Source organism: Lytechinus variegatus, chromosome 8 (genome assembly GCF_018143015.1).
Source record: "Lytechinus variegatus isolate NC3 chromosome 8, Lvar_3.0, whole genome shotgun sequence".
NCBI classification, from domain to species: domain Eukaryota; kingdom Metazoa; phylum Echinodermata; class Echinoidea; order Temnopleuroida; family Toxopneustidae; genus Lytechinus; species Lytechinus variegatus.
The window spans coordinates 7,241,100-7,313,188 of record NC_054747.1 but is presented as its reverse complement, the minus strand read 5'-3'; the positions used below and the strand labels follow the sequence as shown (position 1 = coordinate 7,313,188).

The following is a 72,089-nucleotide window of genomic DNA, read 5'->3' as shown; positions in this document are numbered from 1 at the left end:
AATCTTATTTTCCCACCTAAAACATGAATTGACTGTCTTCCAATTGCAAAAAAAAGAGGTTTTCATGGTTATTGCAGCAAATTCGAAAGATCAGTAACGATTTTCGACACATGCGTGATTTTTTTTTTAAGCTACCGTGGCTTTATGAATGCACCCGATAGATGCGAACCACAGTTCAGAACAGTGACCCGAACTCTCGATCCGACAGTCAATATGAACATGATGAAGGCACACATTTGTTTTGGTCGTAGAGGGAGCTATTTAGAATAGATTCTTCGGCCTTTCGACAGAAATTAAGACTTGCAGGAAAGACGAACAAAAGAACGGTGGCATTAAAGGGCCTTTGATGGCGGCCGTTCCTTTGAAGACAAGGGAACGTTGGGCGGGAAAGCCGAAGCGAAAACCCGGATGCGGGAAGAACGATGAAGAACGATGAAGAACGGTGCATGGACTTTTGACAAGCTACCTAAGTAGTTAAAAGGTAATCACCTGAGAGGTACAGTGGAAATAAAGTTAGGGAAACAAATACTTGAAGTTATGAAGAAGCAACTTGTTGCAGAGATGAATACGATATCTTGACTTGGATCCCCACTTGGTTGGTCTCGAGGGCAGCCATGACTCCCTGTCAGTTGAGCATGGCGCTTTAACCCTTGGATGGGAGGCGAATTTCAATAGCAATACGTGTAGTTTCAGCTCATTTGTCAATAAACTTAATTTAGCTTCCGCTTATTAAAAGCAGACAGCATATGTAATTGCTTATTTTTTGTTATGATTGTGAATTTGACTGTCCCTTCTAAGAAATGACTTTTATCCGATGCAGTTTGGAGATTGCCATTTTAAGAATCATACATGCTTTAATCAAACTCCCTCTTTTCCCAACAATCATTTGTATTATTATACTATTATGATAAAGAATTAGAATTCGAAAGTGCAATAAGTTTACAATTGTGTGGATGACTTCTCCCATGCCAACACCCCGCAATTAAGATATGTCTTGATATTTCAATATAACTTAACAATATTCCTGCAATAAGACTCCTAAGATAACTCACCCTCGATCGGTAATTTACGGAGTAGATAATACTCTTATCATGTTAACATAGTGAAAAGATAAATGGTAAATATAACAATTACTAAAAATGACATTATATTTAATTTACTGATCATTCAAAGACATTTTGGGCCATAATTTTCTTTGGTTAGTTATTATCCGTTTCTAACAAGGTTTCAGGATCAATATGGAAAAAAAAATGAATTTGAGTCATCTGCAAAAAAATGTAAAGAGAATGGGACAAAGAAGACATCCCTGAGGGACTCTACACGATATAGTTTGATAGCCGGAGTCTCTTCTATCAATGCTCGTACAACCTAATACTACAAGCATAGCCTGCTTGTACCCTGCACATATAGTTCTGAAGCCTTTTGCATTTAAATCAATGAAAGCCTGAGGATTTCTTGGTAGCCACATTCCTTACTACACTAATGGCACCAGTTCCTTCCAACTTTCTTATCATCTATGGGGACGTCTACCCAAATTCAGGACCACAGGATTCAACACACGATAAAACAGTAATAGAAAGAGAATTGTATAAAGCAGAGATGAGCTTCTTAGGCATAATCCAGCTAATGAACAACCTCAGAAGCTTTCAACCCGTAGATATGCAGTCCTTGATAAGATATTTCTGTTACCATCAATCTTTATATAACCCATCAGTCTACATGGCTCCGTTTGGCTCAAGTAACCACTTATTGCTGACTTCAACACACAATCTACCTTTGAGTAACAAACTGACAATCACCAGACCTTATCCGGATTCTTCAGTAAGAGTCTTCGGGCAGTGAATCACTCAGCATGTTTGGAACAGTGGTAATTGTGATCGAGTCAATGATAGTGTTGCATTAACCAGGATTGACTAGATGCCTGTAGAAGATCTTTGCCTACAATCAAATTCCTGCTATCAGACAGGGATAAACCTCTGATGACCCACAAAATCAAGCGTCTGTTGAAACTTAGGGACAAAGCATACAGAGAGAGGCACTAGAACCAAGCGCAACTGCCATCATTACTGCACTCTGTTCAAAAGGAAATAAAAGAAGTTAAAGCAAAGTATTGTAGACAGTAAGTTGAAGATCTGAAGTGTAGTCAACCCAGCCATGGTATAAACATGATTAAGAATTTATGCAAGTTAGGTACAAAGCGTGTAAAGAAAAAACCCGGTGCTAAGACCAGCCCTGTAGAGACTGCAATAGCTATCAACACACAATTTGCAGTGATATGCTCTCAATTGCCTTCATTGGAATCGAAATCATTGCCTGCATACTTTTACCTTCCAAACTACCTCCAATTTCGTATCATGGCCAGGTAAATAAGGTATTGCAGAAGCTCAAGATATCAAAATCCAGACACCCCAAATGACCTTCCTTTGAAATTGATTAAAGAATTCAGCATAGAGCTGGCTGATCCTTTAACACATTATCTTCAACAATTACATTCAAGAATGCATTCTCCCAGTTGAAAAACGGCTGCAATAACTCCGAATCCCAAGGCAAAGTCGACAAACACTTTTGATCAACTGAGACTCATGTCTCTCACGACTACTTTTTCGAGAGTATTTGAGTCTTTTCTTGCTAGTTGATGATATTGCAGAACATATATATGTATGTATATATATATATATATATATATATATATCAAACAGTTTGGTAACATTAAAGGATCAACTACTGTACATTACCTGGTAGACCTGTTGAAATGTGTAGTTGAAGGTCTTGATAAACTTGGGAACTATGCTTATTTGGCGACAATTGAATTTACAAAAGCGTTTGACTGTTCAACCATAGGAAGTGCAAAACACCAATTAAAGACATGGTGACCTTTTACTCTTGTTATATCAGGCCAGTTCTCGAGTGTGCATGCCCAGTTTGGCATACCTCACTGGCAGAAACACTAGCAGATAAAATTGAATATGTGCAGAAGCATGAGCGGAAATCCCAGGGGGCAGGGGGAAATGTCCCCCTATCAAAAATAGTAGAGGGGACACAATATCAAAATATCACATGTCCCCCTACTATTTTTGGTATTTTACGGTGGAGAAAAATGCATCATTCACATTCGAAATAATACATGTATTTTGGAATAAATAACCTTGTTTTTTGGGTGAAAACCCCTTTTTTCTGTTTTCTTTGCTCGTAAAATTTTCCAGAGTGAATAAAATAAGATGATGGGAAGACTTGGAAAATGAAAGGAGAAAATGAAAAGAATCTTTCATGTCACTATATAAAATTTTCGCTCGCGCTTCACGCTCACGTTGCCTGTTGGGTGATTGTTCAATACGGAGCTTAAATACTTGAGTTTGGAAGTCAATATACATTACATATTTCACCTCGGAAATCGAACTTTCATTATTTTGTGTGATATACATTTTACAAACTGATTTTTAAAAAGTGCTCTGTAAAAATGACAGCTTTATGGTCCAAATATTGACATTCTCAGCTCGTGCTGAGCGCTCGGCAATTAACATTTATTAGTCGATTTGACAGTCTCATAGGCTCAATACACCAACCTAGAAATGTTCTTTCCGATGAAGTTTGTTTTCTTGATTCGTGCTCCTTTGGGGTCCTAGAACAAATTCAGCTTGGTTGCCCAAGGTTGCCGTTTGAGCAATTTTGCTAATTTGCATAAATCCAAATGGCCGCCAGATGCCATCTTGAAAACCTAACTTTGAACCCCTTTCTCTAAAATGATGAGTAATGACTCTTTTTACGGGTTTAGAGATGTGTAGAACCGATTTCTGGAATAATTTTTGTAATATAAGGTCATCTTCATGTCGAATCCAAGATGGCCGCCAGATGCCATCTTGAAAAAATGACTTTTGATCTCCTTGCCCCAAAATGAAGAGTAATACCTTTTTTTAGGGGTTTTGTGGTGTGCAGAATCAATTTTTGCTTTCTGTTTTTCAATATAATGTCATCTTCAGGTCAAATCCAAGATGGCCGCCATATGACGCCATCTTGAAATATCAACTTCTGAACCCTCTGCCTCAGAATCATGAATGATAACTCTATTTATAAATCATTTGGTATGTTGATTCAATTTATGCTTTAATTTTGCATAAATGATAACCTTCAGATCAAATCCAAGATGGCTGCCAACCGCCATCTTGAAAAAATACTATAGGAGTCTTATTCGTGTAAAAGCTAATGTAAAGGGATTTCAGTAAGAATACTCATTTCTTTTATTAATCATCAAGTTTAAGGTCTATATTTTGATGAGTCTTTTCATACCATAGGATATTCTGTAAAGTAAATATCTGAACACAGAAGATGTATACAGGCCTATGGCATATTACTTATTGATTAAACCAAAATATTTGAACCATGGTATGCATGATAGTGTGATAATTAGAGAGTCAAAAGGGCCCTAAGCTTTCGATCCTAGCAGAATCTTCGTCGGAGGCAAAATGACAAACATATAAAGTGGAACAACCATGATATAGACCACAAACATCCAACAGCAACACTAGAAACAAGGAGACAAAAGGGGCATTAGTGAGAAGAGATGACCAATCAGGTTAATGAAGGAGAGGAAAGAAAAGGAGTAGGCCGAAACAAAGGGAAGTAGGTGTGAGTAAGGCCAAAGAAAGACCTCAAGCCAAGATTGATTAAGATATGGGGCAGGCAACATCAAACAGGATCTGGAACAAAACAGTGATAGAGGGTATGAGGAAGAGATGAATAACAAGAGAATTAGTGAAAGGTGGGTCAAACAGGTAACAAAGAAAGGCAAAATAAACTGGTGCAAAAGAGTGGGGAAAAGGGAAAGAATTGGAAACAATAGAACAAGTGCAAAAGACTGAGGATGCCTCCGACGAAGATTCTGCTAGGATCGAAAGCTTAGGCCCCATTTGACTCTCTAATTTACTCCATTGGCTCTTGTTTTTTAGATAAGCAGTTTTCAGCAGCTTCTTTTTGCCTTTGATCTCCTTTTCTGCTGTTGTATCACTCCCATGTGATCCTCCTTATCTAATTTGTCTTGTTTTATCCATATCATGTTCATAAAATTTTCTTGTATATTTGTAAGCACTTCAAAACGATTTTTAAACGTTCCTGATAGTTCGTTCATTAATCGAAGATTTTTGTAACTTCTAATTTGTTTCATTTTTCTTGCGTAATTTACTATTCTTTTATGGGAACGGTAATCATAACGAAAGGTATATAAAATATATTTAAAATTATGAGCGACTTGAAATAATCCAAAAACGTTCCTGATGGTTCGTCATTAATCGAAGATGTTTGTGACTTCTATTTTGTTTCATTTTCTTTCCGTCCGTTATCTTTGTTTTTGGAGAACGGGATGTTTTTTTAACGAAATGTATATAAAATAATTTTAATTCTGAGCAGCTCAAAATGATTTTAAAACGTACGTTCCTGATAATTCGTTACTGAATCTGAGATGTTTGCGACTTTAATTTGTTTTATTTTTATTGCGTCTTTTCTATTTCCTTTTGGAGAACAGGATTTCATATAGGAAGGTACATAAAATCTACTATTATATTTATAAGCACTCAATTCTTTTTAACGTTCATGAAAGTTTGTTAATAATCGAAGAGGTTTGTGACTTCCATTTTGTTTTATTTCTCTTGCGCAATTTACTATTCTTTTAGGAAAACGACGTTCATAACCACGGTAACGAAGGGTATATATAAAATATATTGTGAATTGTGAGCAACTCGAAACAACTTTAAAACGTTCCTGATAGTTTGTTCATTTATCTAAGATGTCGCGTAGCCAGGATTTCATTTTGGAGGGGGCGGTAAATGCACGCGAAGCGTTCCAACACTTACAGAGCGCGCGAAGCGCGCTCCCTAGTGGGTGAAGGGAGGGGGAGGAAGCTTTTAGTGTTTCATAAATTAAAATGAAAAGGAGCCGTTTCTCTTGTCTCTAGTACCTCCAATTCGGTTGACTATATTGCGATTTTGAACCTTGTTTTCAAAAGTGATTGTGAACGCAAAAAAGAGGTATTCAATGGAGGAAATTAAAACGATAGGAACTGCGCGCGAAGCGCGAAAGCTAAAGTGTTTTATCAATATTTATTGCCATAAAAAGGGTCCCGAGAAAAGGGTATTTTCAAAGATATATTGAAACTTTCTTTGGAGAGATCAGATTTGATTACAAACAATTTAGCATCAGTGCATATTTTTAACTCGCAACACAGAGGAGAAGATTGGTAGAGGAAGATATTCCTCCCCGCGCAGAGCAATGAAACTCTGAAATTTCAAAGGGCGGACGTTTCATCAAATGTAGATATCTCTAATACCCAATCGTCTCTAATTCAATTGATTTTCTAAGATTATTGAACTTCATTACAAGGAAAATAGTGCGCATAAAGTTGAAACTTCTGTGATTTATTGAAATTATCTATCTATATAATAAAGAATGATTAATTTTTTTGACTTATCCTGAAGCGCTTCATTTTGAATATAAAGAAACTTAAGTGTCATTCAAAATTTCAAACTGAGGGCGCAAAACAGGACAGGAGATGAATGTATACAGGGAAATGACATGAAGTTTAATACAATTTGATAAAAAAATATTGTACTTTTTTATTTAATACGACACGAATTCCATACCTTCCTCTTTTTAAATTAGGAACCTGTTTGCCCCAAAATTATGGTTGTTTACAGTAATGAGCTGAAAAGCGGGAGAAGCTGACTTTATGGAGGTGACGGCAGAAACTGATATAAAGATTTCGGCCTAACCTTACTCAAATTGATGCCCTAATGTATACAATTTTAACTTTAACTGGCAAGAGGTGGAAAAACAGGGTTAGAGAAAAGTGGGGGAACAATGGAGAACTTCAATATTGTCATTTAACCGCGCGTAGCGCGGAAGCAAAATTCATATATGAATTTAGAGCAAGAAGAGTGAAGGAGTTTCTCTTTTGAGAAAAAAATAAAGAATAAAAAGAAAAAAACACAAAGCTACCTTTCTTCCCTTTCCTCCCTTCCCTTTTCCTTTTCTCCTCTCTTTTTTCCCTTCTTTTTTTTTTCTTTCTGGGGACGTTTTTGGAGGGGGGCGACCGCCCCCACCGCCCCCCCCCCTGGCTACGTGCCTGGTTCAACTTTGTGACTTCTATTCTGTTTAATGTTTCTTTCCGCTGTTATCAGAGCAATGCGTGTTTTATATTTCGTTATGGAGAACGGGAATTCATAAAGAAAGGTACATAACTTAATTTTATTTAAGCACTTCTATTTTTTTAAAACGTTCCTGACAGTTCGTTCATTAAGATGTTTGCGACTTCTATTCTGTTTTATTTTTCTTGCGTAAATTACTTTTTTTTGGAGAACGGCGTTCATTAGGTATTTGAAATATGTTTTTAATTGTAAACAACTCGAAACAATCTAAAAAAAACTCCCTTGATAGTTTGTTTATTTATCTTAAAAGTATGTGACAAGAACTTGAATTTGGTGTGTTACTACCAAAGTAGCCTTCACAATCACCTATCATGAAAAGCCGAACAGACAAGAACCTGAATTTGGTGTGTTAAACCCGAGTAGCCCAAGCATGATAAGCCCAGCACACGAGAGGCTGAATTTGGTGTGTTAAACCCGAGTTAACTTACACAGTCACCTATCATAACAAGCCCAGAACACGAGAGGCTGAATTGGGTGTGTTAGACCCGAGTTGTAGTCTATTCTAGGCAGACCCGCAAGTTGCTAGAGTCGATTCTCATGGAGGTTTTAAGAAAAATAACTTGAAAATAATGAACTGAATCTTGGGTAGTTTAAAATGAACTAATAAGCGGAGATTACAGATTGTATTTTTGCACTCCACTAGCAGTCAAGGATACTCCCGCTTTTGCGAGAGCGACAGAATCTCGAATAACAGGGATTTGTGGTCACATGACGTAATCTTTTAGGATCTCACCGAATAGCTTTCCTGTACAAAGTGAATGGTTGTTTTTTACATACCCTCACCAAAAAAAATCATATAAAAAAGCACCACGGTGGCGGATTTTTATTTTCAAATATGTTAAAGAAAACTAAATTTCTCATCTATATTCCAAAAAATAGAATTCGCCATCGTGGTGCTTAGACACTATTGAAGAAAGAAGACACATTCATGCTGAAAAAAATGCAAGCAAAAGTTCTCGTAAGAGGAGGTTAGTCTCTGCGTTCAGCCTTTGTGCCGCGATACTCCGCTGAGTGTTGTAGCCGATCGTGTGGTGTGTGTGTGTGTACTGCGTGTACAAAGTGTGCATAGAGCTATGGTACTACCATCTCTAATAGCTCTATGGTACTACCATGGACCTTCCATGATCATGCTGAAAGTTATTTTGCATGGGTACGGCATTACGTGATATATGATAAGAAAGACATGGAAAATATATTCGTTCCTATGGTAATAACCTCTAACCAGCTCTCCGGCGGTTTAGTGCTATGGAAAATGGACATGCAGTTCTCGATGATGTTCATAATCTAAACCATTGATCTCACACCTGTTCATAGACCAAATGCTTCAGTCTCTGTATTTTGGTTGTTCTGCTGAACTGCGTTGGCTCACTCACCAATACATAGACTGAAAAGCTTGGAGGCCCGGACGTACAGACAACGTATTTTAGCAGTAACGTTAGATAGAACAGCGGGAACCCTATTTTCCGATCGTTTTTTTGTACAGAAAATGTCATATTATGAAAAAAAAATCACATCCATATTTAGGAAAAAATGTTTAAAATTCAGAAATATCGTACCTTAGACCTCAGTTACCGCTAATTATTTTGAAATGATGATCGAAACATCGTCATCTTCGATCCTTTCGTTGGTCAAGGTAAGTTGCCATCTTGGATGACGTCATCATCATTACAGACGTATTTACCAGTCGCAACCTATCGCGATTTGTGCCGCTGCTTTGCGCTGCGCTTGGACATATTGATGTGCGTGCGTTTGGAACTTGTCGCTCGCATTGATTGGCCAAGATATCGAAAATTTAATCGGAAAGCCTTGATAAAAGCACAACTCGTTGACGGCTGCCATATTTTCCTCTCCGGCAGATCGGTCAAAAAATAAGGAATAACCCGGGGAATAACTCATCGGTAACGTATATTTTAAAAATATTATAAAATGTATATGATATCAATAGAAAGATTAGAGTCTAACGAATATAGTGGACTTTCGTCCAAGATAATATAATGTCATTTAGAATCTAAAAGAAGTAACAAATCTGGACAAAACCCGTCCGCCGAATTGTCGGACCAGATTACACATGAAGGCTCGTACTGACACATTGCCGTCGGTAAATGGGGATTGTAGTAAAATGTCAGAAATTGTTGAATAAATCCCCAGAAACGACGGTTATTGCTGTCTAACCTGTTCACTGCTAGCATGGATCATGTCGAATGGAGAATGGTCATGATCATAATGACATCATGATATTGCTTTTAACTCATCTGGGCTGGACGTTTGAGGAAAGTTTGGACATGGATCGAGCTGACAGGCAGACTTTTAGGGGTCCACCCGCCAGTCATAAGGACCACTGGTCATAATACCCGCTAGTTATAAGGACCGCTAGTCATAATAGTCATAAGGGTCGCTATTCATAAGGGGCTTTGTTCATAGAGGTCGCTAGTCATAATCAACGATGGGGGTCGCCATTCATAATCAAACATGAGGGTCGCTAGTCATAATAAAGGAAGAGGGTCGCCAGTCATAAGGAGGAAAAAGGTTCGTTGATCATAAGGGTCGCCATTCATAATAGTGGATGAGGGTCGCCAGTCATAATAGTAGAAGGGGTTCGCCAGTCATAATAATGGATGAGGGTCGCCAGTCATAATAGTAGAAGGGGTTCGCCAGTCATAATAATGGATGAGGGTCGCCAGTCATAATAGTAGAAGGGGTTCGCCAGTCATAATAATGGATGAGGGTCGCCAGTCATAATAATGGATGAGGGTCGCCAGTCATAATAGTGGATGGGGGTCGCCAGTCATAATAATGGATGAGGGTCGCCAGTCATAATAGTGGATGAGGGTCGCCAGTCATAATAGTAGAAAGGGTTCGCCAGTCATAATAATGGATGAGGGTCGCCAGTCATAATAGTAGACGGGGTTCGCCAGTCATAATAATGGATGAGGGTCGCTATTCATAATAATGGATGGGGATCGCCAGTCATAATAGTGGATGAGGGTCGCCAGTCATAATAGTAGAAGGGGTTCGCGAGTCATAATAATGGATGAGGGTCGCCAGTCATAATAGTAGAAGGGGTTCGCCAGTCATAATAATGGATGAGGGTCGCCAGTCATAATAGTAGAAGGGGTTCGCCAGTCATAATAATGGATGAGGGTCGCCAGTCATAATAATGGATGAGGGTCGCTATTCATAATAATGGATGAGGGTCGCCAGTCATAATAATGGATGAGGGTCGCTATTCATAATAATGGATGGGGATCGCCAGTCATAATAGTGGATGAGGGTCACCAGTCATAATAGTAGAAGGGGTTCGCCAGTCATAATAATGGATGAGGGTCGCCAGTCATAATAGTAGAAGGGGTTCGCCAGTCATAATAATAGATGAGGGTCGCTATTCATAATAATGGATAAGGGTCGCCAGTCATAATAACGGATGAGGGTCGCTATTCATAATAATGGATGGGGATCGCCAGTCATAATAGTGGATGAGGGTCGCCAGTCATAATAGTAGAAGGGGTTCGCCAGTCATAATAATGGATGAGGGTCGCTATTCATAATAATGGATGAGGGTCGCCAGTCATAATAATGGATGAGGGTCGCTATTCATAATAATGGATGGGGATCGCCAGTCATAATAGTGGATGAGGGTCGCCAGTCATAATAGAAGAAGGGGTTCGCCAGTCATAATAATGGATGAGGGTCGCCAGTCATAATAGTAGAAGGGGTTCGCCAGTCATAATAATGGATGAGGGTCGCCAGTCATAATAGTAGAAGGGGTTCGCCAGTCATAATAATGGATGAGGGTCGCCAGTCATAATAGTAGAAGGGGTTCGCCAGTCATAATAATGGATGAGGGTCGCCAGTCATAATAGTAGAAGGGGTTCGCCAGTCATAATAATGGATGAGGGTCGCCAGTCATAATAGTAGAAGGGGTTCGCCAGTCATAATAATGGATGAGGGTCGCCAGTCATAATAGTAGAAGGGGTTCGCCAGTCATAATAGTGGATGAGGGTCGCCAGTCATAATAGTAGAAAGGGTTCGCCAGTCATAATAATGGATGAGGGTCGCTATTTATAATAATGGATGAGGGTCGCTATTCATAATAATGGATGAGGGTCGCCAGTAATAATAATGGATGAGGGTCGCTATTCATAATAATGGATGGGGATCGCCAGTCATAATAGTAGAAGGGGTTCGCCAGTCATAATAATGGATGAGGGTCGCCAGTCATAATAATGGATGAGGGTCGCTATTCATAATAATGGATGAGGGTCGCCAGTCATAATAATGGATGAGGGTCGCTATTCATAATAATGGATGGGGATCGCCAGTCATAATAGTGGATGAGGGTCGCCAGTCATAATAGTAGAAGGGGTTCGCCAGTCATAATAATGGATGAGGGTCGCCAGTCATAATAGTAGAAGGGGTTCGCCAGTCATAATAATAGATGAGGGTCGCTATTCATAATAATGGATAAGGGTCGCCAGTCATAATAATGGATGAGGGTCGCCAGTCATAATAGTAGAAGGGGTTCGCCAGTCATAATAATGGATGAGGGTCGCCAGTCATAATAATGGATGGGGATCGCCAGTCATAATAATGGATGAGGGTCGCCAGTCATAATAGTAGAAGGGGTTCGCCAGTCATAATAATGGATGAGGGTCGCCAGTCATAATAGTAGAAAGGGTTCGCCAGTCATAATAACGGATGAGGGTCGCTATTCATAATAATGGATGGGGATCGCCAGTCATAATAGTGGATGAGGGTCGCCAGTCATAATAGTAGAAGGGGTTCGCCAGTCATAATAATGGATGAGGGTCGCTATTCATAATAATGGATGAGGGTCGCCAGTCATAATAATGGATGAGGGTCGCTATTCATAATAATGGATGGGGATCGCCAGTCATAATAGTGGATGAGGGTCGCCAGTCATAATAGTAGAAGGGGTTCGCCAGTCATAATAATGGATGAGGGTCGCCAGTCATAATAGTAGAAGGGGTTCGCCAGTCATAATAATGGACGAGGGTCGCCAGTCATAATAGTAGAATGGGTTCGCCAGTCATAATAATGGATGAGGGTCGCCAGTCATAATAGTAGAAGGGGTTCGCCAGTCATAATAATGGATGAGGGTCGCCAGTCATAATAGTAGAAGGGGTTCGCCAGTCATAATAATGGATGAGGGTCGCCAGTCATAATAGTAGAAAGGGTTCGCCAGTCATAATAATGGATGAGGGTCGCCAGTCATAATAGTAGAAGGGGTTCGCCAGTCATAATAATGGATGAGGGTCGCCAGTCATAATAGTAGAAGGGGTTCGCCAGTCATAATAATAGATGGGGATCGCCAGTCATAATAGTAGAAGGGGTTCGCCAGTCATAATAATGGATGAGGGTCGCCAGTCATAATAGTAGAAGGGGTTCGCCAGTCATAATAATGGATGAGGGTCGCCAGTCATAATAGTAGAAGGGGTTCGCCAGTCATAATAATAGATGAGGGTCGCTATTCATAATAATGGATAAGGGTCGCCAGTCATAATAACGGATGAGGGTCGCTACTCATAATAATGGATGGGGATCGCCAGTCATAATAGTGGATGAGGGTCGCCAGTCATAATAGTAGAAGGGGTTCGCCAGTCATAATAATGGATGAGGGTCGCTATTCATAATAATGGATGAGGGTCGCCAGTCATAATAATGGATGAGGGTCGCTATTCATAATAATGGATGGGGATCGCCAGTCATAATAGTGGATGAGGGTCGCCAGTCATAATAGTAGAAGGGGTTCGCCAGTCATAATAATGGATGAGGGTCGCCAGTCGTAATAGTAGAAAGGGTTTGCCAGTCATAATAATGGATGAGGGTCGCCAGTCATAATAGTAGAAGGGGTTCGCCAGTCATAATAATGGATGAGGGTCGCCAGTCATAATAGTAGAAGGGGTTCGCCAGTCATAATAATGGACGAGGGTCGCCAGTCATAATAGTAGAAGGGGTTCGCCAGTCATAATAATGGATGAGGGTCGCCAGTCATAATAGTAGAAGGGGTTCGCCAGTCATAATAATGGATGAGGGTCGCCAGTCATAATAATGGATGGGGATCGCCAGTCATAATAATGGATGAGGGTCGCCAGTCATAATAGTAGAAGGGGTTCGCCAGTCATAATAATGGATGAGGGTCGCCAGTCATAGTAGTAGAAGGGGTTCGCCAGTCATAATAATGGATGAGGGTCGCCAGTCATAATAGTAGAAGGGGTTCGCCAGTCATAATAATGGATGAGGGTCGCTATTCATAATAATGGATGGGGATCGCCAGTCATAATAGTGGATGAGGGTCGCCAGTCATAATAGTAGAAGGGGTACGCCAGTCATAATAATGGATGAGGGTCGCTATTCATAATAATGGATGAGGGTCGCCAGTCATAATAGTAGAAGGGGTTCGCCAGTCATAATAATGGATGAGGGTCGCCAGTCATAATAGTAGAAGGGGTTCGCCAGTCATAATAATGGATGAGGGTCGCCAGTCATAATAGTAGAAGGGGTTCGCCAGTCATAATAATGGATGAGGGTCGCCAGTCATAATAGTAGAAGGGGTTCGCCAGTCATAATAATAGATGGGGATCGCCAGTCATAATAGTAGAAGGGGTTCGCCAGTCATAATAATGGATGAGGTTCGCCAGTCATAATAATGGATGAGTGTCGCTATTCATAATAATGGATGGGGATCGCCAGTCATAATAGTAGAAGGGGTTCGCCAGTCATAATAGTAGAAGGGGTTCGCCAGTCATAATAATGGATGAGGGTCGCCAGTCATAATAGTAGAAGGGGTTCGCCAGTCATAATAATGGATGAGGGTCGCCAGTCATAATAATGGATGAGGGTCGCTATTCATAATAATGGATAAGGGTCGCCAGTCATAATAACGGATGAGGGTCGCTATTCATAATAATGGATGGGGATCGCCAGTCATAATAGTGGATGAGGGTCGCCAGTCATAATAGTAGAAGGGGTTCGCCAGTCATAATAATGGATGAGGGTCGCTATTCATAATAATGGATGGGGATCGCCAGTCATAATAATGGATGAGGGTCGCCAGTCATAATAGTAGAAGGGGATCGCCAGTCATAATAGTGGATGAGGGTCGCCAGTCATAATAGTAGAAGGGGTTCGCCAGTCATAATAATAGATGGGGATCGCCAGTCATAATAGTAGAAGGGGTTCGCCAGTCATAATAATGGATGAGGGTCGCTATTCATAATAATGGATGAGGTTCGCCAGTCATAATAATGGATGAGTGTCGCTATTCATAATAATGGATGGGGATCGCCAGTCATAATAGTGGATGAGGGTCGCCAGTCATAATAGTGGAAGGGGTTCGCCAGTCATAATAATGGATGAGGGTCGCCAGTCATAATAGTAGAAGGGGTTCGCCAGTCATAATAATGGATGAGGGTCGCTATTCATAGTAATGGATGAGGGTCGCCAGTCATAATAGTAGAAGGGGTTCGCCAGTCATAATGATGGATGAGGGTCGCCAGTCATAATAGTAGAAAGGGTTCGCCAGTCATAATAATGGATGAGGGTCGCCAGTCATAATAGTGGATGAGGACAATGGTTTGATAACTTTCACAGTGGCGTACCGTGGGTCACGGCATGGGGGGGGCGCCAGCAAAATATTTGAATCACTGAGTGATTGCCAGTTATCATGGTTATACTGACCACAATTAGACCACAAACAGCGAGATTTTAAGAAATATATTTTAGGAATCCACTTAGAGTATGCATATCTCACCATAGTCATCTTATGCAAGTGCTAAGCGCTTGCTGATTTTATTAGAATTACATCTGAACACATGAAACACTTTTTGCAGTCATTGCAATTTTGATTATCAAACGCATCTGACAAATATTGCGAGCGCGAAGCGCGAGCTGAAAATTTAAATAATATAGACCTATAGTGGGGCATTCTAAGGTTTCTTTGTAGGAATTAACTAGGACCATATACGTATTTCATTAACCAAATCATGCGAGCGAGAGCTGAATTTTTTTGTTATTCAGATTAGGAGAAGGGATATTTTAAAGACAGATTTTAGAAATTCATGAAGAGCTGTCATATCTCACCAATCCACTAAAGCGAACGTAATAATGGAAGGAAATGTTTCATAGATACGAAGACCTTAACATGGGGCAATCACTTTTTGAGTCATTGAAAAGAAGCTATGTCACTAAATAAAACAGTGATAACTCAAGTGCTAGGAAACATATTTGGTTTATATTGACTTGAAAACGGGATGTTTTAGTACAACAGGATTATATATCTCGTGAAACAGACAATGCGAGCACCAGGAACAATGAAGACGTAGGCCCTGGGCAAATTATGTTTCATAAAGGTATGATTACAATGTTTCTTATGTAATGTAACAATTATCATATAATATAACATTATAATGAATAATATTTTCCTCTTCACCGCTACGTTTCTCTTTCATTCTCCCTCTTTTCTCATTTTCCCCGTTTGTTTTTTTGTTCAGCTGATTGGAGGGGGGGGGGCCTGCCCCCCATGCCCCCCTTAGTTACGCCACTGTGTGTCCATACGGCAACCCCCTCCAATATTATCTTTTTATCCCATCATGATGATGGTTTAATGGATTTATTATATGTTTCAATTTTTTGACATTCCATCTTAATCCCTTCCCAAAGACCCAACATTGATGAATTTGAAGAAACCGGGGTTTCTCTTCAATGACATAAGTATTTCGTTTGGAAATGGTGAACTGGCTCTTTATTCGCATTTTATGATTAAATAATATTGTTTTATTTGTTTAGCGGTATTGTAGGAAGAATTTTCACCAATAGAACAATTATCTCTTGTGATACTTTTTTCATTTCTTTCGTAGAAAGTGTGTGTATGTGTGTGTGTGTGTGGGGGGTGTTTGTTCGGGCCATCTCCCCCTCCTTGAAGGGGGGGGGGTATATCCCCATCCCCCGGGATTTACGCCAGTGCTGCTGCATGTTTGTAATATTTTTGCTGATTATGTAATTGTGTGCATTTCCGATTCTCTATCTGGATGAGCGTGGGTCTAGTATTCTTCTGTATTCTATTCTTCAATAATCAAGCAGTCTTATTTATATCATTAGTTTTGGGGTGTAACAATTCAAGGTGGGGGATGTTAACTTGTTCTGATTGGTCTATAGGTAACTGTCTATCAAACTTTCTCTGGTATAAGGGGTGTGGTGATCAGGATGTCAAATTGTGCGGGAGCGGGGAGCACCGCTCCCAGGAAGCAACAGAAGAAATTGAGGAAATTGTGCCTTCATGAGAAAAAATAAAAATGGGAAAAAGGAGAAGAAAAAAAGAAGAGGAAAAAGAAGGAGAGGAAGAGGAAAAGAAAGAAAAGAGGAAGGCAAGAAAGGGGAAGAGGAGGAGGAGGAAAAAAGAAGAAAAGTGCCATATTTTCATTCATTTAGTTACGTCTAGACTAGCTTGCAAAACGTAGCAGAGTAATTCAGTAATACTGAGCACACTTATTCTGGATTTTTTATACATATTTTACCTTGCACTTGCACAGTGCCAGTGAGGTGAGGACAGGTCTGAGTGAGGAAATTGAGTATAGGCGCAAAACAATGTTATTTATCTATTAATTGATACTTGAGATTCTGATATATATATCCGATATTATATCCCTTACTTAAGATTGTTGTATTGAGAGTGTACACAAGGAGAATAAGAATAGTTTTACTACGATAAACGTTTGTCGTGATATAGTTCATTTTCCTTGCTGACGTCACGCATAGTCCATTTTTTCCCTAGGGAAAAAGTGAACTATACGTTTTTTGGACCCCCACCTAGCTCGCGATACGCGATGTGTGCTCAACATCCAAAGTTCCCCATGATAGTAGGCTTGATGTGCTAGTTACCGCCTACATTATATAACAGGCACTGTAAGTTCCTAAGGACCATGTAAACTCTACCAGTACAGTGCAAAATAAGTATTCTTAGTCTGTAAGTTGTAACAACACAGAAGTTGTATGATGTTAGAGATAAGCATTAGCAAGCAGTACACAATATATACGATTACAACTGTACAAAATTGCAAGGTCTATTTAAGCATAAAGCAGTACAGAATAAATACTGTAAGTTTGTATCAGTAAGAAGTCCTAACGTCCAGGCTGGAAAGGTGTATTGTACCTCTAGGTCTAAACGACCCAACTCCATCATTAAACTAATAGTTTCTGATTGGATTGGATCTTTCATCCACTTAGATGCTCAATTATATGCACTACCTGTAACAGTACAAAGCCAAAGTGAGTACTGAAAGTCTATACATAAGTTATCAAGTATTATTGGGGGTGACTTTGTAACAGTACATCCATGGGAATATGTAACTCATGTTGCATCTTTCTTCACAATGCGCAAAAATGTAGACATTTCAGAATAATGTTGATTATGAAAAATCAACCACAAGTGGTTGTTTTTTACCAGCTGATTGAGGAAACTTTGAGCTTCAAAACTTGCTCCTGAGGAAGAAAAAATAATTTGACGCCCTGGTGGTGATGCTCTGTGCAAGTGACTCGGGCTGGAAGTGTGATTCCTACTTCTTCCTTGAAGTTAGCTGACATCACTGGAGGTTGGTCATTAATGGTCAAGGTTTAGGATTTAAATGGCATTGGGGTTTTTGGATTCTTAGATGACATTGGGGGGAGTTTGTAAACAAGTGAATGTTAATGACTGAAAGGATAACAGGAACTTAAATACATACTACATAAAATACTACATAACAATTCAATGCGATTTACAGGTATGTTTACATGAAATTGATAAGTGGTATATAAACAATTGTTTAAAGATCAATGTTACTAGAATAAGTATTATGCTTATTTCAACTCGTTATTCAAAAAACAAAGGAAAATTTTATATAAAGCTTAATGGCAACTCAAACAAGTTAATTCTGTAAGATATTTAGGTGTTGAAGTTAATAATAATCTCATATGAAATGTTCATGTCAAACATCTATGTAGATCAATAAGTTAAATGCTTTACGACATTTAAGTAAAACTCTTAAACCAGACTTACATAATACTTTATTGTAAAAAATAATCAGTCATGTATAGATCATGCTCGTTCCGTTTGGGGTAATTGTTCATTGAAAAACAGGGAACTTAATAGACTGCAAAGGCGAGCGGCACGTATTGTAATGAAAGAATATGATTTTCTATTAGTTGTACAGATTTAACTGAAATTATGACAATCTTTTGATACAAGGAGGGATTTTTTTTATGTATTTTAGCTTCTACCAATGTATATATGGACTTGCCCCTATTAGACTCTGTAATGATATTGAACTATTTACTGATAGACATGGATACACGTAATGCTGATCCACTGAATGCTGTATTACCTATAAGCCAAATATTGAAAGTTTCAAGCAATCCTTTAAATTTAGTGCAATAAAGACATGGAACTCCTTGTCAAATGAACTCCAGAATATTTCTAACCTCCTACATTTCAAGAGGTCGTACAAAAACAAGTATTTTCAAATTAACAGTAGACTGACCTTTTATCCATATTTTATTGTATACTTAACTGTCTAGTTAATTCTGTATTATGCTGTTGTACTCCTTTCTTTCCCCCCTCTCTCTCTCTTTCTCTCTCTCTCTCTACTTCTGCCATATACTAAACCACACTATTTCTCTTCCTGCTCTCTCTATTTTTTGCAACTTGTATTTTAAATTAAGCATATTCAGTATTTTAACTTAATTAAGTATGTATGCATTTTTATTGTTATTTCATATTCTTGATATAACAGGACCGTGTTGAAAAACAGTGTTTTATTTGAACATTTTATCCTGTATAAAGATGTTTTAATAAATGATTAAATAAATAAATCTATAAGAAATTTTTAACGTTAAGTCAACATTTTTCTTGCGACTTGACCTTCAATATCTTGAAATGTAATATTACTTTTCCTTGATATTCTGACTGGCCCAGGAAACCGGGACCATGAGAGGCTCAATCCCTCCCCTTGCCGCCCTTTTCAATAAACCAGTACAATGTTAACTCCCCCACAAACACACACAAACATTTCGAACTTACCTAAAACGAGTCCCCCCCCCCTCCCAATTCGAAACCATACCGCAGTCAATTTCAAAACAGCAAGTCGCCAAAGGAGAATGCATAATCATTATGGCTGGATAGGCCTATCTCATCTTATCCCAAATAATTTGATATCATAATTAATTGAGATATATATATGTTAACGTTTGGATTTGAATAATCTGCAGGGAGTCTTTTCCTTGCAGTGATACATTTTGAGATTGCGCCAAAGTTATTAAGAAATGTTTCCAATAAATAAATCCTATTATATCTGGCGACCCTCATCCATTATTATGACTGGCGAACCCTTTCTACTATTATGAAAAGCGACCCTCATCTACCATTATGACTGGCGAACCCCTTCTACTATTATGACTGGCGACCCTCATCTATCATAATGACTGGCGAACCCCTGCTACTATTATGAATAGCGACCCTCATCCACTATTATGACTGGCGAACCTCATCTATTATTATGACTAGCGACCCTCATCCATATTATGACTGGCGAACCCTTTCTACTATTATGAATAGCGACCCTCATCTACCATTATGACTGGCGAACCCCTTCTGCTATTATGACTGGCGACCCTCATCTATCATTATGACTGGCGAACCCTTTCTACTATTATGAATAGCGACCCTTATCTACCATTATGACTGGCGAACCCCTTCTACTATTATGACTGGCGACCCTCATCCATTATTATGACTGGCGAACCCTTTGTTCTATTATGAATAGCGACCTTCATCCACTATTATGACTGGCGAACCCCTTCTACCATTATGACTGGCGACCCTCATCCATTGTTATGACAGGCGACCCTCATCCATTATTATGACTGACGACCCTCATCCATTATTATGACTGGCGAACCCCTTCTACTATTATGACTGGCGACCCTCTTCCACTATTATGACTGGCGACCCTCATCCATTATTATGAATAGCGACCCTCACCCATTATTATGACTGGCGAACCCCTTCTACTATTATGACTGGCGACCCTCATCCATTATTATGACTGGCGAACCCCTTCTACTATTATGACTGGCGACCCTCATCTATCATTATGACTGGCGAACCCTTTCTACTATTATGAATAGGGACCCTCATCTACCATTATGACTGGCGAACCCCTTCTACTATTATGACTGGCGATCCTCATCTATCATTATGACTGGCGAACCCCTGCTACTATTATGAATAGCGACCCTCATCCACTATTATGACTGGCGAACCTCATCTATTATTATGACTAGCGACCCTCATCCATTATTATGACTGGCGAACCCCTTCTACTATTATGAATAGCGACCCTCATCCACTATTATGACTGGCGACCCTCATCTATCATTATGACTGGCGAACCCTTTCTACTATTATGAATAGCGACCCTCATCTACCATTATGACTGGCGAACCCCTTCTGCTATTATGACTGGCGACCCTCATCTATCATTATGACTGGCGAACCCTTTCTACTATTATGACTAGCGACCCTTATCTACTATTATGACTGGCGAACCCCATCAACTATTATGACTAGCGACCCTCATCCATTATTATGACTGGCAAACCCCTTCTACTATTATGACTGGCGACCCTCATCCATTATTATGACTGGCGAACCCTTTCTACTATTATGAAAAGCGACCCTCATCTACCATTATGACTGGCGAACCCCTTCTACTATTATGACTGGCGACCCTCATCTATCATTATGACTGGCGAACCCCTGCTACTATTATGAATAGCGACCCTCATCCACTATTATGACTGGCGAACCTCATCTATTATTATGACTAGCGACCCTCATCCATTATTATGACTGGCGAACCCCTTCTACTATTATGACTGGCGACCCTCATCCATATTATGACTGGCGAACCCTTTCTACTATTATGAATAGCGACCCTCATCTACCATTATGACTGGCGAATCCCTTCTGCTATTATGACTGGCGACCCTCATCTATCATTATGACTGGCGAACCCTTTCTACTATTATGAATAGCGACCCTTATCTACCATTATGACTGGCGAACCCCTTCTACTATTATGACTGGCGACCCTCATCCATTATTATGACTGGCGAACCCTTTGTTCTATTATGAATAGCGACCTTCATCCACTATTATGACTGGCGACCCTCATCCATTGTTATGACTGGCGACCCTCATCCATTATTATGACTGACGACCCTCATCCATTATTATGACTGGCGAACCCCTTCTACTATTATGACTGGCGACCCTCTTCCACTATTATGACTGGCGACCCTCATCCATTATTATGAATAGCGACCCTCACCCATTATTATGACTGGCGAACCCCTTCTACTATTATGACTGGCGACCCTCATCCATTATTATGACTGGCGAACCCCTTCTACTATTATGACTGGCGACCCTCATCTATCATTATGACTGGCGAACCCTTTCTACTATTATGAATAGGGACCCTCATCTACCATTATGACTGGCGAACCCCTTCTACTATTATGACTGGCGATCCTCATCTATCATTATGACTGGCGAACCCCTGCTACTATTATGAATAGCGACCCTCATCCACTATTATGACTGGCGAACCTCATCTATTATTATGACTAGCGACCCTCATCCATTATTATGACTGGCGAACCCCTTCTACTATTATGAATAGCGACCCTCATCCACTATTATGACTGGCGACCCTCATCTATCATTATGACTGGCGAACCCTTTCTACTATTATGAATAGCGACCCTCATCTACCATTATGACTGGCGAACCCCTTCTGCTATTATGACTGGCGACCCTCATCTATCATTATGACTGGCGAACCCTTTCTACTATTATGAATAGCGACCCTTATCTACCATTATGACTGGCGAACCCCTTCTACTATTATGAATAGCGACCCTCATCCACTATTATGACTGGCGACCCTCATCTATCATTATGACTGGCGAACCCTTTCTACTATTTTGAATAGCGACCCTCATCTACCATTATGACTGGCGAACCCCTTCTGCTATTATGACTGGCGACCCTCATCTATCATTATGACTGGCGAACCCTTTCTACTATTATGAATAGCGACCCTTATCTACCATTATGACTGGTGAACCCCTTCTACTATTATGACTGGCGACCCTCATCTATTATTATGACTAGCGACCCTCATCCATTATTATGACTGGCGAACCCCTTCTACTATTATGAATAGCGACCCTCATCCACTATTATGACTGGCGACCCTCATCTATCATTATGACTGGCGAACCCTTTCTACTATTATGAATAGCGACCCTCATCCACTATTATGACTGGCGAACCTCATCTATTATTATGACTAGCGACCCTCATCCATTATTATGACTGGCGAACCCCTTCTACTATTATGAATAGCGACCCTCATCCACTATTATGACTGGCGACCCTCATCTATCATTATGACTGGCGAACCCTTTCTACTATTATGAATAGCGACCCTCATCTACCATTATGACTGGCGAACCCCTTCTACTATTATGACTGGCGACCCTCATCCATATTATGACTGGCGAACCCTTTCTACTATTATGAATAGCGACCCTCATCTACCATTATGACTGGCGAACCCCTTCTGCTATTATGACTGGCGACCCTCATCTATCATTATGACTGGCGAACCCTTTCTACTATTATGAATAGCGACCCTTATCTACCATTATGACTGGCGAACCCCTTCTACTATTATGACTGGCGACCCTCATCCATTATTATGACTGGCGAACCCTTTGTTCTATTATGAATAGCGACCTTCATCCACTATTATGACTGGCGACCCTCATCCATTGTTATGACTGGCGACCCTCATCCATTATTATGACTGACGACCCTCATCCATTATTATGACTGGCGAACCCCTTCTACTATTATGACTGGCGACCCTCTTCCACTATTATGACTGGCGACCCTCATCCATTATTATGAATAGCGACCCTCACCCATTATTATGACTGGCGAACCCCTTCTACTATTATGACTGGCGACCCTCATCCATTATTATGACTGGCGAACCCCTTCTACTATTATGACTGGCGACCCTCATCTATCATTATGACTGGCGAACCCTTTCTACTATTATGAATAGGGACCCTCATCTACCATTATGACTGGCGAACCCCTTCTACTATTATGACTGGCGATCCTCATCTATCATTATGACTGGCGAACCCTGCTACTATTATGAATAGCGACCCTCATCCACTATTATGACTGGCGAACCTCATCTATTATTATGACTAGCGACCCTCATCCATTATTATGACTGGCGAACCCCTTCTACTATTATGAATAGCGACCCTCATCCACTATTATGACTGGCGACCCTCATCTATCATTATGACTGGCGAACCCTTTCTACTATTATGAATAGCGACCCTCATCTACCATTATGACTGGCGAACCCCTTCTGCTATTATGACTGGCGACCCTCATCTATCATTATGACTGGCGAACCCTTTCTACTATTATGAATAGCGACCCTTATCTACCATTATGACTGGCGAACCCCTTCTACTATTATGAATAGCGACCCTCATCCACTATTATGACTGGCGACCCTCATCTATCATTATGACTGGCGAACCCTTTCTACTATTATGAATAGCGACCCTCATCTACCATTATGACTGGCGAACCCCTTCTGCTATTATGACTGGCGACCCTCATCTATCATTATGACTGGCGAACCCTTTCTACTATTATGAATAGCGACCCTTATCTACAAATTATGACTGGTGAACCCCTTCTACTATTATGACTGGCGACCCTCATCTATTATTATGACTAGCGACCCTCATCCATTATTATGACTGGCGAACCCCTTCTACTATTATGAATAGCGACCCTCATCCACTATTATGACTGGCGACCCTCATCTATCATTATGACTGGCGAACCCTTTCTACTATTATGAATAGCGACCCTCATCCACTATTATGACTGGCGAACCTCATCTATTATTATGACTAGCGACCCTCATCCATTATTATGACTGGCGAACCCCTTCTACTATTATGAATAGCGACCCTCATCCACTATTATGACTGGCGACCCTCATCTATCATTATGACTGGCGAACCCTTTCTACTATTATGAATAGCGACCCTCATCTACCATTATGACTGGCGAACCCCTTCTGCTATTATGACTGGCGACCCTCATCTATCATTATGACTGGCGAACCCTTTCTACTATTATTAATAGCGACCCTTATCTACCATTATGACTGGCGAACCCCTTCTACTATTATGACTGGCGACCCTCATACATTATTATGACTGGCGAACCCTTTGTTCTATTATGAATAGCGACCTTCATCCACTATTATGACTGGCGAACCCCTTCTACCATTATGACTGGCGACCCTCATCCATTGTTATGACTGGCGACCCTCATCCATTATTATGACTGACGACCCTCATTCATTATTATGACTGGCGAACCCCTTCTACTATTATGACTGGCGACCCTCTTCCACTATTATGACTGGCGACCCTCATCCATTATTATGAATAGCGACCCTCACCCATTATTATGACTGGCGAACCCCTTCTACTATTATGACTGGCGACCCTCATCCAGTATTATGACTGGCGAACCCCATCTACTATTATGACTGGCGACCCTCATCCATTATTATGACTGGCGAACCCCTTCTACTATTATGACTGGCGACCCTCATCTATCATTATGACTGGCGAACCCTTTCTACTATTATGAATAGGGACCCTCATCTACCATTATGACTGGCGAACCCCTTCTACTATTATGACTGGCGACCCTCATCTATCATTATGACTGGCGAACCCCTGCTACTATTATGAATAGCGACCCTCATCCACTATTATGACTGGCGAACCTCATCCATTATTATGACTAGCGACCCTCATCCATTATTATGACTGGCGAACCCCTTCTACTATTATGAATAGCGACCCTCATCCACTATTATGACTGGCGACCCTCATCTATCATTATGACTGGCGAACCCTTTCTACTATTATGAATAGCGAACCCCTTCTACTATTATGACTGGCGACCCTCATCTATCATTATGACTGGCGAACCCCTTCTCCTATTATGACTGGCGACCCTCATCCATTATTATGACTGGCGACCCTCATCCATTATTATGACTGGCGAACCCCTTCTACCATTATGACTGGCGACCCTCATCCCCTATTATGACTGGCGACCCTTATGATCAATGTAGCCTCTTCCTTTTTATGACTAGCGACCCTCATCTAGTATTATGAATTCCGACCCTCATTGTTGATTATGACTGGCGATCCTTATGATCAATTACCCTTATGGTCCATTATGAATAGCAACCCTTATCTTGCATTATGAAAATCGGACCTTATGACCCATGGTCCTTATGACCTTATGACTAGCGACCCCTTTTGCCTATTATGACTAGCGAGCTTTTGGGTATAGGATTTTACACGTTATGACTAGCGGTCCTTATGACCAGTTAGTATTATGACTTATGGTCCTTATGACTGACGGGCTTATCCCGACTTTTATAATGCACTTGATTTGGTGACCGCTAGCCCCAATACTTTGCAGTATGTTTGTTTTGAAGGTGAATACAGTATACTTTTTTCCAATTCGTTGGCTTCGTCAACCAGCCAATGATTGTTTTAGGACAGACCTGTATTCGGCATGTTTTGAAATTGCATATCGACTTAATAATTTCCATGACTTCCGCCGGCACTAGTAGTGGAAATAATATTATAATGTATTGATTATGGATTGTGCATCAGATCATAAGCTGAAGATGAATGCTCAGGTGGAATTAACATGAAAGTTGGATATTACGGATATACATGACGGTGGATCCAAAAATATGGTCTAATTACGGCACATTTAACGTCCGGATTAAGGGTAAGTGATGAACGAAAATCAAATTGAATGCTTGACAATAAATAAGAGAGAGAAAAAGAGAGAGGGGGAGAGAGAGGCACATGTTTTAAAGATAACAATGTCCCGAACAATGCACGGTTGTATACACGCGTACACATTTTCACCGCTCTTACCGAGTGTTTCGCACACATACATAAAGGGTCTGAAAACAGCCGAGAAAGACTACACAGGGCGAAGGTTTTCAGCTGTGATTCACGCTTCGGTGAACGCAACTATCTCGAAAAGGGACTTTTCAAACGATCTCGGAAAACCGGGAGTTTCCCTGACTATAGCGGAAGAAACAATTCAAACAATTATTAATCTTAAACCAAATAAATGAATGAAATAAATAATTACAGCAACATTTCCGAGGAAATATTCTGGTAAACCATGTGAACAAAGGTAACAATTACAATTAGCATGAAACTGAACTGGAAAATATCAATAAAATACATTAAAGTAAATAGTATAGAGTCTGGGATATTCTTACCCCCCTCCCCCCTAAAAAAAGAAAAGCAAACTCACAATAAAGAAGAATTGAATATGAATGCTTGTCGGCAATGTATATCAATTTAAAACAAGGGTAATCACAGTTTCACTTGCGTGGGAAAAGGAACTTAACATCTTTGGATAAAAGGAATGGTTTCAGGACCAAAACCTGTCATGTTTTTAAAACGCTGACATACAAGCGCAAGCCCATATAAGCCCAGCAGACAAGAGGCTGAATTTGGTGTGTTAAACCCGAGTAGCCTACACAGCGCTAAGATATACGGCAATTCAACGCTTGTCTGAAGAAACATTAAACAGAAACGAGTAGGCGAAATGCAACTTGTTAAAGACTAAGCTCATTTTGAAAAGATGATATCTTTGTTTATTACATGCAATGATGCTAAAAAAGGAAACCCCGAGAACTTTGTGTCATGGGCATCAATAGGCCTATACATGCTTTGAAATAAGAAATGAAAGGGTAAAAATAATAATAACGTGTTATTTACCCAGGGTAGCCACTTCAATCATAAGACTGCTCTTCCAGCGGGCCCTGCATAACATAATATGTTATTATTACCCTTCTACAGTCAGAATGCTGAGCGCCAAGCAAAAAGGCAGAAGGTCCCATTTTTATGAGTCTTTGGTATGACTCGGCCGAGGATCGAACCCACGACCTCCCGTTCATGAGGCGGACGTTCTACCACTGAGCCATCATGCCCGGTGGTTGTTTATATAACACTGACTGGCTTCGGGAGCATGATCATCAAACATATTGCCCGCAACTGAATCATATTGTCCCGAGTCTTTGTTCACAAAAATTTAAGTATGACTGAGTCGCACTTAAACATACAGTTGCGGGTATAGAGGGTGCTGCTCTGTGGCGACCACCACTGGTATTATTTTCCTCTCTCGTTTTGATGTGTTTTGCTTTTTAAATTGTACCTTAATGGTAGTCTGGAATGCTTATCTTTAGTCAAAATGACTTATCATATACTTATATCAAAGTTCATCCACGGATTCCTAGCATTTGCAATCCTATCCTGCATCTTGATTGATGTGAGTGCTCACCGTGGATCTGTCGGAGGCATTAATGTGTACACAAGGGAGCTACTAATGGATCTACGCCCGAGAGACCTCGGTCCAAAACCCTCCGACTACGAACATTTTCCCCGCGAAATGAAGCTCCGGAAGCGCGGGAAGAGAGGGGTTTCCGGAACAGAACACGGAACCGTAAGTCTAAGCCACTGCCGACTATTCTATTTGGAATTCGATGGACAAGCTTCGTTCTAGTGCTCGCCACATGTTTGAGTACAGAGAGTCATGTATAATGTGTTATGCGGAGACCTGGTTCATGATTACATACCCGATAATGAGCTTGAACTTGGAAATTTTAATTTGTTGAGATCAGACCGCACACAAGACTCTGGAAAGTCGAAAGGGGGAGGGCTCTGTATGTGTATTAATGAACAATGGTGCACTAATTGGTGAATAAAAGAAAAACTATGTGCCCCTGACATTAGACTGATGATAGTTGAACTACGCATGTACGCCCTTTTTATCTTCCGCGAGAGTTCAATCAGTTGTTCGTTGTTTTGGTTTATGTTCACCCTGGGGTAGATGTGGCCGTTGCCAGAAACGTGATGAGTAAATTATCCCACCTCGAACATAAATCGCCGGACAATCCCAACTTGTTATGGGGATTTTAATCAGTGTGCTATAGATGATATGTTACCCACTTGTGAGCAGTATGTAAACATTCCCACGCGATCAGACGCAATGCTTGACCGTTGCTATGGTAACATGAAACGCACTTTTAAGGCAAATGCGTGCCCTCAATTTGGAAGATCTGACCATAACAATGTTCTGTTTTTCCCAACTTACCGGCAACTGCTCAAGCGTAGAAAACCGACAAAAAGTAATCGGAAGATTTGGTCCAGCGAATCTACTTAAGCACTTCGGGCGTCCCTGGATGGAACAGATTTGGACCTTTTCTCTGAAACAGCGGATTCACCAGACGAGTTAGCCGAAAAAAAAAAGCAGATTGTGTAAGTTTCTGTGAGGACTCTACAATTCAAACAAGGGAAGTGAGGACTAATCCTAACGACAAGCCTTGGACTTCGCGAAAACTAAAGTCGTTACTACGGGAAAAGAGAGACGCTTTCGCCAAAGGAAATAGTGCGCAAGTAAAGACCATACGAAATAAGATTGACGATGAAGTGTAACGAAAAGAAGGATACAAAAGAAAACTCGAGAAAAACTTTGAACAAAAAACTCCAGATCATCGTGGCGGGCGATGGAGATGATCACCGATTAAAAGCAAGGTCAATAAACTATCCGCGGACTTTGTCGATGAACTTTGTCGTTTCTATGCTAGATTTGAGACAGTGGACTTTGGTGAAGAAAATAGGTTATGAAGTCAATACATTGAGCAAGAATTATTGAGAGTCTCAAATTCATATATTCTAGATAGTTTCTCTGAGTATTTCTCTTGGTCAAAAGTCAGGAGAATGCTTAATAGTGTAAAAATTAACAAAGCTCAGGGCCTGATGGTGTGTCAAATAAGATTCTGAAGATATGTAGCCAGTAACTGGCTCTAGTTTTGCGGCAAGTGTTGATGATCTTTGATTCGGGTGTATTCCCTAGTATCTGGAAAGAATCATCAATATTTCTAGTTCCCAAAATTACATACGCAAAAGTACCAAATGACTTTCGCACTGTGGCTTTAACTTCGAATATTATGAAGTGTTTTGAGAGGTTGCTATTGCCATATTTGTTGAAACAAACTAAGGAATTCACAGACCCATTTCAATTTGCAGACAAGCAGAACATCTGCAGAAGCGTGGAAGATGTTGTACTTATATATTTGCATCAATTAGCATGATTAGACGAGCACTTAAATAGACCAAAGACATAATGCTCGTTCTTAGATTTTAGTAGTGTTTTTAACACAGTCGCACCCCATCTTCTAGCTTGAAAATTAATTAGGATGAATGTAGACCTTAAACTAATTAGATGCATACATAACTTCTTGATAGGTAGAACACAGTATGTAGAGGCAAATTGTCATCTATCAAGCACTCTTACCACTTCAGGGGTGTGTCATCTCCCCATTATTGCTTTCTCTTTACACAAGCGATTGCGTGAGTACAGCCTCTTGTTGCAGCATTCTTAAATATGCTGATGACACAGCCATTATTGCACTATTGTCAAATCAGGTTAACGATTATTTTTCGCAAGTAGACAAATTCATTCGTTGATGCGACAACCATTACTTATATTACTTAATGCAACCAAAACCAAGGAAATGGTTATTGAGTTCCGTCAAAATGGTGTAGAGCATGAGAATGTGGTCATGCAAGATTAGGTGATCGAACAAAACCAGCAGCTACAAGTACTTGGGGACAGTAATAGATGACAAATTGTCATGGAGGCAGAACGCGCAGTTGGTTTATGGGAAGGCTAGCACGAGGTTGTACTTTCTCCGCAAGTTGAAATCATTCCATGTAGACAACACGATACTAACTCTGTTCCATGATTCAGGCATTAAAAGTGCCATTCTCTTCCATGTGTTATGTGTATTTGGCAATCTCTCAAAAGAGGACAAGATTAAACTGGAAAAGCCCCGTAAAATAGCGCAAAGTATAATAGGGGTAGATCCCGCTGTAATCGTAGGAAAAGTCAGCTCAATCATGAAAGACACTTCTCATCCGCTCAATCATTACTACCCATTCAATCGTTCTGGCATAATCTATCCCACTCCAACCCGCCTTTCCCGTTTTATAAATTCATTCATACCCGACTCTATCCACAAATTCAATTCACAAGCTCAACGCTAAATAAACTTCTGTTCCCAGCGAAATGATGACACTAATATACAAATAATTATCATGAAAAGTTTCATGGTGATAATAATAATCATAGAAAAGTATATAGTAGTGATGATGATGATAATAATAATGTTACTAAATATGTTAATAATATATTATGTTAATAATTTGAAAGAAAACTTTCATGCTGAAAAAACAAAGGCGAGAGTCCTATTTGATTATTCCAAATTACAAAAGGCAGTACCGAAAGTTTGGATGAATAATATAAAGGAAACCAGTTTGTTAGAAATTCCAAAAATACCAGTGCGTCAAAAAAGAAAAAGAAATGAAGTTTTGTTCCAGTAAATTGTTTTATCATATCCTATTAACATATGAAAGAAGTAGTGATGGTCCATCATACTGGACAAACTTAACTGATGATTACATAAATTGGAAAAATATCTTTCAAAGAAATCTAGAAAATACAAAAAACAAATTGAAACAGTTTAATTTCAAAATGCTGTATAACTTGATCCCTACTAGAAGGATGTTGTTTTTATGGCAGCTTAGCAATTCTGACAAGTGTGAAGCTTGTAATTGCACAGAAGACTTACTTCATGTTTTGTTGAAATGCAAAATGAACATTCCTTTTTTCGATAATCTGTTTATGATGGTTAAGAATGTTTGTAACGTAGAACTTTGCTTTGACATTAATACTTTGTTGAAAAATTATCAAGAAAAAAGTATTGATGATATCATGTCTATTGCTTTCTGGAGCATATACAAAATGTTGATTCTCAGGAACGAAAAGGGAACAGATCAAAGAAAGAAAAGATTGTGGTTTACTTTTTTGAAGGAACTTAAAATACGAATTGATAACAATAATGCTCTTGTGAAAAAGGGAAAACGAAAAATGTACAATTTGCCTGAAACGTTGAAACTGTATTTGTAGAATAGTATATGGCTTTGTAACCGAATGTGAGATTTTTGTTGGAAAATAAATGCACCTGTTAAGAGTGAAAGAAAAAAAATATGTTAATAATAATTATTACATTATATGAATGATAATAAGTATGATAAGAATTCTGGGCGACTCAAACTTTTGTTAATGTTTTATTGTATCTGCTTCATACCTGAGTAACTTATTTCTTTCTTTGTTTTATATTGTTCTTGCATGTCTAATGTAATATTGCACCAGTTGAAAATAAATTTCTTTGTAATCATGTTTGCGAAGACAAAATAAATAGCTTGTATCTTGTATCTTCAATGAAAGGCATCACTGCATTGGTGAAATCACGCCTTGGGGGCACGTCCCAGTATGTATTGCGAGGTTGATTACGTTAAAATTTAAATAATCAAAAACTCGTCAGCACCGACTATGACTTAAGTCACATTTAGCTCTTTGTGAAACATCCCCAGGGAAAATACAAAGGTACGTTTTGTGTCGTCTCTGCATGCAAAGTCAATACACGCATAGAGACCAATCAAAATACAAATAATATACCTATCCTTTCCTGATAGTCTGAGAGTCTGAGGCCCCTTTTACACGTTTTAAATGAAATAATCTATTCGATAAACGATAACAATGCTGTTCATGCCTCATTCTAAATGCCAAATAAGGTTTTGAATTGAACAAGTTCGAAAATAAAACAAATTTCCCATGTCTTGTATTTGGAAGTGAACATGGTGAAGGGGTATATTGTCAAAACGGAATTCTACCTCGATGTGAAGCAATTGAAGGAGATCGTAGGGTAATTCATCAATAAATGTGCTTAGGTATTTCCGTAGGCAGCTCTTAGAACAATTCTTATTGTGCAGGCTATAAGCCATAGAGAATGGACCCATTTTTTTCTATGTTTATACAATTTTGTTATAGTTTCTGGTCAAATCCGATTGATGCCATTCGCTTAACCTTGCAAATTCTCCGCAAATTGGCAAAATCCAATATATTGCCTCTAAAATATGCCAATAACCGATGTGAATCTCAAAATTGAACACGCATTGCTTCTAAAATACCTGTAACTGAGATGCAGAAATTAGATACTGTCTGAAAACATGATTTATGACAAAATCCTAATTTTCTTACTATTGAAAATAATAATAGAAATAATACTAGCTGGATTTATAACTCGCTTTTTGCTTTTTGATACAAAGCGCTGCTATTATTACCCCGGCTTTAGCTCGAGCTACCATCACCGGCGCTCAGTGCATGCAAGGAGTTATTCCTGCCGGGTACCCATTCATCTCACCTGGGTCGAGTGCAGCACAGTGTGGATAAATTTCTTGCTGAAGGAAAAATGACCCAATGGACCCCTGTATACTTTATTACGTAAATAATAAAAAAATATTCATAATGAATATATCAATATAGCAAGGGGTTCTAGATGGCGTCAACTTCGGATGTAAAAATGCATCATTTATCTCATGCATGACAAAGGAAATGATAAAATCACGTTATCATACAATCTTCCACTGAAATACAACAATTGCAAGCATTTTATGATTCTCACTCTTGTAAATTAGTTATATCGCTATTCGTTTAAAGGGAGATATACCAATAAATAATTGTCATTGTGTGTTAAGTTTTATAAATGATTTTAGAAAATATCATTTTATCGACATATTCAAAAGTGTTACCCTGTTTGAACGCACAATAGTAAATAATCGATAATTCTCGGGGTTTTTTCTGGGACGCACGGTGTAACAGGTCATTAAATACTTTTTCGCTACTCATAAATTTGGAATAGTTATTAATGTGGCCTTTTTTCATTAAAGCCACAAACAAGAAATAATTCTAAATTGTAGTGGGTTGTAGGTGCATTTATGCCATTTTCAGATTATTATGTTTCTTTCTTGTTCTGATATTTATTGCAGGTCTGACTTTGGGTGTCAATCCAGAAGAAGGTCGAAACACGCATCAGGAGGCTCCCGTTATCCGCACTGATTTTGGGGTCGCTGAAGAAGATTTTTCAGATATCCTGAAGACCCTAGGCTTAGACAAATATTACCCATCTAAGATTTCCCTTTTGGATGTCGTAACTATCAAAAAGTCCACTGGGCATCTCAATTTTGTTGATCTTCCCTGGGTAATTATACACAAACTCCTTATGCTAGATTTTCATGCAAGAGACCACCTTTTGTCAGAGGTAAACAAATCAACAAGAGAGGGAATACCTGATAATGGAGGTGACTTTGACTTTGAGAGTCTTCTCGAAATGCACAGCACGGGTATTATTGAAGACAATGCAACACATCTGAACCCTTTGGATGTTCTGGTGGCAATATTTACATGTTGCGACAACTTTCTAAAACAAACTCTTGCTCAGAAGCTTTTCGTTTGTAAACTTGCAATTCCCTTTCTCTACCCTCTTGAGTCAGGAGGCAATGTTGGGATGTCACTTTGGGCACTCAGAGCGATAACTGTTCAGTGGCATTCCAAAGAAAACGGCATTTCCGAAACTTCGGTAACAGGAAAACCTTTCCCTGTGGTAACATTCATTAGATTAGGCAGGCCTCCCATGTCTAAGTCTAAGCTGGCAAATGATATCCTTAGGGATGAAAGTCATGACACTTTCTTTCACCTTGATTGCAACAATGGTACCGTACCCAGAAGGATGAGCGACGGTCTTGTGGAATGTTCTTGGTTCGTAACAGGAGTCGATGCAAAACAACACCTACCAGACACAACAATGATTTTGAATTTGAGAGGTGATGCCTCATTAATGGAGAAACAGATGCAGATTTTGCAGGAAACATCATCGGTGGTGTTTGTAATGACCACTCCTCAAGACTTGGCTAGAGCATCCAATACCATCACATTGCAACGAATTTTAAAAAGTAGTGCTAAAGTCATTCTATTGTTGATTAGTGGAAGTAGCCGAGCGATAAAACCTATTGTACGAGCCTGTTCAGATGCAGTTGGCAAGGATTTACTGAAAGAGGTCAAGATCATTTTATCCACCAGCTACAAAGGTATTCATAAAAACACCAGTGAGCTCAAGACTGAATCTAGACTAAAGCTCTCAGAAGCAATCCGTGGGTGTTCTGTTAAACTGGTGGAAGAGTGCGCTCGAAGTGCAAAGAAAATGGGGATCATCATAGATGAGTATGGTGGTGAAGCCTGTCTTGAAGGTAAGCTCTTGGCAGAAAATATTGTAAGCCACATGGAAGGTAAACAGATCATCGACTGTAAACACCTCTTACTTCCGCTGCAAGGTGCTGAATGGACTGAATACTGGAGGCTGGTAAAGATGCGCCACAGTACAAGAGGGCAGAGCTCACAGTTGACATCAGAAAACCTTGCTGATAGAGTGAAACAGAAGGTGGACCATTTCCATAAAAAACAGGTAGATATTTTGAAGAACAGACGAACTCCCTTCATCATAGACTTTATGTCAATTTTGCAAAAGAACTCCGACGTTGTTATGTATTTTCTGAAATGGATGGAGCTCTTACTGGATGAAATATCACGAGCAAACATACCAGGACTACGTAGGCACTATTACAGAGCTTGGACTCACCTTACGGATGCCAAGAAGGAGGAGATTGCAAACTTGTCGGACTTGATAGCACAAGTGGATAATGCCGAGAGTCGTCTTGCCAGAGCATCATTTGGACTAGAAAATCTTTTCAGAGAACTTGGACAAATTTATGAAGTGGGGATGGGATCTGGAATAGTACGGCAAGACACAAGGGCATGTGTTGAAATTTTGCCAGAAATAGCTGCCAAACTACTGTTGAAGGGCAGCCCCTTGGAATTAGTAGATGGAGACACATCAAGTGTCCCTATTACATGGGTGACCGCGGTGCTACGTAAACTTGGCAACATTATCGGTGAAAAAAAGCTCTTTGTTCTCTCGGTTTTGGGCATCCAGAGCTCCGGGAAATCTACACTTCTGAACACTATGTTTGGCTTGCATTTCGCTGTAAGTGCAGGTAGATGCACGAGGGGAGCATACATGCAACTCATCCCTGTAGAGGAGAACGCTGATCTGCCTTTTGATTATGTTGTCGTTGTGGATACTGAGGGGCTTCGAGCACCAGAACTACAACAACTCATGTACGAGCATGACAATGAACTTGCAACCCTTGTAATTGGTCTGGGAGATGTGACTATGATTAACATCAAAGGAGAAAACACAGCCGAAATGAAAGGCATACTGCAAATGGCAGTGCTTGCGTTCTTAAGGGTGAACCGTGTCAGTAAATTGTGCGATCACAGAACTTGCATATTTGTTCATCAGAATGTCCCATCAGCTAATGCAGAACAACTTGTGATGTATGGAAGTCAGAAATTAGAGGAGAGTTTGGATGAAATGGCAAAGGAAGCAGCCTTCAGTGAGAATATAGAAAATGTTCATAGTTTCTCACAGATTTTCAGTTTTGGCGCCCAAACTCATGTCTGGTACTTCCCTGATCTGTGGCATGGCAATCCACCCATGGCCCCTGCAAATCCTGGTTACAGTGAAAAGGTACGTGAGGTCAGGTCGAACCTTTTGGAGGAGATTGCAAAGAGGCAGACAACATTTCTGACCTCTTTAGATCTGTCGATTCGCCTTGCTGATCTATGGAAATGGGTGCTTGTTGATGATTTCGCATTTAGCTTTGCCAGTCTTGAGGTGAAAGCCTACGATAGTTTGCAATCCAAATACTACAGTTTGGAAAGTGAATTGAATAATGAATTTAGACTTCGGCTTTACAATGCAGAGATCACGTTGAAGAGATGTGGAACTATAGATGAGCTAGATAAAGCTTATCAGCTCCTCAACGTCAAACTCTCCAAAGTTCTGAATGAAAAGGCTGAGGAGATCAAGGTTTGTCTGAAGGAGTACTTCGAGAACTGCACCTTGCGAAAAATAGTTATGCAATGGCAGATTTCAAAGCTGGCCCAATTTGACCTTGTAGTTGAGCAACAGCGAAGTGAGGGCAAGGCTCATCTGCTTTCAATCAAAGAAGCACATCGAGTGGAAATAATCAAGAGGTCACACCCCCACCATGAGACATATATCATGAACAAAACAGTGGAACTGGCAGAGGAACTTAAAGATCAAGAAATGACTGATACCGAACAGAAACAGAAGTTTGATAGCTTGTGGGAGTCAATGGTGCAAGAACTTGCACCCAAATCCGAAGACAAGGAGTTGCAAATGGATTTAGTGATTAAGGAGCTTCTATGCCAAATATTTCATGACCATAGAGCCATTCTTAGATATGAGTTGAGGCTCCATCCTCTGCATATTCCACTAGAGCAGACATCGTTAGAAAGCAGCATCAGTGTTGATGACATTAGACAGGAACACGTCAACTTAAAAATACCCATCTGGAAAAATATCAAGAACCTGACCCCTGCCAGTAATTTAGAATTAGAGGCAAAACAGGAAGCATTGTCATTGACTCGAAGTATCCTGAACGAAATTAGTACTTATTTGAAACAGCTTTTTGAAAAGGACCTACCATTTCGGGAAAGTTATGCCAAAAAGGTCATGAAAATACTTTTGGAGAAAATTGAATGTTACAATTACAAAGCACATTCTTCCAATGACTACAATGTCACGATTCTCCCTAATTATGTTGTTAAACTAGCAGTTCATCTAAGCCGTCACTGTGTCCAGGTATTCACCTTGATGCAAACAAAATACAACAAAAAACATGTGAATGCCAAGATACAAATCTACAAGAATACTGCCTGGATTCTTTTCAAGAACAAGGTCAGCCAGAGAACCGAACAGGTCACCGCAGGTGACCTCGTATGCACCTATTAAAAGGGAGTTATTCAAAAGGCAAGTAAAGAAGGCAATTCCCTAGAAAATGCATTGATGAAGTTCTCAGAGACTTCCAAATATCCAAATACTACCTGATAATGAAACTGATGGATGATTTATCTGAGATTGAGGACTTCAAAGAATATGAATATTACATCAACAACGCCAAAGAGTTTGCTTTAAGATGGATTACTAATGAGAAGATGTTTTCGAGACAAAGTGTAGGTGGTATGCCCAAGTATGGAGAGATTGCCAAAATCCACATTGCAAGATGTTTTGCCATAAGTGTTACACATGCAAGTGCTGAGGTCGAGGGACAGAGGACCAAGAGCATGGAACTTTGGATCAAAATGTTTTATCAGAACGTCTCGGATGATATAGCGGTACCTGTCAGTACCGTGACAGGTACTGAGTTCTCTATTAGTGGTGGATTTCAACAATCTGCAAAGGATCTTTCTCGACCAGCTAGATAGAATTCAACGTAATCTGGAGGATGTCTTTTCCAATGAAACTGCATACTCTGTTGACTGGGATGAAACACCTTCACCACAGCAAATTCTGGATAAGATCTGGGGATGTCCTGATGCGTGTCCATTCTGTAAAGAGCCCTGTGCAGACTACACACCTAACCAGTTTATGATATCTGGAAAGAGGCACATGTGTGTTCAGCACAGACCAAGAAAAATAATTGGACTACGTTGGGCAAGTGACAGTGTTTTTTATGGTATGAACATCCGCAAAGGACAGCTTCTACATCAGACCTGTAATTACTTCATTCAGGGGAAGGACATGACGTTCAGTTGCCAGGATTGTAACTTCAAGTGCCGAGATTCTGGAAAATGTTCTACTACTGACACAAATTTTGTCTACCACAAATATACAGAATACAAAACTTACCTGCCTGACTGGAACGTAGCTGCTGATTCCTCCAAAAGTGTGTCCAAATATTGGATGTGGTTTATTGCGACCTACCAATACCAGCTAAAGGAAATGTACAATGCACAATTGCCTGACATGCCTAGGTCATGGTGGTCAGTAACAAAGGAGGACGCTTTGATAGACCTGCGCAAAATCCATCATTAGAAACCCTCCTGGCGATGGTGGTGTGGTACATTGACTGAATAGATGGCGGACTGACGTGGCAGACGTGGCTCATCGGGGCTCCAGAAATATATGTTTGCTCTTAGACTTTGTTTCGATTTCTGTGTCAAATTGCCTTATCATTATATCACTATGTAAATTGACAATTATTCTACAAGCAGTCTTCAGTCGTTTTCTCATGTGATAATCAGCTGTAAAGAAGATTTTCATCACTCCTCGTCCCGGTCCTCGTCATGTCTAGGAAGTCGAAGCTACGTGATTCGGGTAGCGGCAAGTCAGCGACCGAGCCACCGCCAGCGCTGGCTGAGCCGCACTCCGATGGCCTCTCGGTGCCTACCAGTGCAGATGCACGTGCAGCGGGCTCTGATTTCGAACAGTTTGTGCGTCGGGGCATAACGGACATAAAATCTAAGCTGGAGAGTTTTGAGTCTGCCCTCGAATTTCAAGCTGCCCGAACGACTGATTTAGAGCACCGTGTAGAGCCGCTTGAGCTGAAGGTCAGTACTCTAGAGAAGAAAATCGAGGATCTTCACATTCTAATGCGTAAATCCGAGGTAGCTGAAAACAAGCTAGAAAGGTTCTCTAGAAGGAATAACATACGTATTGTTGGCCTGAAAGAGGAAAGTGATGAAAACCCTGTTGGAAAGGTATCAACCATGTTGTCGCAGCACTTCGGGATGCAGAATCCACGGATTGAGCGTGCCCACCGGGATGGGAATCCTAGCAAAGGAAAACCCAGACATATGCTCGTCAAGTTCCTATCCTACCAGGACAAACGGCATATCATGTCCCTAAAGCGCCAGAAGCTGAAAGATGCCCCTTTCTATATTGTGGATGACCTTACACGGCTGGACAGAGAGGAGAAAAATAAATGGAAGAAAGAGGTCGCTGGAGCATATCTTGCTGGGACGTTTCTTCATTTCTCGGCAGGAAAGTGGCGTTTGCATGGAGGTGCCCTTGCTGATTTCTACAAAGCTGAAGTTACTGCCGGCGATGGTCAAGTACAGTCTCCTCCAACTTAAATTGTGACTCAGTTTGTCCTTGACTGTGAGCCCATTCTTCTTTCTTTTTTTCTTCTGCGAAGCTTGATCATTTCCTCTTCTTAGTTTATCAAGATACTTTTTCTACTGTGATACTGCTCTTAATCAGTGACTAAAGATACTTTACATCTGTCTTATTAAGTATTGTGCCTTTACATGTATGTTGATTAGAGAAAGTCGTTATTTACTTTTGGTTGTTTCTGGGCCCCAGAAGTAACCCATGCCTGCTTTATATCATTTTTTTTACGACAAATCTCTGTGTTTTTGTTTTTGTCTTTTTTTGTTTCTTGTTTTTTTTTTACCTGTTTAATGTTGTCTATGTAATTATGACTATGCATCACATTTTTGTATACGTATCAATGTGCTGCTTGGTCGTGTGGGAAGGATGGCCTATGATATCTTGCCCCATCTGTTTTCCTTTTTCCCTTTTATGTGAGAGTGATTTGTTTTTACCCCAACGCTCCTCTGTTATATCCAGTTATTTGTTTTGTAACTGCAGATCTATGTGCTGTTTTTTTGTTGTAGATTATGGAACAGATTAATGCTGCTCAAATGAGGTACGCTCAGTCTGATGATAACACTATTGCAGACCTAAATGTGAATGCTTTACAGTTTGAATATGTCTTAAATGATGAAGATGAAACTACAGTAACTGGTTCCGAATATTATACTGAAAAACTTTTTTTGGATCTTCTGGAAAACTGTTCTGCCAATGAGACAACCTTTTTGCACTTTAATGTGCGCAGTATGAATGCAAATTTTGACAGACTTTCTTAGGGGACATCCCGATAGACCGCGGGTCCGATAGACCGCGGGTCCGATAGACCGCGGGTCCGTTAGACCGCGGGTCCGATAGACCGCGGGCCCGATAGACCGCGGGTCCGTTAGACCGCGGGTCCGATAGTCCGCAGTGCGTGTAAAATTATGATCAGATATATCAAATGTCATCGAGAGGTCCAAAGGTCAAATGATACGAGACCATGGGGTTCTATCAGGTGCGGATCCATGGGGGGGCGAAGGGGAACTGCCTCACCCAACCCCCCCCCCCCCCCCCGCTCAAAAAAAGAGGGGGAGAGGGGAAAGGAGAGAATGGAGAGAATAAAAAGAGAGAGGAAGATGGGAAAAGAAGATAATAGAAAAGAGAGTAAGAGGGGAAAGGAAAGACAAAGAAAAAGGGAGAAGAACAGGGGGAAAAGAAGAGAAAAAAGAGAAGAGGGAAAAGGAAGAGAAGAAAAGAAAGCTAGGAGAAAGGAAAAGGAGGAAAAAGAAGAAGAAAAAAAGGAAGGAAGAGAAGAATATTTAAATAGAGAGGAAGATGGGAAGAAAGATAAGAAAAAAGAGAGATAGAGAAGAGGGGAAAAGAAGAGAATAAAAAGAGAGAGAGTGGAAGGGGGAGAGAAGAAAAAAATTAAAAGAGAAAAAAGGGGAAAGGAAAGAAAAGAAAGAGGGATAAGTAATGGGGGAAAGAGAAAAAAGAGTTAGAGGGAAAAGAAAGAAAAGAAAAGAAAGGAAAAGAAGAAGAAAAAATAGGAAGAGAATAATATCAAAAAGAGAGAAAGATGGGAAGAAAGATAAGAAAAAGAGAGATGGAAATGAATGTCGAATGTCCGATTGGGGGATTTGAAATCTCATCTTATTAGGTTGGAATATAAAAAAAATCAGTTTAATCGTTGAAATATGTATCGTCTTAATGACTAACTTTTCGACCAGTCCATGATATTTAACATTTCTGCTCGCGCTTCGCGCTCGTGGTAATTATCTAGTTACATACGCGTCCTGTTCAGGTTCACAAACATTGCCCAGAATGTTAAATTTTCAGGACAATATACATGAAATTTAATTTGTAGCTTGCATATGGCTTATGAGATTATAACACATTTAGTTGCTTATAAAGTAAATCTAGGAAATGACTGTTAGGACATGGGCGTTTGCCCCCCCCCCTAACAAAAAAAGAGAGAATCAAGGCTAAGAAAAAATAGAGAGAAAAGGAAAGGGATTAGGATGAGATATACTATTATTTTCCAAATATTATGTCAAAATCTATCACGACCTTGTATTTTTGTAATAAAAGTGTCAACATATTTGCTTGCTCGCTTCGCTCACTGCCAACTTCTTATTAATTTTATGCGATACGCCATATCGAGCCCCCTCGAAATTGTTGACTCATTACGGCACTTGGACAAATCAACTTTGAGCAGCCGATCGGGGAAAATATGGGTGAAAAAAATGGCCCCTCCCCCTATTGGCGGAAGCTGGGTCCGCCCCTGACTTAGGCTTTCAGGATAAAATTCAGGAAAATTCTTTTTAAAAAATGAGATCGCGCTTCGCGTTCTCATTATTTATTTAGGCCTTGTGAGATACCTCAATGTGTTTTTCAAGAATAAAATCTCAGATTTTGTTTAACGTCTACTCCCCCCCCCCCCATTTCATTTATTTTTTTATCTTGTTGCCCTCGCCCCCCCCTGCACCCATGCTGAATAAATACGCCACTGATGAGGATAATTAGTCGAGATTGCATATTTCCTAGAGGTTATCATTAATAATATTGAGGGTATACTAAAACAACAGTACAGAAACTACAGCTCCCGTTCACAATATTCTAGTAGGGCTTACTCTGGTGAGAAGTTAAACCAAATTGAACCCCCCCCCAAAAAAAAAAAATCACTCGTGCTTCGCGCTCCCATTGATATTACATCATGGGCGGAAATCCCAGGGGGGACAGGGGGACGTGTCCCACCTACTCAAAATAGTAGGAGGGGACACAATATCAAATGTCCCCCTACTATTTTGGTCTTTGATAATCATAGAAATACATCATTCTAAATCGAAATAAAACATGTATTTTGGGACGAGATGACCTTACTTTGTCGATGATAACCTTTTTTTTGCTTGTCATATTTTCCCGCCCCTTGTCCCCATAGGCGGATCCAGGGGGCCGAGCTCCCCCCCCCCCTCTTGGCGGAGCAAAAAAAAGAAAAAAAGGAAAGAGAGAAGGAAAAAAGGAGGAAAAAGAGAGGAGAAAGGAAGAGAAGGACGACGAAGGCATAAAATAAGATGAGGGGAAGACTTGGAAAATAAAAAGAATCTTTCGTGCAACTATATAAAACTTTCGCTCTCGCTTCGCGCTTACATTGCCTATTAGGTGATTTACATATTGTTCAATGTGGAGTTCGAATATCAAGTTTGGAAGTCAATATACAACACATATTTCACCTCGGAAATCAAACTTTCATTAATTTGTGTAATTTACAAATTGGTTTTTAAAAAGTGCTCTGTAAAAATGTCAATTTTATGGTTCGAATGTTAACATTTGTTGCTTGCGCTACGCGCTCGCAAATTTTGATTTATCAGGTACCTTTATTTTCGTGTATTCCATAAAGTTTTCAAAATATCCCTTTTCTGGTCTGATTTTTAAGGCGCATCAGCTAGAGCGCTGCACGCTCGCATTTTGATTGGCGAGTTATATAAATGTTTCAATATTGTTTATACAACAAACTACATAAAATCCCCTTTTCATGACAGTTTAAAACAAATTATAGCTCGCGACTTGCGCTCGCATTAATGGTCAAAAATATATAAACTGATGCATCCTATTCATAATCACAAAAGTGAAATGTCCAGTTTTTATGCCATGATATCATCACATTTCGCGCCCTCATTAGGCATTAATAAATATGATATCAATTTAATAATTAAATTGCCCCTTTGTTCCATCTCGCGCTTAGCAAGATGAATAGGAAGATAGTCATCACTTTCATATGATGGCATGTTGTAAGGATGTCCCGGTCCTATATCAAAACTCAAAGTAATAATATTATCAGCTCTTGTGCTAGAAATATAAAGCTGAAATTTACTCTTTTTTCAGATCGGATTATCAAAGCTTCATGATTTTCATGATTAAAGTTGTATTTAGAATGCCTAGATTCTAGGTCTAAATATGAAACACGCTCGCGCATGTTTATTCAGATACCCAACTTGTTCTCTAATTTAAATCATTATCCAGTTTCAGATCACAATATCAAAAATTTTCTGCTCGCGCTTTGCGCTCGCATTATTAATGTAGGAACACCCCATATTACTCATCCTTTTGATGATTTACAAAACATGAACAGAGTGGCCCACTTTTAGGTCTAAATCTCGATTTTTTCTGCTCGCGCTTTGCGCTCGCATCAATCGTTAAATTACATAGCTATCCTGTTCACGATTACAAAAACTGATTGAAATTTTCCATTCTTTCTTTTAAAAAGTTAAAAAATGTTCAGCTCGCGCTTCGCGCTCGCATTTTTTGATTGTTGAAATATGTGACGCCTTCATGGCTAAGTGCAAGCAGTCCTTAAAGCCTGTGTATAGCTTTGGTAAAGGGTCAATAATGTGATTGATAATCGAATATTATCTAATATGACAGTCTTACTGAAGCGTAGAGACCGTTAGATATTTTTCCAACTGCACTTCTCTGAGAAAATTTCAAATATTCAAACCTTGGATATATTGCGCCCTCTCTCGGCGATGCTTCTTTTAAATAAAAAAAAATGGGCATTCAAGCACTTATCTTATAAATTTAGTGATTAGATATCCAAAAGTTACAGACAAAGAACATATCTTGAACGTTTCAGCCCATTCCATGATTTGGAATAGGATTTAATTGAAAGACAAAAACTTACAGATATTTTAATTTGATCGGGTGACCCGATCAAGTTAAATTTCCATGTAAAATCGCAAAATTTATCCTGTAAAACACATTTTCATTTCATATCCTCCACATCATAACTGTTATAGGGCATATCCATTTATATTAGCTAGCAATGAATTGGAATAGTGATAGGTGCATTTTGGTGGATTTACCAAAACTATACACAAGCTTTAACAGGTACCAGTTTAAAACGTATATTTTTTTTGCTCGCGCTTTGCGCTCGCATTATTAATACTCATATTTTTTAAGGATTTACAAATCATGAATAGAGTGTCTCGTTCAGTAAATATTATAGGACTAAATCTAGAAATTTCCGCTCGCGCTTCGCGCTTGCTTTAATTGTTTACTCATATACCTATTCTGCTTGAGTTAAAAAAGTGCTTAGAATTTCCTATCTTTGGGTGAAAATTTCAAAAAGATTCAGCTCGCCCTTCGCGCTCGCATTATTTGATTGTTAAATGCTACTTTAACAGGTATCTTTTTCATCAGTTCATTTCCCCTCGCGCTTTGCGTTCGTAGTAATTATTACGTTGCATACATGTCTTTTTCAGGATAACAAACATTGCCCAGAATCAGTTCAAATTTTAGGAAAGAATACATAAAATTTCCCCAAAAATTAGCTCGCGCTTCGCGCTCGCATCATATAGAAGAGGATTATGATATTATGTATTATTTTATAAGAATAAAGCCAAGAAGTGACTAATGAAGACTACCCCTTCAAAGAAACAAACAAAAATTATCTTCGAGCTGCCGATCGGGGAAAATATGGCTGAAACAAATTTCCGCCCCATCCCCCCTATTGGCGAAGGCTGGAACCGCCCCTGTGTCCCCCTACCTTTTGGTATTGATGTATTCATGGATTTTTTTCAAGAACACATTAAAAAGTGGTCTTTATTTTTTTTAAAGTGATTATAAGATAATTTAAGTTAGCCTGGCCAGGAGGGCGTGGGCGCCATTTTTCGAAAAGTACACTTGGGCGCCAAAAAAAAACCAGGTCGAATTTGCTCCCCCTCCCTCCCCTTGAAATCCTAGATCCGCGCCTGGGTTCTATAACAATAACCCAATAAGGGCAATCACCCCCTGACAACTACTTCAAGGAAAATATTATCCCCATATTTTTTACCGCCGGGGACTGTTACCCCCCCCCCGGAAATTTACTCTCCAGACAATTACCCCAGATAATATGAAAATAATAATTGTGAAAATGCCTTAACATGACGACATGGCGTGGTACTTTATCTTACCATGTCTTAATTAATCATTGGCGGCCGAAGGCAAAACATTTAGGGGGATCCACCTGAAATTTTGGGATGGACACAGGTAAAAAATTGACAAGCAAATCAACCAAAATTTTAGGAGGGACCACCAAAATATTTTGACTAGGAAAAAAAAAGATGGTTATCAACCAAAATTGGGGGGGGGCCAAAAATATTTTAGGGTGGTCTACCTCAATTTAGGGGGACGTAGAAAAGAAATTGACGACCAAAAAAAAAGGATCTCAACTAAAAATTAAGGGGGACATTCCTCCCACCTCAAATTTAGGGGGGAAAGCACCCCCCCCCTAAGTAATTAATAAGCTTCTTATTTCGACATAGCGATATATTCTATCTTGCCAAGTCGATATGTCAACATGGCGAGATATGAAGTGTACAAGTCCCGGCAAGAATCCCGATATATCGCCATGTTGACATGTAACATAATTATTTAAGTCGACTTGGCAAGATACAATGTTGACATATAACCTTTTATAAGTGGACTGACTTGGCAGGATAACGTATCTCGCCATGCGGACATAATAAGCTTATTTAGTCGACATGGCAAGATAAAGTATCTAGCCATGTCGTCAAGTCGATGGCATTTTAGAGGCTCCGTATGGCGTCTAAAAGGGCATATTTCCGGGGGGGGGGGGGGTAACAGTCCCCGACGATAAAAATATGGAGATAATATTTTCCTTGAAGTAGATGTCAGGGGGCGATTGTCCTGTGGGTCATCGTTATAGAACCCCATGGACTCGTATCAATGACCTTTTGACCTCTTGATGACATGGATCTCACTATATTGTCCTGATCATAATTTTACACACACCGCGGACTATCGGACCCGCGGTCTATCGGGCCCGCGGTCTATCGGGCCCGCGGTCTATCGGACCCGCGGTCTAACGGACCCGCGGTCTATCGGACCCGCGGTCTATCGGGCTGTAACCCTTTCTTTGTTTTTGGACAATTTTCAGGAAAATTTCCCTGTAATCGGAATCACTGAAACATGGTTTTCTTGCGATCCAACTGCCATATACACTCTTCCTAGTTATCAATTAGTCTTTAATAATCAACAAAGCAGAACTGGTGGTGGTGTAGCTATGTATATTCCCAAGTCATTCGAGTGCCACACAAAAGCTGAATTGTGCGTCATGAATAATTCGTTAGAATCTATTTTTGTTGAGATTATTATTCCTGGAAAAAAAAATTGGCTAGTGGGAGTTGTCTATAGGCCACCTAATGGTGACGTATATGAATTTGTTGAAGAAATGTCTAAAACTCTTTCGAGTGCTTCATTTAATAGCAAAAATATTGTCATCATGGGTGATTTCAATATGAACTTATTTTGTTACGATAGTGATAACTCTGTTAGTCACTTTGTTGATACTTTAAGCACACTCTCCTTGATTCCATTGATTAACAGACCAACTAGAGTAGCAGAGAACTCGCAAACTTTAATCGACAATATTTTCACCAACTTGCACCCTATTCCCTCTGCTGGCATTATTGTAACTGATATTTCAGATCATTTCCCTATTTTTGCTGGAACATCTTTAGTATCAAGGAACTCTGGCGATGCACTCTGTAAAAAGCTAACACGCAATTTTACTCAACATAACATTTCACAATTTAAGAGAGAATTGGAAAAAGCTGAATGGAGTGAAGTCCTTAATGAAACAGATGTTGATAAGTCTTTCAATAAATTCATGGACATGTTTATGTTATGTTATGATAGATGTTTTCCTATAGTGCAGAAATGCAGACAAAAATATAATAAAATACCTCGAATGCCAAGGGTTACAAAATCTTTACTTAGGTCAATAAATAAGAAAAATCGTTTGTTTTGTAGGTATAAAGCAAAGCAGACCACTGAATCTAAGTCAAAATATACCCACAAAAATGTACTGACCTCTGCTCTGCGCCAAGCAAAGAAAGACTACTATCATTCTCAACTGCAGTCTGCATGCAATGATGTTAAAGGAACATGGAAGGTTATTCGTAATGTTTTGAAATCTAATCCTAGACCACAAACTATTACAAAACTTGTCTGGAAAGATGATTGTATTGAAGATAAGAAACTGATGTGTGAAGCAATTAACCCGGGGGGCCACTTACATTGACGAGTGGATACCATGCGCGACCAAAAAACACGTAAAAAGGATGTCTTTTTCACGATAGGGCACGTTACGTACGTAACGTGATAAGGGTGTCAAAAACACAAAAATAATGATAAAAGGGTATCTATTTCACTAGGAAACTTACGTGTTTAGGGTCGAATTTGAGGGGATGATAAAACAAAATTAAAATGTTTTATAAAGGATGTCCTTTTTGCCCCAACACTTCGTGTTTAGAGTCCGATTTGCGCGAGGTGTAGAAGGTTGGGTCGTACTAAACCAAATAAGGTAAAGCCGACGGCCGAAGGACCCGTAACAATAAAGCATTCCTGTACTTGTTTAGGGGCTCATTTCAGAGAATATTTTCCAAGAGTATCGTTTTGTTTCCAATACTTGTTAAGGGTAGGGTTTTACACGCCAATACTTGTTAAGGGGTGCATTTTCAGAATATGGAAATTACGTGTTTAGGGTGCTTTTCGAGACCCCATGGTCGCGCATGGTATCCACTCGTGAATGGAAGTGCCCCCCCCCCCGGGGCATTTAATGATTATTTTTCTAATATTGGTACTACTCTATCTAGCACTATACCTAATATCCAAGAAACCTTTGATAATTATTTGGACAGTCCAAATGAAAAAAACCTATTTTTTTATTCCTGTTGTCAATACTGAGGTTATAGATGTTGTAAGTGGCTTGAAAAGGAAGAAGAGCCCAGGTTTCGATGGTATAACTAATGACTTGATAAAAGATGTAATTTCATTTGTAGTTATACCTGTCACTCACATTTTCAACTTGTCTTTAGTGCATGGAAGCGTTCCTGCAAAAATGAAAATAGCTAAAGTTGTGCCTGTATATAAAAAAGGAAACCCTGTAGAAATGGGTAATTATAGACCCATTTCTCTACTCTCTGTATTCTCTAAAATCTTGGAAAAACTTTTATACATTCGATTGATTAAGTTTTTGAAGTCTTGTCAAGTTTTCTCAAGTTCCCAATTTGGTTTTCGTGAGAAGCACACAACTTCTCATGCCATTCTATGCCTGTTAGATAAAATATCTTCTGCACTAGATAAACATCTTCACACGATTGGAATATATTTGGATTATTCCAAAGCTTTTGATACAGTGAACCATGATATCATGTTGCACAAACTCTCCTATTATGGGGTAAGAGGGACTGCACTGGAATGGTTTAGAAGCTATCTTAATAACAGGCAACAATTTGTGCAGCTGAATGAAACATCTTCATCTATGCGACCCGTCACATGCGAAGTACCTCAAGGCTCCCTTCTGGGTCCCTTGCTTTTTATTTTATATGTAAATAATTTTCCTAAATCTTCAGAGATGTTTTCTTTTTTGTTGTTTGCAGATGACACAAGTATTTTCTGTTCTCACAGAAACTTAGAAACTCTTTTAGGTGTTGTTAATGGAGAACTTGGTGTGCTGACGAAATGGATTCACGCAAATAAACTGTCCCTTAATTTATTGAAAACCATTACGAAAACCTCACTTCGGACTGCAAACTGCGGTTTCATACCCCGATTTGTGTTTGGAATATCTCAAACAACTTTTCCAACCCCGATAAACCCATCTTGGCCAGGTAATCCCCTTGTCTCGATTTCACCACCATGGGCCAGCTAAATGAGCGTTGAGCCAAGGACGAAATGATAAACAACAGCTGTGCTATTACGTAAGACTTGTCTGCCTGTAGAAGGATCTTCGGAATGAAATTATTGTATTCGATATTAATCACGTTTTCAAAGGCATATTACATTCAGACATCCAATACTAGTCCATTTTCAATTTCGAACGAAGAAAATCGACCTTGAAATAAGGAAAGTAAGCGAATAAAAATTACGGTATGCTTAGCATGCAAGGACCGCGATGCATGCATAGTTTCTGTCCGTCCAGCAAGAAAATGGGTTCACTCGCGCAATGATACAGTCTTAACGTTCGAAAAATAGAAGTAATGGCATACCAACATACAAAGTATACTAATCATGCTGCTGATATGCACAAAAATATGAAATGATTATTTTTTTTACCCCAAAGTCTTATTCATAATTTAAATACAAATTATGCCCGTAACTATTTTTTTAATCGCAAACGTATTATCTATGTATAGGCCTACACCTCAACTTTGAGAAAATGACATTTATAGGCCTCACTACAGATATGATTGGCAAATGCACGTTCTTTAGAGGTGTAGAAAGGGGGTAGATGAAGAGAAATAAGTCTAGAAAGAAAAAAATTAGACAGCCAGAGAGAAAGAAGGAAAGAAAAAAAGAAAGGAAGAAAGAAAGAAAGAAAGGAAGGAAGAGAGAGAGAGAAAGAAAGAAGGAAGGAAAGAAAGGAAGGAAGGAAGAGAGAGAGAGAGAAAGAAAGAAAGAAAGAAAGAAGGAAGGAAGGAAAGAAAGAAAGAAAGGAAGAAAAACTTTCTATCAACGCGTGTATACATGAACTCCATGCGCTCGCCGGAACACATTGCAATCCATCGTGTGTGGCCCCCTGCTGTGACCGTAGATGCTGGGGTGAATTATCTTCGGACCGAGGTCAAGAAACAGGTGTTTCTATACTTAAATTTCATGCTTGAGGGCAATAGGATTTGTATTACTGGGAGAAGAGATTTGATGATAAGGAAAAATGGGGTATACAGCTCTCAAACGCGAGATTTTCGTCATGCGAAATATATGTTATTCAGTAATAGTAAAACAGTTATGCCCGCTAATGTAATCTTTGATCAGGTAAATATTGAAAAGGTATCATCTATTAAATTTCTAGGTCTTTACATTGATGATAAGTTGTCTTGGAAGGCGCATGCATCCCATTTATGTAAAGTACTCTGGGGAAATGTTGGTGTAATTAACAAGCTGAAGTTTATATTCCCTAGGAGTGTACTTCGCACATTGTACTCTTCCTTAATTTTGCCCTACCTAAATTACGGTGTGCTTGCCTGGGGAACCACAGCCAAATCTTACTTAGAAAAAATCCTGCTCATTCAGAAGAGAGCAGTGAGAATTATCTCGGCGGCTGATATGCGCGCTCACACTGATAAGCTTTTTTACGAAAACAAAATGCTGAAGGTCCAAGATATATATCGTCTATATCTCGGATGCCTCATGTATCAGTTGGAGAAAGGTGGTGTACCCATGGCTATAGCATCTATTTTTGCTAAGAATAACCAAATACACAAATACTCTACGAGGCAAGCTGCTTTATACCATGTATCATCAGTAAGAACTCAGCTCAGAATTAATTCACTTGCATATGCTGGACCAAAATATTGGAACTCTCTAGACAATTCTATCAGGCAGTGTGTCAGCTTATTTGTTTTTAAACATAAACTAAAATTTTGTATATTGTACACCTACATTGAAACGTGACATTTCGTGCTACATGTCGTGTTGCATTATTGATATTTTCCTTTTCTTCTGTTTCTATATCCTACTACAAGTATATGGAGTATTTATAGACTGTTTTTTTTCTTTTCCTGGATTTATATATGTAATGTAAATAATGTATAATTTTAGACTTATATATATATATAACCTCTGTAGGCCTAAATTCCTCTTCAACTCTTGATTCTGAGTGTCTAACTAAAAAAATTCTCATAGCGATATTTAAATATTAATGCTAGATCTGTTATTTATTCATTTATACTTACTACAGACAACTGGATTAGTACCCCCCCCCCCCGCCCCTGTTTTGTCGTGTGTACTTACCTTCCTCTACCCTACTCTAGTTAGTTGTTCTTTTTTATGTTACTACTGTATATATATGTATATATACTTTTTTTTTCTTGCTTCTTATCTGCTTTTTTTTCAATGCAGACGTTTAATTATATTGTATCATACATATTTTGTTGTTGTATCAAAGGTGATCTGTGCTTAACAAGCGTTGCTTCTATACAGACCACCTCTTTCCCATATTTTCGATATCTTTTTAGCTCATTGTCCATAAGCTTTTATTCCTCTTGTGTTTTTTCTTTTAACCTTATTGATATCGTACATGTATGCATTGTATTTTGGTTGTGGAAAGAAATAAATGAACTTGAACTTGAACTTACTATGGATATGGCTTATTAAAACGATGAAGAAATGTTGGCATTTCATGTTGAATAAGATATTCAAGAGTATGGTGCCAGGTCGACACATCATTTATTGTGCCTTCGTGAAAGTAATTATCCATTATCTTGTTATCTCTAAACGGCAAATTGTAGTGGTGAACTGCACTTCTGGACTTACTACAAAACCTGCACCTGCTGATATAAGGAACTACGGTGGAATTTGAATGGAGAGAAATTGTGCATTACTGACATTACTACTGCTACTATGGTCGCAACGGTAACATCCTGACCATTTTAATAACATACCATTAAAGACAGTCTTCCTACTATCCAAATGTTATCAAAGAGGAGACGACGTTGGAAAGAGCGAAGGATTCACACTTAAATTTTAAAAAAAGTGTCATTAAAATGATGAATTATGAAAAAAAAAACACTTTCGAAATCTGTACCCGAAGGCCAAAAGGCTGAAATGAATGAACCGATGAAGAATTTAGAGAATATAATGATGATTTGGAAGAATCAAATAACATCGAATCAAATCACTTTTCAAAACAAACAAATCAAAGTTTCTGAATATCATTAAAACATAGAAAAATACAACCATAAATAGCAATAATAATAATGATAATAATTGTGACTTATAAGGCATCAAATCCACTCTGTAGAGTGCTTAAGGTGCATAAAATTAGGAAATGAATACAAAGAAAAGGAAAAGTGTATATACATAAAACATAATAAAGATGGCATACTGAAGGAAAACGATATAAAATTTGGATGTAATTAGATCGTTGAAAGTATACGATAGTAAAATAATCCTTCCATAGATTAGTGAAAGCGAAGCTTGGATATGCAGACATCATTGACTCTATACCCATAGAAAACCGTAGTGTCTCCTTGGCAAATAATTTCCTATTCACTATTTTATGATAATTCATTTAACTATATTTGTTAAGGTTTCATTACATATAATATATTTGTCTCATGTGGGCTCTGTTGTAAAGCAATGTTTTTTTAGTGAACCTAACTACTCTCTACCGTAGAAACCTAGCTACCCTCCATCTTTTTATTAATTGCAATTAATCTAACAAGAATAAAATTTATACACGATAGCACTCTTTCTTGTCTAAAGAAAACATTCATTCCATATCAAAATTAAAGGCAATGTTTCTATTCAAGCAAGGATCCAAACTCTTCTACAGTGCGTTTCCAGAAAAACGAAAGCGAGATTTAGCGATGATTTATCACAACTTAAACATAAATAAAATAGACTAATGACCTATCAATGTAAAACTTAGAATCTCTTCTTTCATCTGGTATTACTTAGATTATTTCTCATTCACGCATGAGTGAGCAAAAACAATTTGAAAAGGGGATACCAAAAAGTCACTTGGCGGGCCGTATCTGTATCTGTGTTTTAAACAGAAAACACATTTGTAAAAGGTTCAATATATGCTCTTTAATTTGATACCTCAATTACAGAAAATGGTCGAGAAAAAACAAAGTTCTGGTTATTTGAATTAAGGCTTGAATTTCAATAATTTCAGAAAATGAAGAAGTTTTACAGGCTAGCATTCAAACTCCGTTTTGTTGACGATCAGCCATGCATGAAGTCTTTTGTTACCGTGCGATAGCTTCTGTGGAAAACCGGTGAAACAAGTTTATTTAATGAAATTAGGGAAATACAAGCATTGTTTCGAGGATCATAACTTTTTTAATTCTCGACCATTTTCTGTGATTAAGGTATCAAAAAAGAGCAGATATTGAACATGTTAGTCATGTGATTTTCTTTTTGAAATTCAGATTACCCCCGCCAAGTGAGTTTTTGGCATCCTCTCTTCGAATTGTTTTTACTCACTCATGCGTGAATGAGGAATAATCTAAGCAATACCATATGAAAGAGGAGATTCTAGGCTTTACATTGATAGGTTATTTGTCTATTTTATTTATGATTAAGTTATGATAAATCATCTCTAAATCTCGGTTTCGTTTTTTTCTGGGACGCACTGTACTACTCAAGCTGGGTTCTAGGACAATTACCCCCGGACAACTACCCCCTGACAATAACCCCCCGAGGACAATTACCCCCGAGGACAATTACCCCCCGGACAACTACCCCCCCGGACAATTACCCCCCGAGGACAATTACCCCCCGAACAATTACCCCCGGACAATTACCCCCGGACAACTACCCCAACGACAACTACCCCCGGACAACTACCCCCGGACAATTACCCCCCGGACAATTACCCCGGACAACTACCCCCGGACAACTACCTTCCAAACAATTACCCTCAAGGACAATTACCCCCTTGACAATTACCCTGGACAATAACCCGTGAGGAAAATTTTCCCTCGGACAATTACCCCAAGAAAATCTTCCCGTCTCTCCAGCATCAATGTTAGAATAAAGCGGGACCCATTTTAAGTTTTGGGCGATGGCACAGGTTTTTCTGAATATTTTCTACTTTATCTTAAGTTGATTAATTTTTTCTTTCTCTTTTATATTGCTCTTTTTCCTTTTCTCTCACTCTCTTTTTTTTTTTTTTGTTTAGCGGCATCATGAAAAATGGGTGGGGGGGTCTTGCACCCGAAACCTCCTGTTTGGCTTTGCATATATTCATCAAAAAATGTGTAAACTGGCCCTCATACTAAGTTTTCATAGATCAATTAAACACGATTATTCATAATAATCACAAATGCTGAATATCTCTGATTCCAACTGATCTGATTTTTTAAATATTTATTTTGGGTTCAATTTCAGGAAAGAAATCAGGCAAATAGATAAAACGTAAAAGACACCTTTATAGGTAAAAATATATTGAAAGTCGATAACGCAACTATCAACACTAACACTGTCAAGTAGGACCTATAATCCTGTTATTTTAAAACAATTCAACTAACAAGAAGCTAAAAATTATGAAACAATTGGTGCACATTCCAGTAAGCTAAAAAACTTTATGCAAAGATAATACACACAAGATCACCTTGTAATTTTACCATTTACGCACTAAATGGTAAAATTACAAGGTGTTTTTTGTGTATTATTCTTGGATGAAAGCAACATTAAAGAAGGAAATTAAGTACCAAAATTGCTAAATTGTAAACAATATGACATAATCAAAAACAGTGTTTTTTCTAAACAAATTGGCAATCATGATAGTAAACAATTCATTTAAGGTGCAATTTAAGGACGGTTTGTAAGAATTTAGAAAGAAGTAGGCCTATGCAAATCAAATAATGCGACCAAGCAGCGTGAGCTAAAAATATTAATATTTAGACCTAAAAACGGACATTTTACAGAGCACTTGAAAAAATCAATTTGTAAATTGAAAAATAATGAAAGCTCGATATCCGAGATGAAATGTGTTTTGTATATTGACTTCAAAACTTGATATTTTAAGCTTCATATTAGCCTATATTAAGCAAGATATGAATCTCATCGAAAAAGCAATATGAGCGCGAAGCGTGAGCTGATAATTTTTGGAATTGCTTGTATATATTTAAACCTGAAACTTGACTATTCTGGGCAATGTTTGTGAACCTGAACAAGATGCGTATGTAACTAGATAATTACTGCAAGCGCAAAGCGCGAGCAGAAATTTTTGATATGGTTTCTGGTTTGATCGAAAAGGGACCTGTTAAGAAGGTTTTGCAGTTAGCCATTAAAACGTTACATATTTCAACTATTAAATAATGAGAGTGCGAAGCGCGAGCTGAATTTCTTTTGACATTCTGACCTAGCAAAAATGACATTCTTTGCACTTTTTGTAATCATTAACGGTATAGGTACAAAACCTGACAATTGATGCGAGCGCAAAGTATTTGTTGGCAATTTCATTGGCATGCAGTGAGAAGACCTAACAAGTGGAATGCCTTTGGCCGTCTCACCTGCATCACGCGATTCAACATAGTAGCAGTGCTGACTTTGAAAACTACTATAACTCGCACAAGATGTTCAGTGATACTTGGTTACTCTTATTTCCACGTTTTATGAACTAGACCAATACACTTACAGAGATAGGATAGTAATTCAACAAATACCCACAATGTTGCCAAAATTCATTGACCTCACATGACCTTTGACCTTGATCATGTGACCTGAAACTTGCACAGGATATTCAGTGATACTTGATTACTCTTATGTCCAAGTTTCAAAAGTCAGATCAATAAACTTGCAAAGTTATGATGGTAATTCAACAGATACCCCCATTAAGGCCAAAGTTCATTGACCTCTGACCTTGATCCTGTGACGTGAAACTCATTTTGCAGGATGTTCAGTGATACTTGATAAACCTTATGTCCAAGTTTAATGAACTAGGTCCATATATTTTCTAAGTTATGATGACATTTCAAAAACTTAACCTCAGGTTAAGATTTTGATGTTGATTCCCCCAACATGGTCTAAGTTCATTGACCCTAAATGACCTTTGACCTTGGTCATGTGACATGAAACTCTAATAGGATGTTTCGTAATACTTGATTAACCTAATGGCCAAGTTTCATGAACAAGGTCCATATACCTTTTAAGTTATGTCATTTCAAAAACTTAACCTTGGGTTAAGATTTGACGCCGCCGCCGCCGTCGGAAAAGCTGCACCTATAGTCTCAATCTGCTATGCAGGTGAGACAAAAATGGGACACTCTAATCATGTTTTGTAAATCATGAACAAATAATGGGTAATTTGGTTTCTCCTACATTAATTATGCGAGTGCAAGGTGCCATCTGATCTGGACAATCTTAGCACGTTTTGAATAAAGATGAAGCTGCGTATCTCAATGTTGTGCGAATGTTTTAGAGTTAGACAGAATCTGGGCATTCTGTTTTTATCACGAAAATCAATAATGCAAAATACGTGATATTCCTTGAGCACTATCTAAAGTATCGTGGAAAGCACTTGATAAATGATGCGAGTATCTTTTTTATTGTTTTGACCTAGGACCTGGACATTCTAGGTCTAAGGACATTTTGTCATCATATGAAAATGATTACAACTTTCTTATTCCTCTTCCTAAGCGCGACATGAAACATATAAAACTGTGATATTGTGGATATTCTTTCCTGAAAAGGGACAATTTAGTCATTAAGAATTTATGAAAATATTACTATCATATTTAAAATATCATATTTATTAATGTAATAAGCCTAATTGGTGAGTGAAATGTGACACTGAGGCCTGAAAACTGGATATTTTAAGCAATTTTGTAATCATGAAAAGGATTTGTGAGTTGATATATTTTTAACAAAAATGCGAGCGCAAATCCTGCAACGAAAGTTTTGGTAAATTGTCATAAAACCGGGGGTGGGGGTAGTAGTTTGTTATATAATTTGGCAAATCAAATTTAAGATAGTGACATGAAATATATTTCAAATCATTTCCCAAGTCTTTCCCTGCTCTTTTTTTCCACTCTGCCAATAGAAGGGGCGAGCCCCTCGCCCCCCTCCTGGATCTGCCAGTGGATGGAGCTCACTTTTACACCTTTCTTACGGCGTTCGTTTGATTCCAAGATACTCGAGTACTTTTTACGTCAAACGTACGACCGACGTATGACCGACGTCTCGGGGGTTATTGTCCTGGGGGGGGGGTAATTGTTCCCGGTGGTAATTGTCCGGGGGTAATTTTCCGGGGGGTAGTTGTCTGGGGGGGGTAATTGTCCGGGGGGTAATTGTCCGGGGGTAATTGTCCGGGGGGTAATTGTCCTCGGGGGTAATTGTTCCCAGGGGGTAATTGTCCAGGGGGTAGTTGTCCGGGGGTAGCTGTCCTCGGGGGGTAATTGTCCGGGGGGTAGTTGTCCTGATCCCCTCAAGCTGACATAATTATCATTTCCGAGTCTTTCAGCAGTTCCTGAAAGCTCATCTGTTTAACAATTATATATCGGTTGAATATCATTATTTCATTGTTGTATTGTATTGTTTTATTTGGTATTATACCATTTTTTCTGCGTTACATGTATATCACGTTGTATTGATGCTTATATTATTATGGTTAGGTTTGTAAGGTGCTGAAATATTAGACATTTTGAATGATGACTGATGTATAGATACCAATTTTATACATTATATTGTACATTCTATCATATATAATATATATTGCACACATATCACATAAATTTAGCCCATACAAGATGATTTTTAGAATTAAAAACTATATAATTACCGATCCAACACTACTATCAAACGAACTTTTGACGTATTTTGTTAATTTGGGTTCAGCAAAATATTTAGATTTCATCATTCATGATAACTAAATAACACCGATGTTGTTCTGTTGCAAAGTATGTATATGTATATTGTGTAATTATGATTCTTTTTCATAAAGGTATTAAAAGAAAAAGTGTTTTATTCATTTCAAATCTTACCAATAATTTCCTTTCGACAAATTTAATTGAAAGGTATGTTTGTTTGTGATCATAAATTCATTACTGCACCAATCATGTTCATTTCATTGACTTAATCGACAATAGGGTATTTAGTTTAGCCTATGTATACGATGTATATTTCGTAATCTATCAATAATCTTACTGATCATGAATTTTCGACAAAATTCGATTAAGTGTTCTTTATAAGCATTATGATTTCTTTGCCCACACTAAAACCTCCATGATCTTTTTTCATGTTCATGGTTTTTCTACTGTGAGATGATATCTTCTCACAATTCTTACAAACAATATGGTCAGCGTTCTTTCTCTTATGGAGCTTCATTTCTTTGGAACAATCTCGCCCTGCAAATTCGCAATGCTAACAGTGTTAATACATTCAAATTTATCCTTAAAACTCATCTTTGTAAATATCAAATAGATCCTATCATATGTTTATTGGCCAATTTGATGGTATTTCTTTATTCATGACGAGGTGAGAACTAGTTGTAAATTGTAATATTACTTTTGATACAGTTTGTTGTGCAAAGTATTACTATTTATATTTCCTTTATACTTCATATTTCCTTTCTCTTAACCGCTTAGAGGCAATTTGCGAATTTGCTGTATTTAAGATTATTGTTATCATCTGTTTTGGAAATTACAATGCGTACTTTTATATATTATCAATGATGTACATTTATCTCATGAAGGAGAAAACTCCCCATCGTTGTATCGATATTTTACACCCCTAAGATAAATTGTTTTATCTTAGGGGTGTAAAATATCGATGGGGAGTTTTCTCCTTCATGAGATAAATGTACATCATTTATCTTAGGGGTGTAAAATATCGATACAACGATGGGGAGTTTTCTCCTTCATGAGATAAAAGTACATCATTGATAATATATAAAAGTACGCATTGTAATTTCCAAAACAGATGATAACAATAATCTTAAATACAGCAAATTCGCAAATTGCCTCTAAGCGGTTAAGAGAAAGGTGAAAATATGAAGTATAAACAGATAAAGGAAATATAAATAGTAATACTTTGCACAACAAACTGTATCAAAAGTAATATTACAATTTACAACTAGTTCTCACCTCGTCATGAATAAAGAAATACCATCAAATTGGCCAATAAACATATGATAGGATCTATTTGATATTTACAAAGATGAGTTTTAAGGTAAAACAAGTAAAACAAGGGACATGTGGCTTCGGCCCCTAGTTATAATTGCTTTGGGTTGACTGCCGATTCCATCTAATTACTTTTGTCACATTAATAAATTTTGGTTTATTATGTGGCGGTCATGGGCCACTTTTCATTATTTTATGATGGCAACATCGGGCCCAAAGAACAAACTGAAGAAAAAAATGTAATGTATCAATATTTCATTTGACTGTAGTTATGAATCTATATTTCTTTCAAGTTTACTCACTCAATACTCAATAGCATGAAGTATATATCTCTTTTTGTGCCTGTATAGTCATTGTTTGCGTTGTTAATACATACTTGTAACCTGACTAACTTCCATACAGAATGAGAGAAAAAGCCGATAGCACTTTGTGGATCTGACATGTAGAACGCTTTACCAGAAATGAGAAATGGTAAACTTCATTCAGTTTCTTTAAAAAAATCACTAAAGAAGAAAATAATGAAAGAATATGATGAAAATGAATAAAGGTTAATCATATTGTATACACGCATGTAAATATGTCAATATGTTTTATTATCATTGTTGGGCCTAGCTATACTGCAATTGCACTAATTACCAGTTTTTTGTACATTTATGTTAGTCCTTACATACTTACAATACATGTAACTACGTATACAATTATTTCGAAGAGTTGATCTATATTATATACATGGTTCCTCACCTACATTGGCAGCTGATCGTATTTTGTGATTGTCCCCTTTTCCAAAGATATAATTTCCGTGTTTGTATTGAACCTCATAACTATTGTCTGTGTATATACATGAAAAGAGGTGTGGATGATAAATTCATCAACAAATGCTTGCATGAAGCCGTTCCGTGTGAAAATAATGGTAGATTCATCAATACAGAAGTGTCCTTTCGATCAAGAAGGAATACAAATAAAATGTTAATTAGCGTGTCAGATGCTCATCAGACTTTCTACAAGAAGAATTTTCACTAGCTAATTTTATTCGATTCCTTGAATACTTCAGCGCCCCGGCAGCCATGCTAAACCCGGGGTACTAATAATAGCAGGGCCCGCTGAGAGAACAGTTTTTGGAACTGAAGTGCCTACCCTGCGTAACTATGCCGTTTAATAATTATATTATCATGATAATCATTATTATTATTACCATTAGTTGAATTGAGTACATTTCCCGACATGTGTGTACTTTTGTTCCATGTATTGATACTATCATTTTAATTCAAGTAATCATACAGTATAATTTCAAGTACATTTATTTGATGATAAAATGAAGCTCTCATTGGCATAATAGATATTTGGGAAATAATGATAAAACTTCATGTACCATTTTGTCAGTTGACGTCTTGGGGAGAATTATGATAGAACATAATCTTTATCATGTTTATTCAAGTGTGATACTGCCTTGTATATATGTATGCATAAAATTGTAGTTTTGTATATATATTTGATTTTTCATACTGGGCCAATTATTAAAGACATATGTAACTTAGTTTTGTTGTTTTCCGTGTCAGTCCAAGCTGATTTGGCTCCTCGGTTTTTTTTATATTAGACTGCAACAAAATAATGACTGTAACAATATTATGCGTTATGGATGACATTAATATTTGCAAATCCGTGCATAAAGCTGTTCCATGGGTACTTAATGATGAATGTAATTATATAAACATAATAATTAGTGTCATTTTGATCATGAATTGACTAGGCAGCACTCACCACTCACCAGAGTGCGATTTGCTCGCACGAGTTTCTACCACAAATAACGTTTAATAGATCCATTATACTAGAATAATACAGATAAAGGTCTTCGATTTATAGAGAACTGTCGGTATCAGGAATCTGAAGAAAGTTTAAAATATGCAATTTGTGTTTCCCGTAGTTCATGTAAAAAGTATATATTTTCCTTTTGTCCCCCCATTTCGTATTTTCTCTTTTATAGGCATATAACTTATTTTAAAACATATTGTTAATCAGTTTATGATGTTTGTATCACATTGTATCCACTTTGTTATTTCGGTGTTCAATCTGTAAAGGTCTGTATGAAAACTTTTTTTTATTTGTAATGGTCATAGATTAACATACTTAGCATGTTCAAGTGATTATTTTTCACCATATTTTATTTTATTGTCGAAGTCCAAGGCGTACCTTTCGAAAAGTGTCAATAATTTGTAAAAGGGTTTTTAACAATATTATTAGGTAGATTGTTTATCTAAAACATGACTTCGGGTAAAAAGAAAGTGTACCTTAACATTCATCTTTTCTTTTAAAAGGAAAGTGAACGAGTAGAGTACATTTTGAATTATGTTTATAACATTCAGAGCTTATAAGACGAACTTCAACTGAAATCCCTGTTTTATATTTTCGGTCAGTTATTGACCTCATCTGCTTGTAAATATATGGCATGGGAACTGTTAAAATGCCATGAAATGAGATATCAACTTAGAAAAAACAGTGTTGTATTATGGAAGCGATTTATTGTAATGAAATTAGTTACGCTTTGTGCATCATTGTCATTTTGTGTTAAGCCCTGTTTAAAATATTTCACCCATCTGGGGGGGGGGGCGTTTCATGACCATTTTTGTCTGACAAATTGTCAGATCTGACATCTTTCCTTGATTCTGATTGGCTGAGAGGCACTGTTACTATAGTAACTGTCGGATAAAATGGGAATTGTCGGATAAAACGTCTGACAAGTCCTTTCATGAAACGCCCATCTGAACTCTTCTTTTATACTTCTTTCTGCCAACATGGTCAGAATTATTGTATTATATTGTATAAAATGTGTTTTAATGTATATACATTTTTGACATAAAAACTGTATGAGATGTACACAAGCAAGGATTCTAAAGTAACTTTCGCCGCTTTTCGTATATTGCTGTTACTAATTACGTTTTGGTTAATTTTAAACTTACAAGAATAGCGAGTAAGTGACGACCTTACCCCTCTTGTGATTCAAAGATGCCGGATAATAATGCTCACCGACAGTTCATAGCCCAATTACTATATAAGAAACTTTTTTAATATAATTTGTAATGATGGCACGAATAAAGACTCATTTCAACTCTAAATTATGGTTGTTCAGCATGTTTTGAAAGCATTAACCGAGTATCAAATTATTTTCACTATTTTTTTTCATTGTAAACGTTATTACAAAAATAATGTATAAATCAAAGAAGACAATTCTGTATTCCATGAAAATGTTATTTTTTGGTATGACTATGTTGTCATGAATTTATCAGCTTATGTGATCGAAATAAATATGTGTGTCTTGTATTAAAAATTTGAATGGACTAAATAATGTATGTAAAAGCAATTTATATTTGAAACAAGGTCTTTATTTCGGTGTTAATGATGATTCGTGACACACACAAACACACCCATCCACACACACAACACATCATCTCTTCCACGCAACACCATCACTCACTACCACACACACTTGTGAATGGCTCAACATAAGCAACTACTTCCAAATCAGGCAAGCCAATTTGAACTTTAACAGTGGGACTGTTGGCCATTGTCATGATTGTTGATCAACAAAAGACATAACTAATGAGATAAGGAGGAAAGGGGAAATGTAAACAATATTTTATGAAGTGTTCATGAAGCTATAATGTGTCGTGTGCGGGTTGGGTGGGTGTATAATGTGTGAATGAACATGGACCTATGGTATGAAGAAGGTAATGTGTTATGTGTGGTTGTGTGTGTGTGGGTGGAATTATGGAGAGGCGTCTTTCTGCGTGAATACAATTACCTTTGTTCTCACTTTGTTTGATTCTTCACCCAGCAACTTGGTGCAGCTGAGATTTTTCAACCTTTAGGGGATTGTCTCGTAATCAGTCGTGCATGAGAAAATCCTTATGGAAATTGTACCTAAATATACAGGGAAGATAAATCTACCAGGTTACATCAATGAATCTATTATTAAATTTCATACTGCAGACAAGAGAACTTCAAACTGAAGGGACATTTTGCAATTTTTAATGACAGAAAGAGATATGTTAATACCATACTACATACCGTCTTCTAAATGTGTATGATGATAATATTATTCTTTCCATTATTCGCATGCAAACTTCGTTGCTATATTTTCATTTCATGATTCATAGGATTATTAGTAACTTTCGTCGAAGATCAAGCTCATGTTCATGTAACCAATTTGTCTGTTTAGGCATGTAAATGAACAACTCAAAACAATGTTCTTGAAAATTACACACGGACAAAACGTATGCTATATCACATTTTTTTATTTTCAGCTCGTCTCAAAATCATGATTGATTAATATTTAAGGGCCCCCGAAGAAGAAGATATTCAATTACAGCATTACAAAAATTTATGTTTAAACTATAGAATTCTGATGCTTGTATAGTGACCCTTCATAACAAATTTACCGAAATGTTTTTAAATCTTTACATTCGTTGCCCATATGTGAACGTGTCAAATTAAACAAAAAACTTTTGCTGGTATATCACTCAGTTCATGGGCCTGCTCCACAGTACAACACTGCTCTCATCAACGCCTAAAAACCATCTATACACTGCAAGACCTCTGGTGTTGATTTAACAAGAGCCCGGTATCTATCAATATGTCCACACCAGAGAAGTGTTAGGCAACACCAGTTTCGTTTTAGCCTAACACCAGAAAGTAGTATTAAAACAGCATCGGTTTGATTGCAATACTTCTCCAGTTTAGACATATATAGATTCCGTGCTGGTGTTAAATCCAAACCGGAGTTTTTGTAGTGTAGGCTTTCATGCTCCAGTTACTCGATCCGGTCTTCTGTCAGTTCCAAAATGAAAAACAAGGGAGGGGGGGGAGGAATTCATCTATGCGAGGCCCTCGCTATGGAATTTCCCCCGCGAAGAAATCCGTATATAATAGCAAGTGTGTCAAAACTTTTTTGGATAAAGCTAAAACTCACCTCTATCCTTAAGTTGGGCCATTCTTGGTCTCTTGTGTGACCAAAATTATGAAAAAATGATTTTAATCAGTTACAAATATACAGATTTTATAGATTTTGTAATTTAAAGGTTATGTGGCATGAACATGTTTAGTCAGCTATCGTTTGGAAATATTATTTCCTGTCTCCAATATGCAGGTTCAAGGTCAAAGGAAAGGGGTCACGTCTGTGACTTCAGACCAACACCTTATTCTGAAAGTTGGATTTCTTTTTGAAATTCATGTTAATTTAAAAATGATCAGTTAGAAATTTCAAAAATTTTTAGACTTATACTAATTAAAGTTATGATTTTTCACAATTTATGCCACACATGTGACCAAGAATGGCACTTTCGTCAATGAGTTGCGTGTTGCTCTGTTTTTATATTTGCTTCCCCTTCACTTTTGAGTCACGAGCATCTCTAGCAAAATTGATATGGCGCCTAATAAATTGCATTTGTTATGATTATTGTAATCTCAATAGGTATATTTTAAGACTAGCCATTTATAACACACAGTCAATGAGAACGAGAAAAAAACTATCTGTACCTGGTCCCCTTCCAAGCCACTGCAGCGTGTTAGTCTATTTAAGGGCCAATATTGACTAACACATATTAGTGGTTTCGAAGGAGACCGATAATAGACAGATATAATAAATAATAATAGTCTTCATATTCGCTTTGTTTCATGTGTGTGTGTATGTGAGGGTGTGTGTGTGTGCGTGTGTAATTTAGTTTTTGTCAGACGTGTATCAATCAGATTTCTATAATTCGTCTCCTTCCAAGACACTACTGTGTACAAGTCTTTTGAGGGGGCTCCATAAACGTGTACACAATATTATAGTCACCTGATATCTAGGGCCCGTATTCTGAAGTCAGGTTTAAGTTAAACCCTGGTTTAAAGTTGTGGTTTAAGTATGGAGAGCCAATTGGGGCACAAATCCCTAACAGTAAACATTCCATTATTAACTCATATGACACCCAAATTGTTAGTAACTATCTCGGAATGATAACTGAAGTATTTTTTTATTATAAAAGGAAAGGAAACAAAATAATAAACATGAGAAATATGAAATATAAACTTAATTTTTGATTTCTTGGCTTCCCATAATTTTAGTACAGAGTTAGACCGTGGTCTAAGTTAAACCTGACTTCAGAATACGGGCCTAGGAGTCCAAATATGGAATTACTAACCACAGTGAATGATTATTATTGTTTGTATTGAGTCCCTCCACACCCCCTTTACTGCTTTTAAGAAAAACATGTTGTTCCTTAATATACATGTAGAATGAAAATGTGTCCCAATCAGGAATCATTTTATCATTGGGAAAGCACAAGTTAAAGCTAGGTCACTATCATCGGTTGGTGTGCGGGAGTTTCAGATCGAGAACATTCGACTTCTTTTGAAAATCACTGAACCCGAACTTTCAATTAAATTTGCCTGCAAATATTGTCACAGTAGGTTTTTTTAAAACTTAGCGACAACAATGATGATAGATATTCTTGGGCAACTAATAAAGTCCCCAGAACACCCTAAACGGATCAGATGATACTACCTTATTGGACTGATCTGAAGCAGTAATAGTCCCAATTCATGTTCATGTCATTAAAGAGTTCTCAGATATTGATTATATATGAAGTGATTTAACTGTATAAATTTAACTTTAACTGTATAAATTGCATTTGTTATGATTATTGTAGTCTCAATAGGTATATTTTAAGACTAGCCATTTATAACACACAGTCAATGAGAACGAGAAAAAAAAACTGTCTGTACCTGGTCCCCTTCCAAGCCACTGTAGCGTGTTAGTCTATTTAAGGGCCAATATTGACTAACACATATTAGTGGTTTCAAAGGAGACCAATAATAGACAGATATAATAAATAATAATAGTCTTCATATTCGCTTTGTTTCATGTGTGTGTGTGTGTGTTTTTTTGTATGTGTGTGTATGTAATTTAGTTTTTGTCAGACGTGTATCAATCAGATTTCTATAATTCGTCTCCTTCCAAGACACTAATGTGTACAAGTCTTCTGAGGGGGCTCCATAAACGTGTACACAATATTATAGTCACTTGGATCCTAGGAGTCCAAATATGGAATTACTAACCACAGTGAATGATTATCATAGTTAATGATTATTATTGTTTGTATTGAGTCCCTTCACACTCCCTTTACTGCTTTTAAGAAAAACATGTTGTTCCTTATTATACATGTAAAATGAAAGTATGTCCTAATCATTGTATCATTGGGAAAGCACAAGTTAAAGCTAGGTCACTATCATCGGTTGGTGTGCGGGAGTTTCGCATCGAGAACATTCGACTTCTTTTGAAAAATCACTGAACCCGAACTGTCATTGAAATTTGCCTGCAAATGTTGGCACCGTAGGTTTTTTTTTAACTTAGCGACAACAATGATGATAGATATTCTTGGGCAACTAATAAAGTCCCCAGAACACCCTAAACGGATCAGATGATACTATCTTATTGGACTTATCTGAAGCAGTAATAGTCCCAATTCATGTTCATGTCATTAAAGAGTTCTCAGATATTGATTATATATGAAGTGATTTAACTGTATAAATTTAACTTTAACTGTATAAATTGCATTTGTTATGATTATTGTAATCTCAATAGGTATATTTTAAAACTAGCCATTTATAACTCACAGTCAATGAGAACGAGAAAAAACTGTCTGTACCTGGTCCCCTTCCAAGCCACTGCAGCGTGTTAGTCTATTTAAGGACCAATATTGACTAACACATATTAGTGGTTTCGAAGGAGACCGATAATAGACAGATATAATAAATAATAATAGTCTTCATATTCGCTTGTTTCATGTGTGTGTGTGTGTGTAATTTAGTTTTTGTCAGACGTGTATCAATCAGATTTCTATAATTCGTCTCCTTCCAAGTCACTACTGTGTACAAGTCTTTTGAGGGGGCTCCATAAACGTGTACAAAATATTATAGTCACTTGGATCCTAGGAGACCAAATATGGAATGACTAACCACAGTGAATGATTATCATCGTCTGTATTGAGTCCCTCCACACCCCCTTTACTGCTTTTAAGAAAAACATGTTGTTCCTCAATATGCATGTAGAATGAAAATGTGTCCCAATCAGGAATCATTGTATCATTGGGAAAGCGCAAGTTAAAGCTAGGTCACTATCATCGGTTGGTGTGCGGGAGTATCACATCGAGAACATTCGTCTTCTTTTGAAAATCACTGAACCCGAACTTTCAATGAAATTTGCCTGCAAATATTGGCACAGTAGGTTTTTTTTATAACTTAGCGACAACAATGATGATATATATTCTTGGGAAACTAATAAAGTCCCCATAACACCCTAAACGGATCAGATGATACTACCTTATTGGACTTATCTGAAGCATTAATAGTCCCAATTCATTTTCAAGTCATTAAAGAGTTCTCAGATATTGATTATATATGAAGTGATTTAACTGTATAAATTTAACTTTAACTGTATAAATTGCATTTGTTATGATTATTGTAATCTCAATAGGTATATTTTAAAACTAGCCATTTATAACTCACAGTCAATGAGAACGAGAAAAAACTGTCTGTACCTGGTCCCCTTCCAAGCCACTGCAGCGTGTTAGTCTATTTAAGGGCCAATATTGACTAACACATATTAGTGGTTTCGAAGGAGACCGATAATAGACAGATATAATAAATAATAATAGTCTTCATATTCGCTTGTTTCATGTGTGTGTGTGTGTGTAATTTAGTTTTTGTCAGACGTGTATCAATCAGATTTCTATAATTCGTCTCCTTCCAAGTCACTACTGTGTACAAGTCTTTTGAGGGGGCTCCATAAACGTGTACACAATATTATAGTCACTTGGATCCTAGGAGTCCAAATATGGAATTACTAACCACAGTGAATGATTATTATTGTTTGTATTGAGTCCCTCCACACCCCCTTTACTGCTTTTAAGAAAAACATGTTGTTCCTTAATATGCATGTAGAATGAAAATGTGTCCCAATCAGGAATCATTGTATCATTGGGAAAGCACAAGTTAAAGCTAGGTCACTATCATCGGTTGGTGTGCGGGAGTTTCGCTTTGAGAACATTCGACTTCTTTTGAAAATTACTGAACCCGAACGTTCAATGAAATTTGCCTGCAAATATTGGCACAATAGGTTTTTTTATAACTTAGCGACAACAATGATGATAGATCTTCTTGGGCAACTAATAAAGTCCCTGTAACACCCTAAACGTATCAGATGATATTATCTTATTGGACTTATCTGAAGCAGTAATAGTCCCAATTCATGTTCATGTGATTAAAAAGTTCTAAGATGTGTATTATTGATTATATATGAAGTGAATTATCTGCCTGACGTCATTCTACGGGATAGGGGGAACTCCCCGATATGACCGGAACCTATTCGTGGTGTTCTGCCTTCACGACATATCATGCCGCTGTAGCTGAAGATGGCGGGTTCCAAAAGACAACTGGCTCTTTGGACATGTTGGATATCATCTCTTTTTAACCCTTGCTTCTCTGCGACGTTTTCAGGTTGGTAGTAATTAATTAAATATTTTGAACAATAGATCATGCTATCATTTTTTGACCAAAAAATAGTGTCTGATGCTTGCATGGAAAAGTCTGCAAATCTAAATAAGTTAAGGACGTTCCACAGTTGAAATGAAATCCTCGTTGTTTTGATTTGTCACAGGGTTGCTTAAAGCCCTTTAATACTCCAATAGTGCAAAATAATAACATGGGTTCATGCGCTGGATTTTTTATATCGGAAATCGAAATCCACCCAGCTGAACGTTCTCGAGAATATTGCCTAATCAAAGGAATTTATCTATTTTCCTGCCAAAATCCATGTACATATTATCCAACTTTACAGTTTAGTTTAAATTTGTATATATTGCAATTCATCGGCTTTTCAAAGGAAAGTTTCACCTTAAATTCAGGAAATGGTGCTAAAAATGACAAAAAATAGATTTTAGAAATGGAATTTGTTTCACAGATAGGTAAGGTCCCCCAAGTCTGCGCAGTGTCCTTTCTCCATGTTCTCAGGGCATGTACGCGTGTCTGCGCGATTGTTACAAAATAACACATGCAACGACCACAAACTGTTCACCTGCGATACACATATCTATACAGATATTTATTGAACAGTCTGACTCAAAGTGGTGGGAAAACATATTTCAGGCATTCCATGTTACGGCCTCAATTGCAGCCACTGTCATCCACTCATTCAATGAACAAGGTTATGATATAACCTTGTTCTCAGTTATATCTCCATGTGTGACAAAATAAGGATGGCAATGTTTGGCTAATTTTCTCCTTTTCTTTGGGACAAATGCTTGATTTTTACGCTGACAGTTTCCATTATACCTATTTTTCATTCAACTTGGCCCTTAAGTAAGTTTGATTCTTTAAACTATTTTTTTCTTAATTATAGATAGAGATTAAAAAATTGACATTTTCTTGTAATATTATTTTCCACCAATAGAGATTGTACACAAAAATATGCCCAAGATTCAAGTTTTTGAGCGCTCTAGGGAAGTTGCTTATGAAAAATATACTGTATGGAAATTAGTAATTTTTCGGGTCACAAAAGTTATATTTTAATAATTTTTAAAGTATGTGGTCTGTACAGCATTGGCATGCCATAGTCCAACCTGAATCAGGCAGGGTGGTTGCAGTGAACAAGTGCTGTCATCAAAATCCCCGAATTGTGTGTGAAGTCAATGGGTAAGCAGACAGGGGCCTTTTTTCAAGTTATGACACTTATCAAGTTTCGCTTGATTTAACAAAATAGTTATATGCACATCCTGGTCGGTATGCAAATAAGGGAACTAATGACATCACTCACTATTTCTTGTGTATTTTATCATATGACATGAAAAATTCTGATTTTCTCCTCATATGAAATAAAGTTGTATTTCTACTTAACATGTGGAATTGTCATTGTTCAACATTTTATGTTTCATTCAACTTGGTTCTTATCATCAAATTTGTAAGAATTCCCTTATAAAAAAAATTGAATGGTATACCATTGACTACCATTTATCATACACCATTGATATACCATTGGAATACCATTCGCACAGCACCCACCATACACCAATGGTATACCATTCAAGCCTCAATGGTATACCATTCAAACTAATTTAAATAATTCGGACGTTACTATTACCATATTCATGAGCACCATTTACCATTCATATACCATTGATCAAACACCATTCACCATTGATCTACCATATGGCCACTATAGACAGGTTTACCATTGACCACCATTCACCATTCAGCCACCATTCACTGGCCTACCATTTACCATTCAGCCACCATTCACTGGACACCATTGGCCTACCAATTGCCTTTCACCATACACCATTCGCCTACCATTGACCATACACCATTCATATACCATTCACCATCCGCGTACCATACACTGTACACCATTCGCGTACCATTGACCGTACACCATTCGCGTACCATTCAACGTACACCATTCGTGTACCATTCATCGCTCACCATTCAACTACCATTCGCCGTACACCATACACCGTTCACCATTGATTGACCATTCACTTTACACCATTCTACCATACACCGTACACCATTGACCTACCATTTACAGTACACCATTGGCCTACCATACACCATACTACTATTCACCGTACACCGTAGGCTTACCATACACCATACAACATTGGCTTACCATACACTGTACACCATTGACCTACCATTTACCATACAATACTGTCATACCATACACTCTATACTATTAGTCAACCATTCAAATAACACCGTTGGTCATACACTATAGACCACAAGTGTACATTCAATGGTAGACCAATGGTAGACAGTAGAACAAAGATGTGCAATGTATAGTAAGCCAATAAAGTACAGTGAATGGTAGACCAATGGTGTACAGCATATATCTGGGGTTAATGGTAGGCTTAATAATGGAATAAGTATACACAAGAAAAAAAATGAAAGCAGTTATTTCAAGAACGTCATTAAAATGTTTTTACTATAAGAAGTTTAAGTACAGCATAAATGGCACAGAGTATTCACAAGTATAGACTTTATAATTAAAGCACATAAGTTATTAATATATATGACTTAGCTACTCGTTGATATCTCTGTCAATCTTGTTATGAAAAAAATAAACATGTATCAAGACAGATCGAGTTTGATTGAAAAACACAACAAATGAAGACTAACATTTCCAAGAATAAACCTGTTCTCTCTTATTGCTTTTTACATGGATTGAGTACTTGGCAAAACCACTGTTCTGCATACAAATCTGATACTTGATGTTAAATCTGTTGTGTGAATTGCTTTCAACAATATTAATAAACATTTTTTTACTAATAAGTTCAAGTACAAAAGAGTATTGACAGGAATGGTATAAAAGCACCATATTATGAATACATGTGACTGCGCGACACTACAAGAGATCAATGATTGCACTCCACATAGGTATTATGTTAATCTTCCTATAAACGAATTTACATGCAAGACAGAATTTGGACAACAAACTAATGAACACCTAATTTCGAAGATTAAACTCAAAATGTGCGATAGCCTTCACATGGCCAAATGAATAAAGGGTACCACACCTAGAAGAAATGAAATATCTCAAAAGGGGGGGGGGGGGGAATAGTACCCCTGTCCCCCAAATTGTTCTTTTTTTTCTTTTCACCTAAAAAGATATATCAATGGCGTGTTTCTACAAAGAATTGTTAAAAAGTATTACCCGCCTAAGTATCCAGAATCCTGGATAAGTTTCCTGTAGAAATAGACGCGATGTGGTTAATTGATTAATTGCATCGCGCAAAATATGGTTTCACATAACCATCTTTGAGAGGTGGTTATTGCCATGTTAATCCGTTTAACTTTTCTGTAAACATGGGGCAAAATAGCATTCATGTCTGGCTTAAGTGCTTGAACCCAGAAGTGCGATCTCACAGTATACATATATTCTGGCCTGTTTAATCTCGCCAGCTGATCGCGAAACATATATACCTGCTACAATGAGTGAGATGTACCATGAATTTTGAAAATTTTCCTAACGAGATGCAATTTTT

At 38.2% G+C, this 72,089-nt stretch overlaps 1 protein-coding gene across 1 annotated transcript; it reads left to right on the top strand.

The window, feature by feature from the left end:
- Window positions 1-33,607: 33,607 nt before the first annotated feature.
- LOC121420607 (interferon-induced very large GTPase 1-like) lies at window positions 33,608-37,261 on the top strand. The gene has a single exon (XM_041615270.1). It carries the CDS (start codon window positions 33,608-33,610, stop codon window positions 37,259-37,261), a length of 3,654 nt encoding a protein of 1,217 aa, XP_041471204.1.
- The last annotated feature ends 34,828 nt before the right edge of the window (window positions 37,262-72,089 follow it).

Excerpts from the sequence above, each read along its gene's own strand:
- LOC121420607 (XM_041615270.1), top strand. The coding sequence starts at position 33,608 with ATGCTAGATTTTCATGCAAGAGACCACCTTTTGTCAGAGGTAAACAAA.